This window comes from Magnolia sinica, chromosome 9 (genome assembly GCF_029962835.1).
Source record: "Magnolia sinica isolate HGM2019 chromosome 9, MsV1, whole genome shotgun sequence".
Lineage (NCBI taxonomy): Eukaryota > Viridiplantae > Streptophyta > Magnoliopsida > Magnoliales > Magnoliaceae > Magnolia > Magnolia sinica.
In genome coordinates this window covers 77,260,616-77,332,704 of record NC_080581.1, presented here as the reverse complement: position 1 = coordinate 77,332,704, position 72,089 = coordinate 77,260,616, and the positions used below count along the sequence as shown (strand labels likewise).

The 72,089-nt window shown below is 38.7% G+C and overlaps 2 protein-coding genes and 1 long non-coding RNA gene across 4 annotated transcripts; 1 reads left to right on the top strand and 2 right to left on the bottom strand.

Moving 5' to 3' along the window:
- Positions 1 to 16,689: 16,689 nt before the first annotated feature.
- LOC131255177 (receptor-like protein 33) lies at positions 16,690 to 20,193 on the top strand. The gene is made up of 2 exons (XM_058255875.1): positions 16,690 to 17,404; positions 17,915 to 20,193. Exons 1-2 carry the CDS (start codon positions 16,690 to 16,692, stop codon positions 20,191 to 20,193), a joined length of 2,994 nt encoding a protein of 997 aa, XP_058111858.1.
- Positions 20,194 to 23,835: 3,642 nt separating this feature from the next.
- LOC131255753 (uncharacterized) lies at positions 23,836 to 24,846 on the bottom strand. The gene is made up of 2 exons (XR_009176372.1): positions 24,788 to 24,846; positions 23,836 to 24,100 (listed from the first exon to the last, which is right to left on the bottom strand). It is a non-coding gene; the product is annotated as an uncharacterized LOC131255753 (long non-coding RNA).
- Positions 24,847 to 43,608: 18,762 nt separating this feature from the next.
- Positions 43,609 to 46,210, bottom strand: LOC131255752 (uncharacterized). 2 transcript variants are annotated; one of them, XR_009176371.1, is made up of 3 exons: positions 45,903 to 46,043; positions 44,558 to 45,798; positions 43,609 to 44,411 (listed from the first exon to the last, which is right to left on the bottom strand). XR_009176371.1 is itself a non-coding variant. In XM_058256559.1 (2 exons), the coding sequence occupies exons 1-2, from the start codon at positions 46,208 to 46,210 to the stop codon at positions 45,570 to 45,572; spliced, it is 537 nt and encodes a 178-aa protein (XP_058112542.1). In that variant the 3' UTR covers positions 44,500 to 45,569. The 2 variants fall into 2 exon arrangements, 1 of the variants encoding a protein (XP_058112542.1); XM_058256559.1 differs by lacking the exon at positions 43,609 to 44,411 and having other exon boundaries at positions 44,500 to 45,798; positions 45,903 to 46,210.
- Between the last annotated feature and the right edge of the window lie 25,879 nt (positions 46,211 to 72,089).

Genomic DNA, 72,089 nt, shown 5'->3' with positions numbered 1-72,089 from the left:
TTTTTCTTCCCAATATCTTTCAATATAAGATCAATACAATGGGCAGCACATGGTGACCAAAAAAGATGTTTTCTCTTATCCATCAACATGTCCTGCAAGCTTATATGTTGCTTCATTATCTGTCACAATCTGCACTATATTCTCCTCTCCAATCTCGTCCACAACTTTATCCATTAGTCCATTAATATAAGTAGAATTTTTTGTTGCCTCTGAGGCATCAATTGACTTGTGGTATATAGTTCCTAAGTGGCAGTATACCATGAAGTTGATCATGCTGCGTCTGGTTGGGTCAGTCTAACCATCACACATGATTGTGCATCCTCTGGCTTGCCATATAGGTTTAAAGGTAGCCACGCATGCTTTCACATCTGCATACTTTGCATCTGTCCATTTCCGCCTAATCTCCTTAGCCGTGGGAGCTTTTATTCCTTTACCTGCTTCTGATGCTGCATCAATTACCACCTGCCAATATGGAGAATTGGCTGCGCTAGGAGGTATGTTGGCATGTATAAATAACTTTGCTGTTGTTGTACCTAATTTCTCAACGGAAGTTCTACTCTACATTTGTTTTATCTTTTTTTGTTTAGTTGATTCTTTCCTAAATAGGATTGGATCAATAGAGGGTCTCCTAGGCTCATTTACTTCTTCATCCAAACGTATAGGGGCATCACGTGAAGATGTCTGTTGTCAGCTCCCAAACATACGTCGTAACCCACCAAACCTACCCCCCCACACCCCCACTTCCAGTTGCACACCACTCCCACTTCTACTGCCCCCCCTGTATCACGCACTGACCCATGCGTGCCAAACATGCGGCGACTTTCTTTCTCTTCACGAGCTAGACGCAAGCTCTCTCTCCTAGTTATAGTAAATTCTCGATCTGAATCTTCGTCAGAATCAATAATATCTTCATCACGAATGCCCATATATTTAGGACCAAATACTTCTTGTCGAGCTGCATCCAAAATATCATTTTTCTTCTTTTGTACAGCAACACGTTTACCCTTCGACTCATCCAGACTAGCTTGCATTAAAAGCATTATCTCTTTCGGTACTCTACTACATGGCGCAACTTGACCCTTTCGATGTGTCAAATGTTGTTTGAGACGGGTAATTCTACCAGTCACTAGTCTATCACAATACTTGCACTTCATTTGGTGCCTAGTACTACCAACCCTCTCACAATGTTGTCATCCAATATCATCACTTGTTGTTGGCCAGACCCAGACATTTCTTTAGGTTTAGGTAGACACTAGATAATTAAATATGAGTATGAGTGTATGACCCATGTTAATAAAGATGATTTTATATTCTAACTAAACCCTAAGAAGCTCCAAGCCAAAACCTGTCCAATATAAGCAAATAAAAACATAAAGTCACTAATTCGAAAATAGAAAAAAATTATAAAATGACACCCCAAATCTGTAAAATACACATTAACATGTTCTACTATGATTAACACATCACATGGCATGATTAAAACAGTAAAATAATCGTTAAAAAATTATTTTTCGAATTTTTAAAAAAATGGCCATAATTAATGCGTAAATAGAAAAAAATATTAAAAATTTATAAAATGGTACCCCAAATATGTAAAATGCACATTAACATATTCTACTATGATTAACACATCATATGGCATGATTAAAACAGCAATACAACTATTAAAAATTGATTTTTTGAATTTTAAAAAAAATGTCTAAAATTCATGCGTAAATAGAAAAAAATATTTAAAAAATATAAAATGACACCCTAAATCTATAAAATGCACATTAACATGTTCTGCTCTGATTAACACATCATATGACATGATTAAAACAGCAAAACAATCATTAAAAATTGATTTTTTGAATTTTTTAAAAAAAGGGCAAAATTCATGCGTAAATAGAAAAAAATATTTAAAAAATATAAAATGGTACCCCAAATCTGTAAAATGCACATTAACATGTTCTACTATGATTAACACATCATATGACATGATTAAAACAGCAAAACAATCATTAAAAATTGATTTTTTGAATTTTAAAAAAAAGGGGCAAAATTCATGCGTAAATAGAAAAAAATATTTAAAAAATATAAAATGGTACCCCAAATCTGTAAAATGCACATTAACATGTTCTACTATGATTAACACATCATATGGCATGATTAAAACAACAAAACAATCATTAAAAATTGATTTTTTGAATTTTAAAAAAAAGGGGCAAAATTCATGCGTAAATAGAAAAAAATATTTAAAAAATATAAAATGGCACCCCAAATCTGTAAAATGCACATTAACATGTTCTAATATGATTAACACATCATATGGCATGATTAAAACAACAAAACAACTATTAAAAATTAATTTTTCGTATTTAAAAAAAAAAAGGGTCAAAATTCATGCGTAAATAGAAAAAAATATTAAAAAAATATTAAATGGCACCCCAAATCTGTAAAATGCATATTAACATGTTCTACTATGATTAACACATCATATGAGATGATCAAAACAGCAAAACATATTAAAAAAAGTATAAATACCTATTTTTGACAAATTTCTGAAAAATGGTCCACTAAGCTTTGATTCAACAAAATCCGCAATATAATGTGTTTTTTCCTCAAATATCCAGCCAAGGTTGGTCGAAATTAGTAGTACAAGGAGTGAGACATAGTTTGGAAGCAAGAAGTTTCAAAAAAACAACAAAAACGGAGCTTAAAATGCAAAAAAAAATTACCGTTTTTTGACCGTTACGGGCCAGTAACGGCCGTTACGCCCATAACGGGCCCGTATCTGCTGATACGGGTACAAAAAATCGTAACGGTCGATACAGAACCGAAACGGGTAACGGTTCCCACCGTTACCGTTACGTATCGGCCGATACGTAACCGATTTGGCATACCCTGGGAACAGCTGAGGGTAGTACTTAATCCGGCCCCAAAGTTATAGCATCCACTCCTGTCCACCAGGTTATTTCTTGGATTCGGGGCCTCAGGACAAAAAAACCAACCAAATGTACAATTCAAAGTGGGTCACATTATTGGAAACAGTGGGGATGGGATGCAAACCATTGGTTTGTTTGTAGGAACACTATGATGTGTATCTTTTAAAGCTGTGAGTTGATCAATTGCCCACTCATCTTATAATCCATTGCCACATGTGATAAGGTAACCGTGACACTTTGTCATCCTATTTTGTAGCTTGTACTGTTTGCTAAATATAATTTATGAACTCAGTAAGTAATGGAGAAATGAGGGCAGTCAATAGTCAAAAAAGAAAAAGAAGATTAAGTGCACAGGACTGTTACATAAATAAATAAATGGCGCCACGTGCTTGACATGGTCATGGCTTGCTTGACCCGGTGAGATTGTTGTGTTAGGAATTCCAAGAGCAGTTGGCAAGCACCTGCTGATGGTCATCGCTTGCTTGACCCGGTGAGATTGTTGTGTTAGGAATTCCAAGAGCAGTTGGCAAGCACATGCTGATGGTCATGGCTTGCTTGACCCGGTGAGATTGTTGTGTTAGGAATTCCAAGAGCAGTTTTGGAAATTAAAGCATGTTGGCCCCACATCTAATGGTGACTGTCAAAGTCATGCATGTATATTGCCGTGTTGCATGTGGAAGTGTTCCATTTAAAGAAAAATGGACTGATGGTATTTATAAGATAGAGATGGGTAGTTGGATACTATGCCACCTCCCTTGAATGATCACGACCAATGATACCCGTTCAGGTAGTTAGTTGATTACCAGTGTTTGGAAATAGGGCAAAGTTCATCCCATCCATCTAAAAGGCCTAAGCCCAACTTCCACATTACATCATGGATAAAAGGAGAAGTGGACCCCACTTGTGCACGGTACATGCCTCCACACATGATAATAACATGGAATTTACATACTGTAGGCTCACTGCATAGATGCCTTGGCTGGAAAAACATAAAAAGATCCCGTCAGTCAACTTATAAGGTAGGACACGGTGCATGAATCAGATGTATGACAAAATCCTCATGATGAAGATGCCTTGATTCAAAGAGCCGGGCCCACATATGTATACAGAATGTGGTGACTATAATTCACTTTATCAATCATTCACATCTTCATACATGTCTGGCCCTGATTTGTGAGACTGGGGCAAAGATAGAGTAGTGACCACCTGATCAAAGCCAATCACCAGACAATCAGGATAGTGTATATGCCTTCCCTAAAAGGATCAGGTCCATCTGAATACTAGAATGTGGGATGCGGATTGCCAAGGAAAAAGTGGGCAGAGAAATGGCTATAGTTGAGACCTCCGTACGTCTACTGTGTTTATATGTCATCCATACATACTGATTCTGTTCATAAAGTCACTCTTATTAGGAGGAATTGAAAACACAAAAGTATTAGCCTGATCTAAAACTTCTATAGCCCCACAAATGTTCAACGGTTGATGTTCAATCCTCAATGTTTCTGTCATGCAGCCCATTTAAATCTATCAAATAAAACTTACAAAATAGTACCTTATTAACATGGCATTAACATCCTGATACCTCTATAAATTAAATTTTCGTTAAGGCACTTCATTAATGAAGTTATTGTCAAGGGTACTTCTGTTAGTTTTCTTCCACTTTCCTTATATTTTTTCTAAAATGAATAAAATATCCACCAATTAATAAAGTTGCTTAAAAAATTAAATAGATATCTAAAAATAAAATTATTAATTAATGTTTTTATAAAAAATCACAAAAAAGAAAAAAAAAATCAACAATTTTCTCTGGACGCGGATTGCATAGTTAGGATGAGGATCTCCAGATTCGGTTTGGCCCTGACCGTTGGGCCCATCTTGATGTATGTAATTTATATCTAGGCCATCCATCCATATTTCCAGTTTCTACTAGGCCATGAACCCTAAAATTAAGAGGATCCAAATCTCAGGTGGACCGTACCATAAGAAACTATGCTAATTGAATGGCCACCATTACAAACTCCCTAATGCCCACCATAATGCTTATCACTGATGTTTATTTGTCATACAACTTGTTGATAAGGACACATAACTAAATGAAGGGAAACCGCTTCCCATCTCTCTTTACCTTCTGTAATGTATTGTATTGTTAGATTTCTTCATGGGGAAATCGAATACCGTAAAACCCTTCTTACTGAAGATATGATGGAATTATCTTCCTGTCATGGTGCTGTATTCGGGACCCAACCCTGTTAAATACTAGCAGAGAGCAAAAGAGTTTGAAACCAATTAGAACTCCACGCGAGCAAATCTTAGTTAGCTGAAATAACTGTGTGCGTATCACAGCTATAACATTCTACCCCTAACGCATATTTTATGGAAGTATCACAATGTAGTGGAGCCCACTAGTTTACCCGATCACATTTTCCAACATTTAGGACAATTCAGACTGTTAATCAATAAGGCCCACTTTATAGAAATCTTACATGTATTGTATTTCAACATCTTCCAACGGTTTTTCCTATCACTTTATAGCATGAGCTAAAAAATGAAGCAGATCCAAATCTAGGTGGACCATACCGGAGGAACAATAGTTGTTGAACATCCACTGCTAAAAACATTTTGTGGGCTACAAAAGTTATGGATGAAGCTGATATTTGTTTTTCCCTTCATCCAGTTATTGTGTCCTTATCAATAGGTTTGATGGCAAATAAACTCAGGGTGGGTATTACAGTGGGCCATTGGAAATTTTTAATGGTGGGAATTCAATCAACACTGTAGTCCATTTGAGATTTGGACGTGCTTATTTATTATTATTATTATTATTTGTATTAATGCTCTCAAAAGAAGCAGAAATATGGATGGACCGCCTGGATATACAATACATCCATCAACGTGGGCTCCACAGTGAGGACCACACCGCGTTGGGTGAGACCAGGGCGCACCCAATCCAGATAGGTTTTAACCTATCACAAAGTATGGGTGTCAGTGTGCCGGGTTCTGGCCTGAAAAAACAGAATTTTGAATAGCAGTCGGCCGGAAGGAGTTCAAAATCCGGGCAGAGACTAATCCCTGATCTGGCCCATTGACAGCTCTGCTACAAAGACACCCACTTATGGTGTTTTACGGGCTCCATATATGATTTATCCACACCATCCACTCATTTTTCCATATCATCTTAGGGCATGAGTACAAGAATAAGGCATATCCAAATGTCAAGTGGGCTCTAGGTAGTTTTTAATAGTAGGTTTCCACTAAGTGTATAAAAAATATACATTACGCTGGGGCTCATAGAACATCGACCAGTAACCAGTACCAACAATGCAATCCGCGGCCGGTTGAGATATATATATATATATCATGGCTCACCAAAGTTTTGGATTAAAGTAAAAGTTGGGCCCTAGGGGATCCATGGGGTTCTGCATCACGTGGATCATTCAGATTTCGGACTCACATCATGTATGATAGGCCCACCAAAAAGTTCACACGAGTCCTGTTTGTGTGTGTGTGTATAAAATAACACTTATTTAGGCAACCCTATTAATTAGTGGGCATTTTAGTTAATTTAGGGAAAAAAGTGATATCATTTTAAAAAGGTAGCAGGATGTAAATAACATAATAATAAATAAGTATTATCTCGTAAAATTTTGCCACGCATAAGCGGAAAGGCTGCTGTACCACACGCGACCAACTTGGTTGGTGTGGGAATGCTAGGTGGGGCCATCATGATGTATGTGAGAAATCCACACCATTCATCCGTTTTAAGAGCTCATTTTAGTTCATACTACAAAAATTTAGGTGGATCCAAAATTAAATTAGGCCATGCCAGATGGGAAACGGTGGAAAGAGTTTACCATCGTTGAAACTTCTATGGCATCTATCTTGATGTTTATATGCCATCCAAACTGTTTATAAGTTCATTCCCACTGGTATGAAGTGAAAACAACGAAAACTTTGCATGATATGAAGCTTTTTGACCATACGAATGTTTCAAAAGGTAGTCATTGAATTCCTACTGTTTCCTCCCGCTGCAGCCCACTTCAGTTTTGGATCCACCTCATTTTTGGCCTCATGTCCTAAAATGATCTCTCAAAACGGATGCATGGTGTAGATTTCTTATAAACATCACGCTGGGCCCCACTTAGCATCCCAGCACAGGAACTTCCTGCCAAAGGAACTTTCTGCGAAAGGCTTTGGCAGGAAATCCGCGCCCTAATGCTCCCCCACGCGCGTGATTTCAGGTGGGGACTACCATAATATTTGTGCGAAACCCACTCCGTTCATCTGTTTTTTGAGATCATTTTAGGAAATGGGACAAAGATCCAGCACTAAATTGGGCCGAAAACATGAGGATTAAACATTCACACTTGAAATATTCGTAGGGCTACATAAGTTTTAAATCAGGCTAATATTTGTATTTTCCGTTCATCTCGGTAGGAATGATGTTATCAACGGTGTGGATGGCATGTAAGCATCAAACCCGGGAGGCTTCAACGTTTAAAAATCTCCCTTCCCACCTTTTCCTTTAATGCAGACCACTTGAGTACAGGATACTTCTCTGGAGTACAGGATCTGCTCATTTTTAGTTTAAAGTCCCGAAGACTGATGTAGATTTCGCACAAACATCACGGTAGCCCCCACCGGACGCGGATTGCGTCCTAACCCCACCCGGACGGCGTCCCGGCAGGGCTCTGTGAGGCCTACCATGATATAAGTGTTTTATCCGTGCCGTTCATTGCATTTTTTAGATCATTTTAAGATATTAGACAAAAAATGAAGCAGATACAAAGGTCCAGTGGACCACATCAAAGGAAGCAGCAGTGATAATGACACCCACTGTTGAAGCCTTTCCAAGGGCCACCGTGATGATTTTTTACCACCCAACCTATTAATAAGATCATGCAGACTTGGATGAAGTGAAAACACAAATATCAGCTTGATCCGAAACTTTTCCAGCTCCCAGGAAGTTTTTAATGGTGTAAGTTCAATCCCTACTTTGTGGTCCACTTTAAGCCCTGGACTTACCTCAATTTTTGGCTCATGCCTTAAAATGATCTGAGAAATATGATTACCGTTGTTGATAAAACACTTACATCATAGTGAGCCCAACGCAATCTGCGTCCGCCCCCACCAAGGTTTTTTGCTGGAAATCTGCATCCACGCTCGCGAGCTCCGGAGTTGTATTAACGGTTCAAATGAGATCAAAGTTACGTGTGCCGCACAATGATGTATTTATTATATCTACACCGTTCACATATTTGGTGAGATTATTTTAGTGAATGAACCTAAAAATAAGTCATATCCAAAGCTCAAGTGGATCACACCACAAATAACAATGGAAAAATGATTCTCACATATACATCGGTGAGGCATACGGGAGTTATCCATACAGTTTTGTACGTACAGTTATGCATGTATATATATGTGTTGCATGGGTTTGCTAATTATAATTTACCAACTTAGTAAGAAATGTAGAAATGAGGATAGTCAATAATTAAAAACAGAAGAAAAAAAAAAAAAAAAGTGTGCACGGAACACTTTTGCATGAATAAATGGTGTCCGTGGTTGACCTGCTTACGGTCATGGTTTGCTTGACCTGGCGAGATTGTTGGGTTAGGAATTCCAAGAGCATTTGGAAATTAACGGCATGAACCTGGAAGGAAAGCAGATCCAAGCTCAAGTGGGGCGTCACAGCACATGGAGAGGGGATTAAATTCCTACCAATGAGATGCCGTAAAAAGTTATCTTGTTCAGAGTTCTCAAATTTTAGCATGTGCAGGTTACATTGGCTTACAAGCTGACACTAAAAAAAAAAACATAATAATAATAATAAACAAAACAAAATTAGCAAAAATTTTCTCATGGATTCTTAAAACTTGAGTTTCATAAATAATTGGAGCGTTACGTTAATGGTAGGTATTCAATCATTGTTTCATGTGATGTGGTCCACTTACTATTTGAATCTCCTCTATTTTTTAATCATGCCTAAAGTGAGCTATCACGAGATTTGGATCTACTTTTTTTTTTTTTTTATCACACCCTAAAGTGAGCTATCATAATGAATGGATGACCTAGATGTAAGGGACATACACCATGGTGGACCCCATAGTTGGGAATCCTCCGACCTCGATGGACATGAGAATCTATCAAAAGCTGCCCCCAACAGGGAACACCGGATGGACAAATTAGAGGAGTTGTGAAACCCTCGACCATTTTATTATTACTATGGACCTACGAATTTATGTATATGTATATGATATAGTCTTGATAATCAACAAGTTAAGTAGCACAGACACACTAGCGTGAAAAGTTGTTTAGATGATGATTACGGAAAGATTGTTCTTGATGTCTTAAATTTGAAAACAACAAGTCTGTCAATGCCATCGACACGGCCGCTTGATACCATCGAGCAGACTTTTATGCCATCGAAAAAATTCAAAAAATCTATGTTTTCTTGCTATAATATTTTGTGTTTTCTTGATGCCATCGAAGGAGTAAAATGCCATCAACAACCTATTGATGCCATTGAAGTCCCATCGAATGTGCCATCGAGCGCGCGCACAGAATTGTGTAAGTGCGGGATTTATTTCCGATTTCGATTGTAATTCTCATAGATGCTATATATACGGGTGTAATCAGGATTTGGGGACAAGATAAAGGTGTTCTAGGTTTTCTAAATTCATTCTTAAGGGTTTTAAGGGCATAGGCTTAAGGAAGGAGATTCAAGGCTTTTTCGGATCGGTAATCGCCAATCTCTTGTACTTTTCTACTTTCATGGTGCATTATTAATTGTCGCTTTGTGTTGTAATTTTTTCTCGTAAAAGTTTTTCCACATTAAATTCGGAGTGTTTGTGATTGAACTTGGTTGTGCGATTTGAATACTTTACTTGATTCATCTCTGTGTGCTTATGTGGTCTCCCAACAAATATAACATCCATTTATCAAATTAAGGACCTACATCTTTAATTCAATGTGGACTCTTTAAAAACTTGCAGGGCCAGGGTCACATACATGCATAGTTGAAATCATACATGCTCTTCTACATGGGAGAAGAAAAAAAGTACCGGGAAGAATCTGCATCCATGGTTTGCTAGAGTATATTACCATGTGTAGCGATAAGATATGTTGGGGTGCTAGCGCTTGGATCATGGTCTTTTCAATGGTCTAAACCATTCATGTGATGGGCCTTATGGTCTATGGGATGCTTCAAAAATAAATCCATTCAAAATATAAGTGGACCACATTGCTTGAATTTGGAAGGTTGAGCATGCTTTCACACTGCTTCATATGGTGTTGCCCATGTGAGTTTTTTATCAGTATGAATTTTAGTGTGTCCCATCTTCACGATGGGCCTCATTAGATTCACAGTTTGGATATACACAACTATTACCGTGGACACAAAAATATACCCCTGGCCATATTTTTACTACTAATATACACTCGTTCACTTCTTTCATTCTTTCATACATTGTAAAGCATTCACATTTTCATCCAAGGTGAGGCCCATTGATCCGACCATTAAAAGATCAAGCCAGGTCGGAAAGACTAAAAACCTATGTATATCCAATAGCAATAGGCTGGGCAATATATTCAAACAACATTAATGAGGAAAGGTGGGGTCCAATATTTTAATGGATGGAGGTGTTTCCATGGTCACCATCTGCAAGACTTTTTACGCTGGTATGCATGACTAAATTGATGGAATGGTCGGACGTGCATAACACGCTTATTGACTCCTTTGCCTCTCTTTTCATGTGGCATGCCTGTCGGAGGAAGGACTTTGAAGTCTTATGTAAGCATGCTCAGGCCTTAGTGGCCAAATAGCAACCATAGGATTAAATCTAGAGTTGAGATAAACCGTTCAAAGAAATTACTAAAATCATTCAAACTTTGACTCATGGATTTTCTGATGACCCATTAAAACTTTGCCTTTTAGTGTTCCGAATTCATATTCATAAACATTCATTTGTATTCATACACAATATTACCTTCAACAAAATTTTCGTAGGTTGGATTAAATCAAGCACTAACATGATCAGGCAAAATTGGTAGACCCTGTAGATGTGAAACAGAGATGGCAGTGGACCTTACAAAGCTTTTGGTTGTAAAACAACTTAGGATGTAGTGCATGTCACCAACCATTTTGATAAATGAAGGTCTTTTCATGGCCACAATCTGCACACCTTTCTACGCTGGCGTGAGTAAATTGATAGGATGGTTGGCGTGGATGGCTGGCTGTTTGATTCGATTGACTCTCTTTGCAAGTAGGACGCAGGGAAGAAGGTGAGCTCGAGCACGTCTTCCTCAGGGGGTAGCTATCCTGAATCCAAAGAACTTCTCGGGACTCCTCATAAAGATTTCTCAAATCTGTGAGAAAAGAAGCAAGAAAATATAAATAAATTCTATAAAACTCAAAATTTGATTGATGAATGAAATAAACGAGTTTACAAAGGGATACCAAGCTATGGAAGAAGTTTTGGAATCAAACTACAACTAAAACTCCTAGAATTCGGGACTTACTATAAATAGTAAACTTACTATTTATAGATAGTCATGATGTCTACTAGTGCGCAAGGTTTTCAGCCAAAAATAATATCATATTTGGCCAAACTACACTCATCTCCTAATTATTCTAAGCACTTTTCATGTTGGGTGCAACTCTTAAAGCCCAATGGATGAAGAGCTATAATCAAACTAAAACTTACTATTTATAGTAAAAACGGAATTAAAATAGGGAAATGACCGTTGATCTAATGGTATTTCGCTCATCCGGCTTGCGCAACCTGGCATAGAAGGGTTGGGTGGATAAAGTAGCTCGTCCTACCCTAAAATCATATATTTTACGTCCAATAACTCATTCCTGTTTGCGAGATACGCCCGTTTTAAGTACTGACGGTCTAGATCATCTTCGTCTCCGATTAGGCCTCTTCTGACCCATCCTAGCCCTTAAATTATCCGTAACCCTCTCTACATCAGTCCCCTCCACTTCAAAAGAACTCGATCAAGTCTGCGATGTTGAAAGTACGCGAGATCTTCATGTCATCTGGAAGATCAACAATCTTCTTGTTCCTTAGCTTGTTGTACGTCCCGGTTGAAAATCTCTCATTGCGTAGATGGACCATAACTTGGTCGCCTATCTCGAACATCTTTTGTCACTGATGCTTATCGGATTGTTCCTTGTACTTGTCATTCAAGCATGTAACTTGTCTTGTACCTCAGCATGGATGCCCATGATCCTGTTTGCCATATGTTATGTTACGATGCTCATACTTGGGAGCTTGGGCAAAGGGAGCAAGTCAAGTGTGTGGCGAAGTGCTCGACCATAAATAACCTGGAACAGGGACCTCCCTGTCGAGCGATTCACCATGTTATTGAATGTAAATTTTGTTTGAGACAGGGCTAAATCCCATTGCTTTGGCTTTTCTCCTGAAATACATCGAAGGAGGTTCCCTAATGTGCGATTCACAACTTTGGTTTGCCCATCGGTCCGTGGGTGGTAGGCACTACTGAACTGGTGAATATACGGCGTCACTTGCTTGACCTGGTGAGATTGTTGGGTTAGGAATTCCAAGAGCAGTTGGAAATTAAAGCATATTGGGCCCCACATCTAATGGTGACTGTCAAAGTCATGCATGCATATGTGCCGTGTTGCGTGTTAAAGTGTTCCATTTTAAGAAAAATGGGCTGATGGTATTTATAAGATAGAGATGGAAAATGGGACACTTGATTTCGCCTTCCTTGAATGATCACGGCCAATGATACTTGTTCATGTAGTCAATTCATTATCAGTGTTTAGAAATAGAGCAAAGTTCACCCCATCCATCTAAAAGGCCTAAGCCAAACTTCCACATTACATCATGGATACAAGGTGAGTGGGCCCACTCTATTGTGGATAGTACATGCCTCCACATGATCATAATGTGGAATTTATGAACTGTAGATCAATGTGCCTCACTGCATGGATGCCTTGGCTTGGAAAAAAAGAAAAAAAAGATAGGGTCAGTCAACTTATCAGGTGGGACACGGTGCATGAATCAGATGTATGACAGAAGATCATCTTTGTCATGCGTTTGTTCAGTGCACTTTATTTCAGCACTCAATACACGCACAGAAAAAGTTACACAAGTGAGATTGAATCCACTCACTATGCAATCCTCATAGTGAAGATGCCTTGACTCAAATAGTTGGGCCCACATATGCATACAGAATATGGTGACTATAATTCACTTTATCAATCATTCACATCTTGATACATGTCTGGCCCTGATTTGTGAGACTGGGGCAAAGATAAAGTAGTGACCACCTGATGAGTGGCTGTCATCTTTGTTAGGCTCATCAAAGCCAATTACCAGACAATCATGATAGTGTAGATGCCTTGCCTAAAAGGAATTGTTGATCCATCTAAGTATCAAAATGTCCGATGCAAATTACCTAGGACAACCTGTCACAGGAAGTTTCTATGCTCAGAAGTTGAGTGGGGCCAATTTAAAATTTGTGAGAAATCCACCTTATCCATCTATGTTGCATAAAAGGATCAGGATCGTCTGAATATCTAAATCCAGTACATGGATTGCATGGACAGACTGTGGCTGGAAGTTCCTGTACTTAGAAGCTAAGTGGGTCCAAACTGTGATGTTTGTGAGAAATCCACTCCGTCCATCCATTTTTCTAGGTTTTGTTAGGGCATGAGCCCAAAAATGAAGCAGATCCAAAACTTTAAGTGGCAGCACAACAGGAAAAAGCGGCCCAAAGTTCCCTACTCAAAGCTAGCTAGGTGGGGCCGGCTGTGATGTTTGTTAGAAATCCACCCTGTCCATCCATTTTTCCAGGCTCTGTTATGAGATTAACCAAATTATGAAGTAGATCCAAAACTCAAGTGGACCATACAGCAAGTAAAAGCGAGTAGGAAAATGCCTACAGTAGAAATCTCCCCAATTCTATCATGTTTATATATCAATTATACTGTTCATAAAGTCACTTTTACTGGGAGGAACTGAAAATACAAGAGTATTAGCCTCATCTAAAACTTCTGTACCCCAAGATCATTTCAACTATTGATGTTCAATCCTCACTGTTTTTGTCATGTGCCTTATTTAAATTCTATCAAAGGAATTTTACAAAATGGTACCTTATTAAGGAGGCATTTACTTCCTGATACCTTTATAAATTAAATTTTTGTTAAGGTACTTCCTCAATGAAGTTATTGTAGGGCTGTAGATTGAGCCGAGTCGAGTCAAGGTAGGCCAAGCTTGGCTTGACTCGTTTGTGCTCGAGCTCGGCCTCGAGCTTACCAATGGAGCTTGGATTATTTGTTAAACCTTTTGAGTCGAGCTCGATGTGAGCTAGTGGATTAAGTCAAGGTGAGCTTACATCGAGTCGAGTCGAGCTTGCTCCCAACTCGACCCAACCCAGCACTCAACTCAACCCAACAACCTGACCCAGTCGACACCTGACTCAACCTAGCCACCCGACCTAACTAACCCAACCAACACTCGACCCAACTCCTAAATCAAATATTTAATTAATAATACACACACACACACACACACACACACAATATTAGATAAAGCCATAGAAGTACTTTATTGTTGGTGTTGAGAGAGAGAGCTCGAGCGAGTGGTTGAGTGCAGGCGTGACGGCTGAGACGAGAGAGAGAGAGAGAGAGAGAGAGAGAGAGAGAGAGAGAGAGAGAGAGAGAGAGAGATGGGGGGACTGTGGAGCTCGAGCACAAGAGAAGGAGACAATGGAACTCAGGCGCGCGAGTTAGGTAAGGAAAAGAAAATAGTAAGAAAGGGACAGATGAATAGAGTATGGTTTAAGTTTAATTTTTTTATTTTTAAATATAATATATTATATATATAATATATATTCGAGTCAAGCTCGAGCTCAAGCTTCCAGCTGAGTTGAGTCGAGTCAAGATCCACTATGATCGAACTCGGCTCATTTTTAAAACAAGCTGGGTCATATGAAGCTTGGCTCACCTCGAGTCATCATTTGAGTTGAGTCAAGCTGAGCCGAGCGAGCTTTTTGAGCTAGCTTGGCTCATGTACAACCTTAAGTTATTGTCAAGGTACCTTCTATTAGTTTTCTCCCACTTCCCTTATAATTTTTTCTAAAATAATTAAAATATCTACCAATTAATAAAGTTGCTTTAAAAGAATTAAATAGACATCTAAAAGTAAAATTAGTAATTAATATTATTATTAAAAAAAAAAACGACAACAAATTTCTTTGGATGCGGATTGCATAGTTAAGATGAGGTTTCTGGATTGGGTGTGGCCATGACCGTGGGCCCACCTTGATGTATGTATTGTATATCCAGGCCATCCATCCATTTTCCAGCTTCTTCTAGGTCATGAACCCAAAAATTAAGAGGATCCAAATCTCAGGTGGACCATACCATAAGAAAGGATGCTAATTGAATGCCCACCATAATGCTCATCGTGATGTTCATTTGTCATCCACTGTTGATAAGAACACAGTCCTGAATGAAGGATAAAAACTGAAAGCAGCTTGATCCAAAACTATTGTAACCCATAAGAAGTTTTTAATGGTGGCCCTTTGATCAAGCTGCTTTCAGTTTTTATCCTTCATTCAGGATAGTTTTTATCCTTCATTCAGGATAAAAACTGAAAGCAGCTTGATGTATGTATTGTATATCCAGGCCATCCATCCAAAACTGAAAGCAGCTTGATCCAAAACTATTGACCACTGTTTCCTCTAGAATGGTCCACCTGAGAATTGAATCTCCTTCATTTCTCGGCTCATGCCCTAAAATTATATTACTAAAATGGATGGACAGTGTGGATTAAATAAGTACATCATGATAGGCCCTATATAGCAGTCAATCACCATAGGAAACAATGGTATTGTTCACCAAAGTGTATAAAAAAATTATGCATTACTGTAGGCTTAGAGAACATCAACCACTAACCAGTACCAACAATGCAATCCAAATCTAGCTTGATGTTTATATGCCATCCAAACCGTTTATAAGGTCATTACCACTGTGATGAAGTGAAAACACCAAAAAGTTTGCCTGAGATGAAACTTTCTGGCCATACTAGTGTTTCAAACCGTGGTCACTGTATTCCTACTGTTTCCTCCCGTGCGGCCCACTTGATTTTTGGATCCACCTCATTTTTGGTCTTAGATACTATAATAATCTCTCAAAACGGACGCACGGTGTGGATTTCTCATAGACATCACGGTGGGCCCCATTAGCATCACAATGCAGCAACTTCATGGGAAAGACTTTGGCCGGAAATCCCCGTACCGCTGACGCTTGCCGAGCTCGTCAAATGAGATCAAAGTTACATGGGCATCACAATGTTGTATTTATTATATCCACACCGTTCATCTATTTGAAGAGATCATTTTAGTCAGCGAGTCCAAAAATAATTCATATCCAAAGCTCAAGTGGACCACACCAAAGGAAATAGTGGCCCCATGAACTTTTCAACGGTCGGTGTTAAATTTCCTTTTTCATGTGGTGTGGTCCACTTGAGATTTTGATCTTCTCAATTGTTTTCTAATTAACTAAATTCAGATGAAATAATGAATGGACGGTGTGGATAAGCTACATACTTCATGGTGGGCCCCACATATATTGGAATTTGGAAAATCAAACGGTCACCACGAGCGGCTCTCGTATTTCACACGTATGAGTCTTAACAGTAGTAACCTCTTCACTTTCTGTCTATAAATAAAGCTGACGCTTCCTATTCCTGCACATCCCAAACTCCCAACACCCATCTATTATTGACCAATGGCTCTCTTCTTTTCTTCTAAAAACAACCCAGCATTTCTCATTCTCTTCTTTTTATCATCTCTTCTCTTTCTCACTACCCAACAATGCAACCATCATCACTTCTCTGCTTTACTCCACCTCAAGAACGGTTTTCTCTTCACTGATTATTACACCCCCTCCCTCTCTACTCTCCCCTCTTGGAATTCAAACAATACCGATTGCTGCTCTTGGGAACGCATCACGTGCGATGGACCCACTGGTCACGTGATCAGCCTCGACCTCAGTGAGCTCCATATCTCTGGCCGGATTGATTTTGAAAGCCTCTTTCGTCTTCGGAGCCTGCAGAAGCTCAACCTCGCTTACAATGATTTTGATGGCTCTCCAATCCCATCTGGGTTTGACCAGCTCACCAGTTTGACCCGTCTCAACCTCTCTCACTTATCCTTTTACGGCCAAATCCCACTGGAAATCTCCCGCTTGACCACTTTGGTTTCTCTCGATCTTTCTCGCAATCAATATTGGAATGGTTCTGGATTTTATTTCCTGAAACTCGAAAACCCAAGCATTGGAGCAGTCGTCCAAAACCTGTCCAATCTGAGTGAACTCTATCTGGACTGGGTAGACATCTTACTGCAGGGCCAGACCTTAGATTTGCCACTCCCTACTCTCCGCAAGTTGAGCTTACGATCTTGTCTTCCTTCCGGCTCCAACTATTCTTCCCTTTCACAGCTCCGTTTCTTATCTGAACTCGACCTCAGCTATACCGATCTCTCCTCTGCAGTGCCCAGCTTCCCAGTGAGTCTCCGCAAGTTGATCTTATATAATTGTAGTCTTTCAAGCTCCATCTATTCTTCCCTTTCACAGCTCCATTTCTTATCTGAACTCGACCTCAGCTATACCGATCTCTCCTCTGCAGTGCCCAGCTTCCCAGGGAGTCTCCGCAAGTTGATCTTACAAGGTTGTGACCTTTCCGGCTCCATTCATTCTTCCCTTTCACAGCTCCATTTCTTATCTGAACTCGACCTCAGCTATACCAATCTCTCCTCTGCAGTGCCCAGCCTCCCAGGCAGTCTCCGCAAGTTGATTCTACAATATTGTGATATTTCAGGCTCCATCTATTCTTCCCTTTCACAGCTCCATTTCTTATCTGAACTCGACCTCAGCCATACCAATCTCTCCTCTGCAGTGCCCAGTTTCCCAGGGAGTCTCCGCAAGTTGATATTACAAGAATGTGGTCTTTCAGGTTCCATCTATTCTTCCCTTTCACAGCTCCATTTCTTATCTGAACTCGATCTCAGTCGAAACAATCTCTCCTCTGCAGTGCCCAATTTCATAGGCAACTTATCCTCCTTGACATCCCTGCTCCTTACAGAGTGTGGATTGCATGGAAAATTCCCTGACAGTGTTTTCCAGCTGCCAAATCTACAAATCATCGACACATCAGACAATCCACTTGTAGCTATCAATTTGCCGGAGTTCCCTCAAAACAATACTCTACAGCGATTGATCCTTTCATACACTGGATTATCAGGAAAGTTACCAGATTCTCTCGGTAATCTCAAATTCTTGACTGAATTAGACCTCAGCAATTGCAACTTGTCAGGATCATTACCATCCTCACTTTTGAACCTTACCAAACTGCAATCTCTGCATCTTTCATTCAATAAATTGAGCGGCCCAATTCCTTCTTCATATGGAAACGAGCTTCTGAATCTCAAAGTGATCAGCTTAGGGAATAATTTGCTTAATGGGACCATTCCATCATCATTGCTTTCACTCCCATCCTTACAAATGTTGGTTCTCAGAGGTAACCAACTTAGCGGTCAACTTGGGGAGTTTCACAATGCCTCTTCTTCACAGCTGGAGTACATCGATTTGGGTCACAATAATTTCAGTGGTGTTGTGGAGCTAGGCTTATTTCAAAACCTCAAAAACCTTCACTATCTGGACCTTTCAGATAACAACTGGTCAGTCCAATATGGCAGTGGTAATTCCACATTTGTTTCCATCCCCCAGTTTGAATCTTTGTTGTTACGTTCTTGCAACATCAGCACATTTCCAAATTTCTTGAGAAATCAAGAGGGGTTGAGGGAATTGGACCTTTCCTATAATAAAATTAGTGGTGAAATACCCAAATGGATATGGGAGGTTGGCAATGGGTCTTTATCCTATTTAAATCTTTCTCACAATGTTCTGCAGGGAATAGTACCATCTCCCCATCTTTTGTTGATCAGTCACTTGAGTGATCTGGACATTAGCTCCAACAAGCTAGAAGGCTCACTTCCTATCCCACCACCTTCCACCTATTTCTTTTCAGTTTCAAACAATAGCCTTGGTGGTGAAATCCCTGGATTAGTTTGCAATGCAACATCCCTAACAGTCCTTGATTTATCTCACAATCACTTCATTGGTCAGATTCCACCATGTTTGGGTGAGATTGGTGATGCCCTGTCTATGTTGAATCTTCAAAGAAATGCTTTCAATGGCACCTTACTTCAAACATTTAAAGAGGGATGCAACATACAAACGCTTGATCTCAGTGGGAATCAATTGGAGGGCCAAATACCAAGGTCTTTGGCCAACTGCAAAATGTTGGAGGTATTAAACCTTGGAAACAATCAAATAAATGACACCTTTCCATCATGGATAGAAGCTTTGCCCCTTTTACGCGTTCTTGTCTTAAAATCCAACAAATTTCATGGCACCATTATACTTTCACAAACAAATCAAAGCTTCCCAATGTTGCAGATCATTGACCTCTCTTCTAATAGTTTCATGGGTGCTTTGCCATCAAATATGTTTGAGAATTGGAAGGCAATGATAGATGAGGATAAATCTCAATCTTTCCTTCATAGAACCCTACCTGGACCAATGAAAATGATATACTATAAAGACACGGTGACAGTAATGATCAAAGGACTAGATAGGGAACTCATCAAGATCCTATCCACCTTCACAACAGTTGATCTCTCAAACAACTATTTTCAAGGGGATATTCCAAAATCTATAGGGATTCTCAAGTCGCTACATCTACTCAATATGTCGCACAACAGTTTCACAGGCCAAATTCCAACATCACTTGAGAATCTAACGATGCTGGAGTCATTGGATCTCTCACAAAACAATATCTCAGGAGAGATACCTTGGCAATTGACGAAGATAACATTCCTCTCGGTATTAAACCTTTCACAGAACCACCTTGTGGGAAGCATACCACAAAGTAAACAGTTTTTTACATTCACAAATGAATCATTTCAAGAAAATCCAGGATTGTGTGGACCTCCACTATCAAAGAAATGCAAAGATGCCGAGGGTGCACCATCGTCCGCTCCATCAACACTGCAATCTGAAAGGAAATATGATTGGGAACTAATGTGGATAGGATTTGGAGTTGGATATGGAGCAGGTGTGGGGATGTTTTTCTGGACTCTAGCACTTTCGAGGAAGGGAAGGAGAGAATTTTATATATTTGTTGATGGAATGCTTGCTTTGATTTTTCCTTCCATGGTGTTTTCTAAATAGCAATGATGGTATGAGGATTGGAATTAGGGTAAGTATGTTTGTATAGTTTGTGGCTACAAGAAAAAAGTTTTAGTTGTTTTCTCCTTTTTGTAATTTTATGTTTTTGTTTGGTCTTTATCATATATGCTGCAGTTGTTTGTTGCATTTCCACCTGCTTGAATGGTAGTACGGAACACTTTCAAATAAATAAAATTACATGTGGTGTGCTCCCACATTTCTGCAAAAAAGAAAAAAAGAATGTCTCAGCTGTCGCTTTGTTTTCAAATTTTGGCCCACCTTAGCAACAAGATAACTTAATCTATGAGCTGGATGATCTAACCAATGTAGCCTACCTAGCCAGTGGTCTTTTCCCAATGGTCTAGAGAAATGTGGGCCAAGCAAACGTTCAGAAGAAGAAGAGTAGTGTTTTATGTATATTTTTATATTTTGTGTTTTTTGAATCATCACACGCAAACTTCTTTCACCTTCCCACATTTATGTATGTGGAGTGTAAGAGTAATCACTTGTTACCATTTGGTGATTTTTGAGTTGGACTTTTGTGATGCCAAAAAGAAGTGTGGAAATCATCATTTGCTCTCACGGCACCATAACATGCAGTTTACTACTTGCAAGGGGACACTTGGCCAGTCTAACCAAGCAATATGGACTGTGCATTACATCCATAACACATTTCTTAGGCCACCATGTAAAAATCTCACCAATAAGATGATTCATACCATCTGAACAATAACTATTTCGTCGACAATGAACAAAATTTATGGGAAAGTGGGCCTATTCAGCAGTGAGCCATCCATCTGTTAGGCCCATCATCTATTGCTTACGGTTCTAAAGAATCAATTTTATTAGAAAATCCTAACCATCCCATCAATGGTTTGGCAATAAATAAATATAAAAAGAAGTCCCACATATGGATGGATTATATCAATATCTCAGGAGAGATTTCTTGACAACCAACAAAGCTAACATTCATCTCGATATTAAACCTTTCACAAAATCACCTTGTGGAAGCATACCACAAATTAAACAATTTTTTACATTTACAAATGAATCATTCCAAAGAAATTCGGGATTATGTGGACCTCCACTATTGAGAAAATGCATTGCACCACCATCAGTAATACAAACCAAACTTTGAAAATACTCAAATTCAGAGTTGGACTGAAAATTCATGTGGATCGGATTTGGAGTCAAATATGGAGTAGGAATATGAGTTCTTTTCTGGACTCTTAACATTATGGGCAAAGGGAAGGAAAGAATACAATAAATTTATAGATAAGATACTTTCATTGATTTTTTTTCCTCAGCAATATTTGCTCTAAAGCGATGACCATAAGTGGATTTAAGTTATGGTTGTTCATGGCTCCTGGCTTCTCCAAGAAATGTTTAGATATGTAAGCTGCTGGTTTGGGGTGGCTGATTTTGTTTGGTTTAGCCTTGCCTTTGTTTGGATTTTTTGTTTTTTTGTTTTTTTTTTTTTTTGTGTTTGTTTAGGATTGTTAATGGTTGTTTTCCATATCAATAAATTTACAGGTGGTGTGCTCCCACCTTTTTGTAAAGAAGAATAAACGGAAAAAAAATGTATCCTACCTAATGCGGAGAGATAAGTTATTAGCTTAATTTTCATTCTGGATGCTTGTGTCCAAGTGCTTAACTCTACACACCTGTTAGCTAGCATAAGGGAAAAGGAAGTGTTGATTGATGTATCAGATATCCCCAAATTAATAGTTGTTATTGGCGGGTTGCATATCATACTTTTTCTATCCCATTTACAATCTCACATCCATCAACTTTCCAGAGCTTTGCTAAGCCCATATGCATGTGCAGCAAAGCTCATCTACATGCCATAATGCCAGCATGGACCTTTGAAGCCAAAATCCAACCATCCATCAGAAAAGTATCACCATATTCATTCCCTAGCCCAAGAATCAGGTTGATCTAATTTTAAGGGGCCACATACTTAGTGGACCAGATTTATTTTAGGAAAACATGTAAAAGGTCAGACCAACCTAATGGATGGATTGGATCTCACACTTATATCCCATGTTGCAACATGTGTTGCCATACATGAGCTTATTGTACAGACACGAGGGCTTAGCAAATGAGACCATTTGCAAATCATGGGCACTTTTCAAAGGGAACGTGCAAAAATAAAAGGTATTCATGCTTTCTCGTAGCTTGGAACTCCAAATTTCACACCACCAGTAGATTGCTCCCTTACATTTAAGAATTTATATAACTAAAGTGACAATATATATGATACCCATCCCTAGAAAGGTAGGTCCCAACCTAAAGATCATCGAGTGGGTCACACTTGTATTATTGAGTATTTATTTATTTATTTATCATATATAGTTTTCGACAGTATTGTCAACCTAATGAATGGATATGCATGATTTTCATGCATGCCTTTAAGGTGGGCCTAAGCCCACTATTTTGTGTGCCTAACATCCAGTCCCTAAATTAGGTTTGCCTGAAATTTTAGGGCATAAGACAATAATTCATCTCCATCCACAACTGAGTTGGGCCTAAACACAAGAAATAATGCAAGAGGGGACACCAACCATAGGTTATGTGTGTGGCCTAAATGGTGTGTATATTCTATCCAATCCGATCATCAAACTAGTCTAATTAGGATGAATAGATATTATTCCAAGAGTCATCTTGATCCAAAAAACAAGCAGACCACACATTGTTAACATAGAAATTTTAGGCATGATTTTATATTGTTACTAAGAGTCCAGCCTACAGGAATTGTTGCATGTCACACAAGGAAGTCTTGTATGCTTTGGTGTGAGTGCAGGATATATGCATTTGCCCTTGGCCGGGCTACTTATATTAATATCTTAAAATGACTGAAGCACCTCTCATCATGCATACCTGTAAAACTAGTGGCTATACCACGAGGATTACTTGAAGAAAAAAAATTAGAACAACCCATCAATAGGCGGGACATTCACATAGATTGAGTTGGACTACTGGCCATTCACTCAGTTCAACAGTAACCTACCGGATGAATGGACCATTATGGTTTTCTTCCCTAATTTTTATGATGCATCTTGCCTTAACCTTTAAATCCTTCTTGGCATTTTTTTTCTTTGAGGTTTGAAATTGATTTTTAAATACACTACAAGAAAAATGACTTTTGTCGGCGGTCCAAAGCACCAGTAAAGGTCAAAAATAGCGCCGTGGAAAGCTTTATGAGTACCCAGACAAGCGTTGGAAAAAAGGCGCGCTGGCAAAGGCTTTACAAGTGCTCATCATCATTTACCAGCAATTTTTCTGGCCAGGGATCGAGTAGACTTTTCCAGCGCCCATTTTCCTTTTTCCGGTGCATCTGCTAGCCATCGGTAATCACTAAAAAAGCATCTGGGAAAGCTGAAAAAGCGCCAGCAAAAGTCTGTCCAAACACCGGTAAAAGTCTTCTGAAGCACCGTTGCTGGCCACCAGTAATCACTGAAAAAGCACCTAGGAACATCAAATATGTCAACAAAAGTTTGTCCAAGTGTCGATAAATGTCTTCCAAAGCACGACAAAGGTTTGAGAAGCACCATTAAAAGCCATGCAACCCACGGCAAAAGCCAGTATTATTATTATTTTTTTCGGTTGGACCTGTATTTTTTAATATTTGAAACCTAAAAAATGTTAGGGTACAATTAAAAATGAATATTAAACAAAAATTGTATGACTTTACAATAAAATATATAATATTTACAACAATACGTTGAAAATGGTCTTGAATACATAAAAATAAATAAAAATCCTTCATGTGGTCCACTCCTAGATTGGCCACACTAACGAATGAAATGGAGAAGACCGAACTGGTAAACCTCTCATCAAGCCACTTCATGCATTAGCTTGTTGAACATAGATGGCACTGTTGGGCTGATCGTCTTTGCGGTCCATATCCCTGCAATCCAATGTGTAATCAAATTATTCGATATAGGTTCTGACTCTAACAAATACTTTGAGCTAATTGTGTAATCAAAAGAATCCAACTAGTATCTCTGCTAACAAAAAGAACAAAATAAATAAATAAAACATATACTGGAGTAGCAGGAACATTGTATCAAAGAAATTGAATGGTCACGAGAAAAAACAATACAATGATTTGGGACATGAATTCTGTTTCCATTGGTTCAGGTGCCTCTGCAACATTCGTAAACCTCGGTCAGAAGAAATTGGTACAGAAAGAGAAAACAGATTACAAGTGTAACCATGAAGAGAACCTTTCAATTACAAGCTAGCAGAAACCAATAATACAAGCCAAAAGTTCACCAATTTCAGTTGGGTTTTCCTTGTGTTGGAAGCAGTAGAGGAGTTGACGGAATCAACAAAAAGATGATACCAAACAAAATGCCAGCAATTCCCAGAATAAACTGAAAGTTTCACTTCAGTTTCTATAAGCCAGAAACTTGCTGGGTTGAAACTACTAATACTCCAAGTAAATCATCAACTTGGAATGTTTTGCCACCTTTTTGAACAGGTCAACTCAACCAAGCTTTCAGCCAGGCCACAAGCTTTTTGAACAATGTACAAAAGAAAATCTACACAGCAATATGGCAGGACTACAACACTTCTTGTTTGCATATCATACCTCTCAAATTTTCTGTTGAACAGCTTGTCAGCAGTGTGGCAAAGCTAGGAGGTAATGATTGTTGGATTATTTGGTTGAATTAAATAGACTATTAAAAATCGAGAACCAAAAAAAAGAAAATAAAATTTGAGAAAGAAGAACTTATTGAATGAGTCGAGGCGTGACTGAGTCACTCGGCTTGAAATCGAATTTGCTCCCCTTGGACAGCGTCCCAAGTGCAACAGGTTTCCAGAGCAATCGACCTCCAGGATACAACGACTATGACCCGGTCCCAGCGGTGCACTCACTGTACACGGGCTCGAACCACTTGCAGTTTAATCCGAAAGTGCTGAGTTGACTCAGCGATGAACTCAGTAGAAAATTGCTTAAAACCGAATATCAGAGAGCGTTTTATAAGAGAAGAATTTTCGTATATATGAAACTGGAATCGGTTGTCTTTATATAGACTCCGAAATGGTACATAAGCACCCTTTTCAAAAGGTTAGGTCCGTTGGGTTTAAACCCAACAGAGGCGACCAACCGGAAGGGACGCATCTCTCTGGTTTAAAACGAAAAGGCGCAAGTGCGAGTACACTCCCGCACATACGATCCTGCGAGTACCCATACACACATACACACACACCGCACCCGCACCCGCACCCGCGCCCACGCCCAGCCCAGCCCAGCCCGTCCCGTCGCGTCGCGCACGCGCACACGGACTCGGACTCGGCTCGGCTCGGCACGGCACGGCACAGCACGGCACGGCTCGGCTCGGCTCGACTCGGCGCGCGCGCGCGTGTGTGGTTAATGGCATAGATTAGAGCTATTGGCATAGCCCCCCCCCACAGGACCAAATTCACATGCCCCCTGAAAGGGGCTCAAGCCCTAAGCAAAAATACTATCTTATATATAAGATAGTTAACTTTGTCAAATCCGATGTGGGACAAAACCCCCAACTCAAAAATACTACAACTTTTCAAAAATGGAGGGAAATTCCCGAAAATTTGAAAATTCAAATTTTAATACTATTTTAAAACAAAATATAACAATCCCCCACATGTTTTAAAATAAAACTCTTTCGGATTAAAGCGTAATAGTTGTGCAATGGTGCCGGTGTCACCATAGACTTGAACCGACATTAGAGTAAGCAAGACAGGTCTACAGGAATCAGGTGACACCATAGTCTTGAACCTGTATCCTTTTAATGTAGATCGCAAGTACATGCCACTCACACAACTTTTCCTCTGCAAGTGATTCTGTGGTTCGGTGCGTTTCGGCCATACACCATTACCTGGATTTCATGAGTGCTCTAGAGAATTCGCCTAGATTCTCATAGGAAGCGGCCTCCACCTCCACACCCATATAGGTGAATTCCATCAAGTGTATGCAGCAACTGTATACACCACAAAATATATGGCTATGAATTCATTAAGAATTCTAATAACTCATCCTTCTACGTTGCTGCTCGCACTGTACACCATAGAAGGGGCTCATATAACTCAGTGCAATCGTCTACCTCGTGTCTTGTTGTTTACCCATTGAACCTATCTCATGGGATCTCCACTTGTATAGGTTAGGTTGCCGATACTGGCAGCTCATATATTAGGCTCAGCCCCATTCCCTTCGATGTATCATTGACTAACCTTTTAGATAGTCCTTTGGTTAGAGGATCTGCTAGATTCTTTTCTGACCTCACAAAGTCAATAGATATGACTCCATCACGCAACATATGTTTGACTATGTTGTGTCTGAGTCTAATATGCCTGCTCTTTCCATTATATATTTTACTCTTTGCTTTCGCTATAGCTGCTTGACAGTCACAATGAATAGATACAGCCGATACAGGCTTTGGCCACAATGGTATATTAGCTAAGAGATTTCTAAGCCACTCGGCTTCTGATCCAGCCTTTTCTAAGGCAATAAACTCGGATTCCATAGTAGACCGAGCGATACATGTCTGCTTGATAGACTTCCAAGAGACTGCTCCTCCACCTAAAGTGAAGACATATCCACTCGTGGATTTTGTCTCATCTGAATCACTAATCCAATTAGCATCACTGTATCCTTCTAATACAGCAGGAAAACCATTATAATGTAAACCATAGGCTATACTGCCTTTTAGGTATCTCAAAATCCTAGACAAAGCATTCCAATGCTCTTTTCCAGGGTTATGTGTATATCTACTTAGCCTACCTACTGCAAAAGCAATGTCTGGTCTAGTGCAGTTTGTTAGATACATAAGGCTACCAATTATTCTGGAATACTCTAATTGAGACACACTATTTTCTGTATTCTTCATGAGAGTCACACTATAATCATAAGGAGTACTGACAGGTAAACAGTCAAAATGGTTAAACTTTCTCAATATCTTCTCAATGTAATGAGATTGTGATAATATAATAACATTATCTTTTCTGGTTACTTCAATACCGAAGATTACACTAGCCCCTCCTAAGTTTTTCATGTCAAACTTAAATGAAAAGAATTTCTTAGTTGTATTAATTAATTTAATATTAGTTCAAAAAACAAGCATGTCATCAACATAAAGGTATATAATAACATAATCATTTAAACTTTTTTTACTATATACACATCTATTTACATCATTTATATGATAGCCATTTAATTTTAAAACACTACCAAATTTTTCATGCAATTGTTTATGAGCCCGTTTTAAACCATATAGTGATTTAATTAGTCTACATACTTTATTTTCTTTACCTGATATCTTATAACCTTCAGGTTGCCCTATATATATTTCTTCTTCTAAGACTCCATTTAAGAAAGCTATCTTAACGTCCATATAGTTGTAATTCTAGTTTATATATGGAAGCTATCGCTATTAAGACCCTGATAGTTGTAATTCTAGTTACAGGAGAGTATGTATCAAAGTAATCTATTCCTTCTTTTTGTTTAAAGCCTTTCTCTACCAACCTAGCCTTACACTTATCAATAGTCCCATCTGGTTTTAGTTTCTTTCTAAACACCCATTTACAATCTATTGGTTTATTTCCAGGTGGTAGGTCTACAATTTCCCAAGTGTTATTAGATATAATAGATTCTAACTCATCATTTATTGCTTCCTTCCAAAAGGTTGCATCTGGAGAGTTAATTGCTTCTATATAGGTTGTAGGATCATCTTCTACTAAGAAAGTGAAAAAACCATCTCCTAGGTTAGTTTCTCTTCTAACCCTAGTACTTTTTCTTGGTTGTATCTCTTCTACTACTTTCTCGTATGCATTTTTACTAGTTGATGCAATATCTGATTCATTGACTTCTTCTATTCTTATAGATTTAGATTTCATAGGGAATATGTTCTCAAAGAACTCTGCATCCCTAGCTTCTATAATTGTATTAGGATCTAGAATATTATCCTTAGTTTTTAAAACTAGAAACCTATAGGCCGCACTATTTTGTGCGTAACCTATAAATACACAGTCGGTCGTTTTAGGACCTAACTTTCTTTTCTTAGTTTCAGGTAATCCTACTTTAGCAAGACACCCCCACACTTTAATATATTTGTAACTAGGAATATGATTCTTCCAAAGTTCATATGGTGTTTGTTCAGAAGATTTAGAAGGAATCCTATTTAGAATATAACAAGCAGATAGAATTGCTTCTCTCCACATATTTGAGGGTAAGCCTGAACTATTTAACATAGCATTCATCATTTCTTTTAGAGTTCTATTCTTACGTTCTGCTATTCCATTCTGTTCTGGTGTATAAGGAGCTGTAGTTTCGTGAACTATTCCATTCCTTTCACATAATTCTCTAAATTGAGAAGATTCATATTCACCTCCTCTATCTGTTCTAAGTCTTTTAATTTTTATATTTAACTGATTTTCAACTTCAAGTTTGTATTTAGAAAAAGCATCTAAAGCTTCATCTTTGTTCCTTAACAGATAGACTCTAGTGAACCTAGAGTAATCATCTACAAAAGTTATGTAATATCTTTTTCCACCTCTAGACATGTGATTTCTAAAATCACCTAAGTCACTGTGTATTAACTCTAATAGAACAGATGATCTTTCTATTTGTTTAAAGGGTTTTCTAATGAATTTTGATTCGACACATGTTTCACATTTGTCAAATTCTTCATTAGATATATTAGGTAATAAACCTAATCTTTTCATTTTCTTCAAAGATGCTATATTCACATGACCTAATCTACTATGCCATAGATAAAAAGGTTCAACGATATAAACAGAACTGAATGTCTTCTTATTATTATCATTGGATACATTTATAATGAATAAACCATCGCTACAGTACCCCTTACCAACAAAAGTTCCATTCTTAGTCATTACAAGCTTATCTGAATCAAATACTAACTTAACACCAGCCTTATTGAGGAGTGAACCAGAGACCAAGTTTCTTCTAATTTCGGGCATATGTAGGACATCATTCAACATCAGAATCTTTCCAGAAGTGAGTTTCAGAAGTACTTTCCCTTTCCCTATAACTGGAGACGTTCTAGCATTACCCATGAACACCTGTTCATCATCTCCTGATACTTGGTAGGAGGTAAACATGTTACGATCCTTGCACACGTGCCTAGTTGCACCAGTGTCTAGCACCCACTCCAAGTTGTTTACAAGGAAGACTTCTGACACCACAGCTACTATCATGTCAGACTCATTGCCTGTTTCTGTAAGATTAGTCGGCGGCTTATCTTTGTTTTTCTTGAGCCTACAGGTTTTGATATGATGCCCAGGCTTTCCACAGTTGTAGCAGTTTCCTTTTTTCTTGAATTGACTGTTTGCATTCTTCTTTTTGAGCCTGCATTCATTTGCATAATGTCCAGGTTTGCCACAGTTATGACAGTTACCCTTTTTCTTATTATTTGCCCGACTTGATTCCACAAGATTTGCCTTTGAATCTATCTCATTTTTATTTTCTTTTTGGTCCCTGATTCTATTGGCCTCCTCTATTCGTATGTGTACGATAGTGGTTTCCAAAGAAACACCGTTCTTTTTATGTTTCATTCTATTCTTATATTCTTTCCAGGAGGGCGGTAACTTTTCTATTAGTGCTCCTGAAAGAAACACTTCATCCAACTTAATTCCTTCTGTCGATAGTTTATGAACTAAACTTTGAAAATCATGAATCTGATTTGTGACAGGTATATCGTTTGTCATTTCATAATGAAGGAAATTAGCAATTGCATATTTCTTAGCGCCTGCATCTTCTAATATGTATTTCTTTTCCAAAGCAGTCCATATGTCTTTAGCAGACACGTAAGAAGCATACACGTCATATAATTCGTTGGATAAAGAATTTAGAATATAATTTTTACAATTATTTTCATCTGTTACTTCAGTTTGATTTGCTGGATCTATAGTAAATGATTCAGATAATATGTATGAAACTTTCAGGGTGGTCAGAGCGAACATCAGTTTCTGTTTCCACCGTTTAAATGATTGTCCAGCGAACGGTTCGATTTTGGCTAACTCAGTAGAAGCATTTACTGTTACTGTAGCCATAGTCTATGTAATTCAACAATTCGATTTCAAGATTGTTGGATTATTTGGTTGAATTAAATAGACTATTAAAAATCGAGAACCAAAAAAAAGAAAATAAAATTTGAGAAAGAAGAACTTATTGAATGAGTCGAGGCGTGACTGAGTCACTCGGCTTGAAATCGAATTTGCTCCCCTTGACGGCGTCCCAAGTGCAACAGGTTTCAGAGCAATCGACCTCCAGGATACAACGACTATGACCGGTCCCAGTGGTGTACATTGTACACGGGCTCGAACCACTTGCAGTTTAATCCGAAAGTGCTGAGTTGACTCAGCGATGAACTCAGTAGAAAATTGCTTAAAACCGAATATCAGAGAGCGTTTTATAAGAGAAGAATTTTCGTATATATGAAACTGGAATCGGTTGTCTTTATATAGACTCCGAAGTGGTGCATAAGCACCCTTTTCAAAAGGTTAGGTCCGTTGGGTTTAAACCCAACAGAGGCGACCAACCGGAAGGGACGCATCTCTCTGGTTTAAAACGAAAAGGCGCAAGTGCGAGTACACTCCCGCACATACGATCCTGCGAGTACCCATACACACATACACACATACACCCATACGCACACCGCACCCGCGCCCAGCCCAGCCCAGCCCAGCCCGTCCCGTCCCGTCGCGCACACGGACTCGGACTCGGACTCGGATTCGGCTCGGCACGGCACGGCTCGGCGAGCGCGCGCATGTGTGGTTAATGGCATAGATTAGAGCTATTGGCATAGCCCCCCCACAGGACCAAATTCACATGCCCCCTGAAAGGGGCTCAAGCCCTAAGCAAAAATACTATCTTATATACAAGATAGTTAACTTTGTCAAATCCGATGTGGGACAAAACCCCCAACTCAAAAATACTACAACTTTTCAAAAATGGAGGGAAATTCCCGAAAATTTGAAAATTCAAATTTTAATACTATTTTAAAACAAAATATAACAATGATGAGTGAACAGAATCAAAGCTGTTGGTGAGTAATGGTTGCTGCGAACACACGTGTTGCTTGCCTGTACTGGGGGAGGTCAATATACTCCGATTGAGGTGAATTTTCTTATCTAGTGTCATCTCTTGGATATCCAATTTCCAATACGTTCTTCGAAGTTTCCTGGAATGGAAAAGCATTAAAAAGACAAATACGAGGAAAAAAAATTAGATATTTTACCACTACATTTTGGTTGATGGATCAGTTTTGTTTCGTGGCATATTGTCCAAAGAATTTGCCATGTTGGTCCACGTACAAATATAGAATAGAAACATCGCCTTATTCAAAATTTTAGTTGACAGAACATACTTTTACTCCTGACATATGCTTACAAGGACTTACAGAGTCCCTTTTCCTGGATTTACAGATTGTTCTTTTCCGGTTAGGCAATAAGGATTAGACACCCATATTCTAGGACTTTTGTAAGGATGGTTGGTTTTGTATTTCCTGAAACCTGTGTTTGGAAATGATATTTAAACTGATTTTAGAAAAATACAAATATGGTAAAGGTTTGGTTTTGATACCCTTATGTAGGAATGTGGGAGTTTTATCCTAATTAGGTGAATACTAAACTTTGGGAGAGTTTAAAGGAGATTCATTGTTTTTTATGCTTTCCGGAAATGTTCCAGGTTACTTTATGTGAGAAAGTAGTATTTCAACTTTAGTGGAAAGCTTAATCTTTATAACAATGCATGATGCGTGGGGTGTAGTAACCATGCAATGGTTATGGTGCATCAAGGAAGCACCAGCTTCAGGCGAATCAGTTAAGAATTACTCGAAAGGGTGTTTTCTTCTCCCAAAATCAAATTAATTGTTGATTGTGAATACTTTTCTCAAACTAACCTACAAAACCAAAATATAGCACCACATTTTAAATGAGTAAACCGAAGGCTATGCAGAACAGGGAACAAGTAAAATCTGCAGAGCTGACAACACACCTACTGTCGTGCAGCTTCATCATCAATTGTTACAAAACAAAGAAAGTTTTTATTACAAACTTAGCAATAACAATTATGGATAAGACACTTCTTCTCCCTCATGAACCAAATCCTAAAAACACCAAGTGCACCTTTGGTAACTCTTTCGTAAAAAAGAAATCAAAGGCAATGCACAGCAAGCGTTATGATGAGTTTAGAGGAAGGAGTTCATGCAGTTATGGACGTGGTTATGCCAAGGGACAGATCGACAGGTCAATACAGAGGGTTTGCCCTCTTTAGAATGAGTTCAAAGTAAGAACTCTCCAGAGCCGTTCTCATGTTGCATGGAGAACGCTTCGGAGGGATGCCACTGCTGGTTCAAAGAGCCAAGTTTGGTCCATATCGAAATCGTAGGAGTTCATCTCGAATCTTTGCGGTATCCATGGGGATTCAAAGGAAGATCACATATACTGACCCTCCCCGCTGCAACGCTATCTCCTTTAAAGGAGCCCTCACCGACCCCTTTGGCTCAGTGAAGGCGTCTCTGCCTCAAGAGCCCAGTATATCACAGAAAGAAAAAAGAAAGGAACCAGAGAAAGCCATTCCTGAAGAGTTCGAACCTACTCACAACCTACATATCAGCCAAGATCGCCTGGACCTCTCCAAGAAGGCGCTGCAGGATTCGGTGGTGATCACCACCAGAGAGGGGGCTTCCATCTCTCAAGTCAGAGACTGGATCGATAGCTGCTGTAGAATCAGTCCGAAGCAATTCACAATCAAACCCATCGGTTACAATGAGCTGTGGATTAAGCTATGCTTGGGTTTTAATCCAGGTACTCTGATAATGGCAGGAGCCCTCCACAAAGATGGACCAGTCATCAGAGTGCAATCTTGGGAAGAATTTTCTATCTTCGGAGGGGAAGATGTTTGGATTCTCATATGGGGAATTCCACTTGAACTCTGGTACGAAGAATTTCTCATATCGGTGGCCTCGGTTTTAGGTTCCTTTATTGATTTGGACCCCAAAACCAGGGATGGGGAGGAGGTGGCTGTGGCCAGAGTCCGTGTATGCAGAAACAAGGGAGATCCCCTCCTGACTCACATTCAGGTGCTTGCGGAAGGTAGACAAATCAAGATGCCGCTGCAGAGGGAAGCAAAGGACGACCCTACCCCGAGATGGGGAGATCTCTGGAAGCTTAGGGAACCCTTCCCACATTCCAGGCTCGTCGTTTCCGTGAAAGGAGGAGCACAATCTCCATACTCTCATGAAACACCGAACCCCAGTCTTCTCTGTCCAGCTGCTGCACTCGATGACTCTGGCAAAGCCCAGTCTCATCGTCAGACGCATGGCATTCATCCCGTGACTCAGGCGCCATCCATCGTCGAAATCAATACACGTGGAGAAGCAACCATAAATCACCCCAACCGCGAGTCGCTCCCATCTTTTTGTAAAGAAGAATAAGCGGGAAAAAATGTATCCTACCTAATGTGGAGAGATAAGTTATTAGCTTAATTTTCATTCTGGATGCTTGTGTCCAAGTGCTTAACTCTACACACTGTTAGCTAGCATAAGGGAAAAGGAAGTGTTGACTGATGTATCAAATATACCCAAATTAATAGTTGTTGGTGGTAGATTACAAATCATACTTTTTCTATCCCATTTACAATCTCACATCCATCACTTTCGAGAGCTTTGCTAAGCCCATATGCATGTGCAGCAAAGCTCATCTACATGCCATAATGCCAGCATGGAACTACGAAGCCAAAATCCAACCATCCATCAGAAAAATATCACCATGCATATTCATTCCCTAGCCCAAGAATCAGGTTGATTTACTTTCAAGGGGCAACATGCTTAGTGGACTAGATTTATTTAAGGAAAGCATGTAAAAGGTCAGACCAACCTAATGGATGGATTGGATCTTACACTTATATCCCATGTTGCAACATGTGTTGCCATACATGAGCTCATTGCACAGACACGAGGGCTTAGCAAATGAGACATTTTCAAATCATGGGCACTTTTCAAAGGGAACGTGCAAAAATAAAAGGATTTCATGCTTTTCTCATAGTTTGGAACTCTTGAGTTTCATAACAACTGTAGGTTGCTCCCTTACATTTAGGAATTTATATAGCTAAAGTGACAATGTATATGGCACCCATCCCTAGGAAGGTAGGTCCCAACCCAAAGATCATCAAGTGGGCCACACTTGTATTATAGAGTATTTTTTTTTATTATTATTATCATATATAGTTTTCTACAGTGTTGCCAACCTGATGAATGGATATGCATGACTTTCATGCATGCCTTTAAGGTGAGCCTATACCACAGCTCGAACAACAATCGAGCTCTAAGCCCACTATTTTGTGTGCCTGACATCCAGCCCCTAAATTAGGTATGCCTGAAATTTTAGGGCATAAGACAAAAATTCATCTCCATCCACAACTGAGTTGGGCCTAAACACAAGAAATAATGCAATAGGGGATGCCAACCACAGGTTATGTGTGTGGCCTAAATGGTGTGTATGTTATATCCAATCCGGTCATCAAATTTGTCTGATTAGAATGAATAGATAATATTCCAAGAGTCATCTTGATCCAAAACAAATGCAAACCACACATTGTTAACTTGGAAATTTTAGGCATGGTTTTACATTGTTACTAAGAGTCTAGCCTACAGGAGTTGTTTATGGGGTTGTTTGCACCAAGTGCATGTCACACAAGAAATTCGGTGGTCGAGATAGAATACAAGTGTTTTACCCATTGCGTGTAACAGATAGAAGTCTTGTTTGTTTTGGTGTGAGTGCAGGGTATATGCATTTGCCCTTGGCCGGGCTACTCATATTAATATCTTAAAATGACAAAAGCACCTCTCATGATACCTGTAAAACTAGTGGCTATACCACAAGGATTACTTGAAGAAAAAAGTTAGAACAACCCATCAATAGGCGGGAGATACACATAGATTGAGTTAGACTACTGGCCGTTCACTCAGTTCAACAGTAACCTACCGGATGAATGGACCATTGTGGTTTTCTTCCCTAATTTTTAAGATGCATCTTGCTGCTACCTTAAAATCCTTCTTTGCATTTTTTCTTTGAGGTTTGAAATTGATTTTTAAATACACTACAAGAAAATGACTTTTATCAGCAGTCAAAAGTGCCGCTAAAGGTCAAAAATAGTGCCGGGAAAATCTTATAGACAAGTGCTAAAAAAAAGGTGCGCTGGCAAAGGCTTTACCAGTGCTCATCATCATTTACTGGCACTTTTTCTGGCCACCGTGATCGAGTAGACTTTTCCAGCACCCATTTTCCTTTTTCCGGCGCATCCGCTAGCCATTGGTAATTACTAAAAAAGCGTCTGAAAAAGCTGAAAAAGCGCCGGCAAAAGTCTGTCTAAACACTAGTAAAAGTCTTTTGAAGCACCGTTGCTGGCCACCAGTAATCATTGAAAAAGTGCCTAGGAACATTAAAAATGTCAAATAAAAGTTTGTCCAAGTGTCGATAAATGTCTTCCAAAGCACAACAAAGGTTTGAGAAGGGCCGGCAAAGGTTTGAGAAGCGCCGTTAAAAGCCGTGCAACCCACAGCAAAAGCCAGTAAATTATTATTATTTTTCGGTTGGAACCTGTATTTTTTAATATTTGAAACCTAAAAAATGTTAGGGTACAATTAAAGATGATTAGTAAACAATAATTGTATTACTTTACAATAAAATATATAATATTTACAACAATACGTTGAAAATGGTCTTGAATACATAAAAATAAATAAAAATCCTTCATATGGTCCACTCCTAGATTGGTCACACTGTCGAATGAAATGGACGAGACCGAGCTGGTAAACCTCTCATCAAGCCACTTCATGCATTAGCTTGTTGAACATAGATGGCACTGTTGGACCGTCTTCACGGTCCATATCCCTGCAATCCAATGTGTAATCAAATTACTCGATGTAGGTTCTGACTCTAACAAATACTATGAGCTAGTTGTGTAATCAAAAGAATCCAACAAGTATCTCTGCTACCAAAAAGAACAAAATAAATAAATAAACATATATTGGAGTAGCAGGAACATTGTATCAAAGAAATTGAATGGTAAAGAGAAAAAAAATATACAATGATTTAGAACATGAATTCTGTTTCCATTGGTTCGGATGCCTCTGCAACATTCGTAAACCTCGGTCAGAAGAAATTGGTACAGAAAGAGAAAACAGATTACAAGTGTAATTGTGAAGGGGACCTTTCAATTACAAGCCAACATAAACCAATAATACAAGCCAAAAGTTCACCAATTTCAGTTGGGTTTTCCTTGTGTTGGAAGCAGTAAAGGAGTTGATGGAATCAACAAAAAGATGATACCAAACAAAATGCCAGCAATTCCCAGAAGAAACTGAAAGTTTCACTTCGGTTTCAACAAGCCAGAAACTTGCTGGGTTGAAACTACTAATACTCCTAAGTAAATCATCAACTTGGAATGGTTTGCCAGCTTTTTGAACATGTCAACTCAATCAAGCTTTCAGTCAGGCCACAAGCTTTTTGAACAATGTGCAAAAGAAAATCTACACAGCAATATGCCAGTACTACAACACTTCTTGTTTGCATATCATAATCTTTCAAATTTTCTGTTGAACAGTTTGTCAGTAGTGTGGCAAAGCTAGGAGGTAATGATGAGTGAACAAAATCAAAGCTGTTGGTGAGTAATGGTTGTTGCAAACACACGTGTTGCTCGCCTGTACTGGGGGAGGTCAATATACTCTGATTCAGGTGAATTTTCATATCCACTGTCATCTCTTGGATATCCAATTAGCAATATGTTCTTCAAAGTTTCCTGGAATGGAAAAGCATTAAAAAGACATACAAGGGAGGAAAAAATAGATATTTTACCACTACAGTTTGGTTGATGGATTGGTTTTGTTTCGTGGCATATCGTCAAAAGAATATGCCATGTTGGTCCAAATACAAATATGGAACATAAATATCGCCTTATTCAAAATTTTAGTTGACAGAACATACTTTTACTCGTCATATGCTTACAAGGTCTTACAGAGTCCCTTTTCCCGGATTTACAGATTGTTCTTTTTCCGGTTAGGCCGTAAGGATCAAACACCCATATTCTAGGACAATTGTAAGGATGGTTGGTTTTGTATTTCCTGAAACTGTGTTTGGAAATGATATTTAAACTGATTTTAGAAAAATACAAATATGGTAAATGTTTGGTGTAGATACCCTTATGTAGGAATGTGGGAGTTCTATCCTAATTAGGTGAATACTAAACTTTGGGAGAGTTTAAAGGAGATTTGTTGTTTTTCTAGAAATGTTCCAGGTTACTTTATGTGAGAAAGTAGTATTTCAACTTTAGTGAAAAGCTTAATCTTTATAACAATGCGTGATGCATGGGGTGTAGTAACCATGCAATGGTTATGGTGCATCAGGGAGCACCAGCTTTAGGCGAATCGGTTAAGAATTACTCAAAAGGGTGTTTTCTTCTCCCAAAATCAAATTAATTGTCGATTGTGAACACTTTTCTCAAACTAACCTACAAACTAACCTACGAAACCAAAATATAGCACCACATTTTAAATGAGCAAACCAAAAGCTATGCAGAACAGGGAACAGGTAAAATCTGCAGAGCTGACAACGCACCTACTGTCTTGCAGCTTCATCATCAATTGTTACAAAACAAAGGAAGTTTTTATTACAAACTTAGCAATAACAATGATGGATAAGATACTTCTTCTCCCTCATCAACCAAATCCTAGAAACACCAAGTGCACCTTTGGTAACTCTTTCGTAAAAAAGAACACAAAGGCGATGCACAGAAAGCGTTACGATGACATGCAAGTCCTGTGCTCATCAGCACATATGGATCCTCATGGACTACTTTTAAGTTGCAACATACAGAGGATTTAGCACTACAGACTGCTACCACACTGTCACAAGAGTTGCACCAATACTCATTGCCAGTTGCTACTAAATACTATCAAATATAATGTTAATGAGGCATTCATATTCATTCTTTTGTTTCTGATGCTCAAGTTAACAAGTAATGTTAGTAATGTTTTAAGTACATTAAACAAGAATCTAATTGGATTTTTTGGGAAAAAAAAAAAAAAGATCAAAAGAAAATTAAAGTTTACGATTGTTTATCACCACCGGAGGCTGGATCGTTATTGGTGGCAGAAATCCAACTTAACCATAATGTTACATTGCTTTTTTTGTAGGGTGAATTTTTAACATTCTCAATCCTAATATGTTTGCGGATGGACTTGTTTGTAAATATGCAAAATGCATTGTAAGTTATTGCCTCAATTGTTTTTTGTTAGAAATATCACATTCTATACATTGAATAAGAATAATTTTACTGAAAATTTTTAGTAGATAACAAAGATAGCTGCAACTTACAGTTAATATATTGGAAATGCACATCCTACAATCACATCCCATAAAAAAAAAAAAAAAAAAAAAATACTTTTTTTATATCATCAATGCATCAAAAGCTAGAAACAATAGCTAATTTCTACTTTCCAGAGAAGTTTGCGACAAAAGATCCCAGAATGAGGGACAGACTCATGTACAAAGTTAACCCAATTTGCGCTTGCGAACAGATCCGAGTTGAATACCTTCAAGTGAAAATGATTTTTTGAGGAATTCTAATTTCTTGATTATTGAGAAAAAGGGCGGAATTCATCATATATATAAATAAATAAATCCTTCATCAACCACTGTATTGAATTTCACAAAAATTAAAAAAACAAAAACAAAAACAAATTCAAGGACTAGAAAGTAGAGCAGAGTAACTAATGAAATCTATAGTTTTCCATTCCCTCATGATTCAATGTTAGTTTTTCATATCAATGTATTCATTCAACAATCTAATCAACCTACTTATTAAATAATTATTAAAAAAAGAGCCTGGTGGAAATACCTTATTTCATTAAAAAAACATTTCGGATCAATGGCAGTAGAGACTAGAGAGTAATTATTTCGCCTTTGCAGTTCCTCTGCCTGCTTGAAGATGTTTGTTGTTCTATGCGTGTACTCGTCGAGTTAGAATTGAGAGAATTCAAGATGAAAATAAAATCAAGAAGCAACGACAATGTAGGGGAGATTTCGGGGCAAAAAAGACCCATAAATCAAACATCGAATCTACGAAGCAATAGAAAAACAAGATTTACCTAAACCTGAAAATCTCCTCTTTGGCGAGTGAAGAAACTCAACATTCTCCATCTGTCCTTTGTCTGTCTTGTGCAGCTGCAGAACCAATGACTGACATGTGACAATCCCTTCAAGAATACCACAAGATCCACCATAGAAAAAACTCAAAAACATAAATAATAAAAGTAAAAGAATAAAAAATTCAGAACTCCAACCAGATCCCCTAAGAAGAAAATCCCGCCTGACGATGCTCTCCAAAATTGATGATTTTGCAGAATTCTGCAATCAAATTAAATAAAATCAAAGTATAAACCACATAACTCAACAAAAATGAAGAAGTTGAAGTATATGGAAACAGATTGAGAGACAAACCTGTCCACTGATGACAACGACGAATGGAAGGGCTTCCCAAAGAGTTAGCAAGGAGTTGTCGCCACCGCAGTCGCCTGAGGACCATATAGGCCCTCTTAATCCTATTCACGAGGCCGATCAAGCTCTCCACGAGAAGCAGGGAAAGCAATGATGAGAAACTCCGTGAGGCCCAAGGAATCACAGCTGATGGCAATCACAGTGGTAGCTTCAGCAGCAAAACCAAAAATGCTTCTCCCAACCAACTTGATCCAACTTCCATCCCATCCATCCATCTTAAATCCAACTGTTCTGAAGTTGCTATCATCAGATCGGTTCTGCAAATGGAAGACAAATCTGGATAATCTAGAAGGAGGAGAGATCAATTTTCTCCATTTTACATTAATCCGATTATTTGGTCAAAGAGATCGACGGGAATCAGAAGCTCCCTGTGAGGGTTTCAGAGATGAAGGGAAATGATTGGGGGTGGGGAATACATTTTTTTAGGCAATAAATCAATAAACAGAACTTATGAAAGAATTAAATACATTAGCTGCAACTCATGGTGCCCATCTTCAAATATCAAAATTAGGGAAATCAACATGTACCTTCTCATCATCAAAGTCATACAGTTCAGCAGCTGCAAAAAGCTAGGAAAGGAAGTATCATGACATTGAAGGTATGCTTCATTCATAGAAAAACCAAAGAAAAAACAGTAAACTTCAAACTTTATGCTTATTTCAATTAAAACATAAACACAAAGGATAGTGTGAAAATTATGAATCCACATACTGTCATCCATTTTGAATTTGATAGCATCATCTGTAAATTTCTTCATTTTTGCATCAGGCAGTTGTGAAGTGTTGTTCTTTGCGAATCGTCCACAACAATACAAGGCAAGATCGAGCCCAATCAAATTCAAAAAGTTGTTTCCCTTCGTAGCACTGTGATCAGTAGGCCAGAGAAATGAAGTTCATCTTTTAAGCACAATCAATAACAAATTGCAATCTACAATAGCTTACATCCAAATACACTGGTCCAGATAGAGGACTGGTGCAACTTTTCCAAATACAGTGGTCTACATTAAACTGCAATAATAGATTATGTTCCAACATCCCAGCTAGTTAGATGATCCAACAAGTCCCCTGTAACCTACACACACACACACACACACACACACACACACACAAAAAATAAAAATAAAAGACTTGAATTTTCTACTAGGTTTTGAGCCAATAGCTACCAAACAGTACACATCCAGTGTCAAAAGCTTCAATGACATATAATAAGGTATTTGAATTGGAGCTTGTTTGCTCACTCAAGGTTCGTTGTCATGATAAAAGCTATGGGAATGCAACTTTCCAGAATCATAGAGAAGATGTAATCTAAAATAAAAGGATTGGAGCCTGAACTCTAGATGGAGGATGCCCTACAAATCTCCATCAGATTGGAAGATCCAAACCCCTTTATTTTGGTAGAGGTCAGCAGATTATTGACAAATTCATATCATATTAGCCAATATGTATCAAGAATTTCAAGTGGCTAATACAAAACGTAGAAGTAATATGTAAGACTTTGGAACTTTGTCAAAGTTCTATTTTCCATCCATTTATGACTGAAAGCAAAAGACCTCACAGTCGAGCTAATGCGAATCACATAGGAGTATCGTTCGACATTCATAAGCTTCTCCACTTTTACAGAACTAGACTTTGAGCCCTGCATCAATAGCCTATTTGAATACAACCTTGTGTAGATCTAATCCATGATTCTTTGTGAAATGATTCCCAACTAAATAAAACATTCAATGAGAAACCAAGATAAGAACCGCAATTATCAATCATAGGCAAGGTCATACACAAGATGTACACAGGTTGAGTAATAGAGAAAAATAATTTTTTTTTAAAAAGGTAATATTTGCAATAAAGTGTACCATCTACACACATAAAACACTCAGTAGGTGACCCTAGATCAAGGTATTTTGTATCGGCAACGGTGGCTGTAACAGTCACCACCATTACCGATACGGGTATCGGCTCTAATGGCCGATACAGGGGCGTAACGACCATTATGACTCCCGTAACGGTTGAAAATGTTCTTTTGACCGAAAAATTATGTAAAAAATCCAGAACAATGTAAATATTCTATATATGTATTCATTTTTTGTTTTGAACATGTCTATGGTAATATAACGGTCCACTCTTTGGTGAGAATGTTGTATCTGGCCATCTAGTGAATTTGTGAACATGATTATATGTATCTAATGTTTACACATTACAATCAAGCGTTACAACTAGAAATAAAAAAGGCATAAATACTACTTTTTCATTTTTTTTCAAGATCTATTCGATCAAATCACTTCAATTTATAGTTTTAATCTTAAAAACTTTAGTAAGAGTGGTCGAAATCTGTTGTAAAATGATCTACGAGACTTTTTGGAATGAGAAAAGTGAAAAAGTTGAGGAGAGAAATAGATTTAAATAGAAAAAAGTGGTTGTTTTTTTACCGTTATGAGGGTAACAATCATTATGCCCCGTAATGGCCTTTACGGCTACCGTAACGGCTGATACAGTCCCAAAAAACCAACTGCCCCATTTCACCCCTATATCTCATAACAGTCATGGCCGTTACCTATACACATCGGCATTTATAGGCGTATCGTAATGGATACGAAACACCTTTCCCTATATCATTCGTGAGTGCACTAAAATTTTAAAGGAGACCACAATTGTAGGTTCATGCAATTTTTGCAAGAGTTCATGCTTAAAATTCAAAAAAGGAAAATTCACATAGGATAAAACCAACAGCTCCCTTAATCCATTACATAAAGTGAGGAGATGATAAACAAAACAAAACAATCCATAGAAAATAGCAACTAGTACACAAGTTTGACTTTTTTCTTCAAATTTGATAACTTAAAACAACCACTTCCATATTTTAATCTTAAAATAAACCATGCATCATCTAAGTACATTAAAAAATCGTATAAGGTGCCTCATTAACAGATACAGTTTCTGAATGGAGTGAGCAATCTTGTCAAAAAAAAAAAAAAAAACAAGAAGAAGAAGAAGAAGAAGAAAAGAAAAGGAAAGGAAAGGAAAGAAAAGAAAAGAAAAGAAAAGAGAAACAATGGTTCAACAAATCTATGTCAGGAGTTCAAAGCCCCATTTGAATTAGAATTCCAAGTCTCTGTGTAGCGGATACCTTATGCAAATATCCAAGCATCTGAGTTGGGTACTCCAGTTTTTCCGAATGATCCAATTATTATAGGTTGTCTATATCTACATCTATCTGTATTCTCTAGTTTAAATAGCAAGATCATGAGACTTGTGAAAAAGGTTTTGATGCGAGATTTCTTGGTTTAGCCATAAATAACAAATTGATGTCACTCTTCCTAGAATATTGTAAACTAAGCATAAGGTATCCACAACTCAAGGAGGTTTAGTATGACTCTATAATTTTGAGTTGAATAAGTTCTGTGCAAATGATTGGCTCTCTTCCACCTTCCCTATAGTACATATTATCTAACAAAGCTGCATATGTTTTATAATTCTGCCACAATATCAGTCAGCATTTGAATGGTGCAGACTTGCAGGACTATTTTTTTTCTTTTGGACAATTAGAGTCTTTTAGAAAATGAGACTTTGTGTTCCATAAACAATTTTATTTCAGTTGCCAAATTGCTAATTACATGACATATCTACTTGCATCATCTTTATGTACTCATTTGAGTTGACTATCACTATATGATCATTTTCCTTGATCTAGTTTCAACATTGTTTACCATTTGTTATGCAGGAAAGGCCTCACATGTTTCAATTTGTTCCAAGCAGAAAACAGGTAAGAAACAGAGCTTCTCTTGTTATATGGTACCATTTATATGGAATGATTTGCTTCTTTTTCAGGTCAAAGCAGCGAAGAAGCTTCGTAAGATGAAGGCTTGAGGGAGTTCCTGTATTTACTGTTCAAAATTTGACAATTGCAATAGCTACAACTGGTGGAATTAAGTGGTATGCTGTTTCAGTGTTGTATGTGTTTCTGTATATCATATTTGTAGCATTTAGAAAAGGACTGTGGTTATAAATCCTTCTGAATTTTGCTGAAAACTGTGGTTACTTCAGAGCATACACATCAGCAAAGGGAAACTCCTCCAAGTTTTCAAAGGGGAAACTGTAGAAGATATGAAATGTCAGAACTTGTAATTGAAAAACAGCTCTAAGTTGGAAGGATTCCACCCAAAACAGATGAATAATCCAGGAAGTGATGCAGTCACTGCAGGATGGTAATTTTCAATTTGTGAAGTGTAGAGCTACATTAAAGAACTACATAATGTAATTTTTATGTTTAAAATACTGGTATACCTTCTACATCACATAGAAGCTCTTGATCACTGTTGCATTTTCAATGTCAGTGAAAGGTATTGTGCCCAACTAATTGGGGTCAACCTTTTTATTTCTAAGACATTAGTAACAAATAACACAAATGGAGGAAAGTAATGAAGGTAAAAACCTTAAAAATTAAAATAGCTCGATGATTAAACACAGTTTATTTCAGTGTTTTTCAAAATAAACAAACAAATAAATGGACCACTTGTTTGATTAAAACTCAACGCCAATTTTGTAGATATGAAAACAATGATGAATTTTGTATTAAAATAAGAAAATGGAAATTCTGAAAAGATGAGAAAACGTGTGGTTTTGTTTTCATGAAAAGGACTTTGTGTTTTTTGCATCTCTCTCCTTTTCGTCTTTTAAAATAGTCCCACATCAGAAATACACGGGAATATTTTAAGCTTCATAAAAGGTCGATTTTCTAGTATAGTATTCTCGTATGGAAGCCCTACTGTGTTTGCTCATAGGTGCTTAGCAACCCCATCAGCAGGCACATGAGTGCCTCAGGCCATTGAGGTGCGTGCATGAGGAAGGGCGCTTGAAGTACACTTTGCACTTGCTTGATCAGACTGTTGGATTGTGCCCCTGGGTCGATTAGGTGTGATTAGATGGGTTGGATCTAGAGATCATTGTAATTTGAATTGGGGAGATGGCAGATTTCTAAATATAGCAAACCCATCAAAAAGCATCTGAAAGGGTCTGTATCTATTCAGAGTGGCTGAATATGCTCCAAAGACTCTAAGCCTCTCCTCTCTCTCTTCCTGTCTCTCATATCTCTATTGCTTTCTTAGACCAAGATTCGGTTTTCTGCTATTTTGTAATCCTATTCTGAATGACACAACTTAGTAATTTCTCTTATTCTTGGGCATATTTGAGGTTGTTGTGTCTGGTAGGCACCCACTTTGATTTTGCAAATATAAGGACACAATTCTCAGATCGAGAGGTTGGGCTTGTTGTATCCCGGAGGTGGGTTTGCTTTTAACCCACTTGGAAACTGATATAATAGTATGGGGCAACCTTAAAGGTAGCAACACTGAAACATTCTTCAATCCTATCTTTTACCCTTCTTTTATCATTGTTTTTTACTTTCCCTTTTTAATCATTTATCTCTCCTTAATTCTAATTATAAAAGAAACATCTAATAAAAGACCTTATCCTCTTAAAATCTACTTATGGATTTAGTCCTGAACCTAGTTCATGTGCAAACGAGTCATGCCTAGAACATTCAAGACTCTGCATACAGTTGACCAAAACAATGAAGATCACCTGACACGAAAATCAGATCAGTCCACCAACAAGTGGACCACCACATACAGAAACACTGGAGATATAGATCAGACCTGACAACAGTCTAAAACTGATGTACATGTGTGGCCCACCTGACAAGTGTACCAACCTAATGTCTGCAAGAGGCGATCTTCATGGTGGGGCCACGATGGCATATACTATTTTGGTAGATTTCCAAAGTAAAGCACTATCAAAAGCCCTACTGTTCGCTAATAAGAGTTATCTAATCCAAGCAAGAAAGCCAAAAGCAGCACCAGTGGACTGCAGGATGTGACGCAGATCTGCTCTGAAGAGCAGCAAATGAACGGCAATGGGCAGCAGATACTCCAAGACAACATAATACACCGGGACCTCACTAGCAATGATGCTGAGCATGGTTGTGGCGAGCGCCACCAGAGTGCTGACCAGGGCGCCGCTCAGCGCGCTCCGCACTTTCGTCTTCTCCGGCCTTCCGATCCCATTTCAAAACAGACATCTTTGAATCAAAATCTCAAAATAAAAAGAGGAAAGGAGAAATGAATCAAGGCAGCATCGATGAGTGGGAAGTAGTACCAGAGGCTGAATGCACCAGCTGTGAAGAGAGAGGTCCATATTCCCCAATGATAGTGAGGGGAGATGAGCGGTTGGAATGAGATGTTGAAGTGGGCGGCTGTGATTTTCAGCCATTGGTCGTGGGGTTTTGTGGAAGTGGTGATAAAGGGATGGGATTTGTTGGGGAGTGAAGGTTGGGAAGTGAAAAGGGCGGTTGCTGAGATGGTTGGAAGTTGATGACGGGTAAGGAGATGCGATCGTACGGATGGTGTGGCTGTGAAGAGAGGGCGAGTGGAGCTGAAGAAGGTGAGCGGCCATGGTATCGCCATCAAAGAGAGAGAGAGAGAGAGAGAGAGAGAGAGAGAGAGAGAGGGGCAGACGGGAGCTTTCCTTCCAAATGCCCAATGACTCCGTCTCTCGATGTCGATAGGAGTTAGATCGATCTCTTCGATCTCTTGCACTGTCAAGAAGAAGAATGTGGAGTCGTGCGGGGGCGGAGAGAGAATGAGAAATGAGTTAGTTTTTATTTATTTATTTATTTATCTATCTACTTTTCAAATGTACCGAAACCGGCGGATATTAATATTGGCGGCGCTCCTTTCTTTAAATGGTCGCCGGCCATACATGTTGGCCGTTATATATATATATATATATATATATATATATATATAATGCTCACACACAAGTAGTTGGATGCTGTTTTTTGGTCCAACTAGCTTGACATTTAATGTGGCGAGAGGGATCGTTTGCTTCACCTTAGCTTTTTAAGAGGTTGTTTGAGAATAATCCCCAGCTTGGGTGGGCCCCACTGTGATGTTAATGGAAAATACACCTTGACCATCATGTATGTCAACCCATGTTAGACATAGGAACCAAAAATCAACTCCTTCCATGGTTCAAGTGGACTGCGCAATTAGAAATAGTGTGCTGAAAAATCTCACCTCCAAAATGATTCATTTGGTGAGGCTCACTTGAATCATGTGTGGATCTTATTTTTTAGTCCCACACTTGAATTTTCCCTCGTATCTAATGGTTAGAATGGATTTCACATATTCATGATCGGGGTCTTGTAAAAATCAAAGATAGACGTCTCTACCTCAAGTGTTCTATTGGTGTGGCTCACTTGAATTACAAGTCTACCTTATATTTCTACTTAAGACCTACGGTGAGGTTGCACATTTTGGAGTGAATCTTTTATATATATATATATATATATATATATATATATATATATATATATATATATATATATATATATATATATATATATATATATATATATATATATATATATATAGTGGGCCATACGTGTGGACCCACCTCGCATGTACAGAATCCACACCGTCCAACCACACCATCCAGTGGTCTGGACGGTGGGAGCCGATTAGGTGTAGCATGTCTTCACGTAGTACCGTGCATCCCTAACCCTCGGGCCTACCCTATATACTTATTGTATATCCATGCCCTACATCCATATTTTCAGCTCATGATTAGACATGATTCAAAAAATGAAGTAGATAAAATTCTCAGGTGGACCACACCACAAAAACTGTGGTGATTAGCCATTAAATATTTTTTTTGTGGGCCAATAGTTTTGAATCAAGCTGAAATTTGTTTTTTTTATTATTTTTAATGTACTTCATCAAGGTCTTTGAGAACTTATCAAGACATACATGATGGTCAAGGTGAATTTTGCAATAACACCACCATGGGGCCCCCCCAAGTTGGGGATCATTTTTAAAAAAACCTCTTAAAAAGCTAAGGTGAAGAAAATGCCCCCTCTCTCGACATTAAATGCCAAGCTAGTTGGACCAAAACTCAGTGTCCAATTAGTTGTGTGTGAGCCTCTCTCTCTCTCTCTCTCTCTCTCTCTCTCTCTCTCTCTCTCTCTCTCTCTATATATATATATATATATATATATATATATATATATATATCAAAAAAATTCCAAAAAACGATAAAAGAGGGAGGAGAGTTTATCCTCAGTTTGTCCATATGGCCCACTTTTGGACAATCAAAGCCATTGACGGATTACCCGGCGCTATCTTAACTATAGAATTAGAGGGGTGATCAGATCCTCTATGTTATGTTCGATAGTAGTTAGGTGGACCTTTGGATGTAACTTGTCCATTTTCAGCTTCGCGCAAAGCTCTCAAGATCGTGTAAACCATCAAATCCTAAGGCCCGCCCATTTGGACCATTCATCATTAATATTGGACCAGACAGAATGGCTAGATTAGCTTGGATCGAAATGTCCACCAAAATAGGCTAGATCACTGGAAACCTAATTCAATTAGAAGGTCATCTGTTTACTTATGGAAATGAAAATTAGACTTGTCAATGGTCAAAACCATAACATCTACTCATAAAATAGACACCCAAAGTACAAATGTTAAGAGTAAATTATTGCCAAACACTTCTATTAAACGATTCTAAGATAGGAAAGTTTTCTGAGTGGAATCATTCAACAAGGGTTCAACTGATCGAATTGATGGTTGGATGAACTGCTAACAAAAAGGGTTCTTAATTCGTTTTAGGTCCTAAAATATTGAGCATGATAAAAGCAAAATCTGACGGCTGTGAAGTGGTACATTTTATTGTTATTGTTTGGCTCTAGTTCATATACTATTTTCATGATGTGGAGAAGCAAACATGTATTTTTAAACCATCATTTAGATGGAAAGGACATTAAGGGCTCATTTGGATACTACCAAATAAATAACTTTTTTTAACTTATGTAAGTCATTTAGTTATTTTTCTTAATCAAGTGAGTTTGACTATTAAATTAGAATAAGTAACTTTTTAGAAAATATATCTTATTTATTTCAGTCAGCTTTTTTTTTCCTTCCAAAAGCAAATTATTTTCTTTGTTTTTGTTGGTCACACCGAAGGTTGTTGATATTTGCAACCCAACCTGTTGCTGGGTGAATAGCAGTTGACGTGAGCACTAACACTAACTTAATGTATCACTAGTGGGCCACCAGTTTGTGGACCCCACTGCTGTATGTGATGCTCACATCGTCCACCCATTTTCAGGCCCAAACTGTGGCAGATTTAAATCTCAGACATGGGCCCACCATCCTACGGTGGTGACCAAGCACCTACCGCTGAAACCTCTCTGCAGTACCACCCTGCCATATGTGTTAGATCATCACTCTTCATCCCTACTGTCAGGTCTTTTTGAGTGTGGGTCTAACCATGTGGGACAGTGGGACCCACTATAATTTTGAGGAATTCACATTGTCCATCGATCAAATGACACCTACCTTTGCACATGCCCTGATGGCCCACCTCTCTATACATTTTGTATATCCATGCCATCCATCCGTTTTCCTATTCATGTGATGCCCACCACCATAGCCTTCCTAGGGTCGGTGAAATGGAGCCCATAGCTGGGATCCACTGTAATGTACTTGCCATCTAAGCTAATTAAGTGGGCCACACTACTAAAAAACAATGAGGATAGAATCTCGATCATTGAAACACTCCGGGGTCCAGTGAGTAAACCCCACAACAGAAAAATCGTGGGGATTTAAACCCGCACCATTGAAACCCCCAAGCCTATGTTGCTATATGTGTTGTGTGACCAAGTTCGTCGTTCCTCTTTTCTTTACTGTTCTTTCATTTCAAGCTCGCTTTATGGTAGATCGAGCAGAGAGGGAGAGGGGAGGGTGAGAGAGAGAGAGAGAGATTGGGCAGAGAGGGATGGGCAAAGGTAGATCGATCGTAGAGGGAGAGGGAGAGGTGTAGAGAGAGAGAGAGAGAGAGAGAGAGAGAGAGAGAGAGAGAGAGTGGTAGATTGAGAGGAGAGGAAGAGGCGCAGAGAGAGACCAAAACGTCTTAGTGTCCAACTAGTTGTGTGTGAGCATCTCTCTCTCTCTCTCTCTCTCTCTCTCTCTCTCTCTCTCTCTCTCTCTATATATATATATATATATATATATATATATATATATATATATATATATCCTTTGCAATCCCTCCCTTATCTCTCCCTCTATCTTTTCTGCTACTTTTCTAAGCGCAATGATCACAATCATCGCAATCCCTCCCTTATCTCTCACACAATCAAAGCCATTCACGGTATTCCAGGCACTATCTTAACTACAGAATTAGAGGAGGTGATCAGATTCTCTCTACTTGATAGTAGTTAGGTGGACCTTTGGATGTAGATTATCCATTTTAAGCTTTGCACGAAGGTCTCAAGATTGTATAAACTGTTAAATCCTGCAAGCCCACCTATGTGTAAGGGTGTACACGAACCGAGCTAGCTCATTTAGCTCGCTCGACTTGACTCGAAAAAGCTCGATTCGACTCGGTTCGAAGCTGAGTTTGAGCCGAGTCGAGCTGATTTTTTCAGCTCGAAAGTGAGTTCGAGCAGGCCCCCAGCTCGACTCGGATTGAATCCAATCAAATCCAACTTGAATTGAAGCAGTTCGGTGACTCGGTTACTTTGCCATTGATGTTGCTCACCAAGTGTTTGATAAAATGACTCGACGAAGTGTGGCGGGTGGCAAGGAAGGTATGTACATGAAACAAATACCATTTTTTCTTAGTTTTTCTTGGTTTTTTATGTTGCTTAGAAAGTGTTTGATAAAATACCCGTAAAACCATTGCTTCTGTTTCACATACAGAGGGATTTTGAAGGTGCAGTCAAGGTGTTTGTGGAAATGCCTCAATGGTGAACTCGGCTTGAGTTGGCCCTAGCTGCTGACCGAACCAAGCCAAGCCGAGTTCGAGCTGAGGTCAGCCAGTGGCCGAGTCGAGTCGAGCTGAGGCTAGCTTGACTTGGTTCGACTTGATGTATACCCCTACCTATTTGGACCATTCATCATTAATACCAGATTAGACAGAATGGCTAGATTAGCTTGGATCGAAATGTCCCCCAAAATAGGCTAGATGACTGGAAACCTAATTCAATCAGAAGGTCATCTGTTTCAACTTAACCTAAATGACTGGAAATGAAAATTAGACTTAACAATGGTCAAAACCATGTCATCTACTCATAAAATAGACACCCAAAGTACAAATGTTAAGAGCAAATTATTGTCAAACGCTTCTATTTAACGATTCTAAGATAGGAATGTTTTTTGAGTGGAATCATTCAACAAGTTCAACTAATTGAATTGATGGTTGGATGAACCGCTAACAAAAAGGGTGCTTAATTCGGTTTAGGTCCTAAAATATTGAGTATGATGAAAGCAAAATCCGACGGCTGTGAAGTGCTACATTTTATTGTTGTTGTTTGGCTATAGTTCATATACTATTTTCATGATGTGGAGAAGCATGTATTTTTACACCCTCATTTAGATGGAAAGGACATTAAGGGCTCATTTGGATACTACCAAATAAATGACTTTTTTAAACGTATGTAAGTCATTTAGTTACTTTTCTTAAGTAAGTTAGTTTGACTATTAAAGTAGAATAAGTAACATTTTAGAAAATATACTTTATTTATTTCAGTCTTTTTTTTTATTTTTTTATTTTTTTAATTATTCTTCCAAAACCAAATTATTCTCTATGTTTTTTGTTGGTCACACTGAAGGTTGTTGATATTTGCAACCCATCCTGTTGCTGGGTATATAGAAGCAGTGGACGTGAGCACTAACACTAACTTAATGTATCACTAGTGGGCCACCAGTTTGTGGACCCCACTGATGTATGTGATGCTCACATCGTCCACCCATTTTCAGGCCCAAACTGTGGCAGATTTAAATCTCAGACATGGGCCCACCATCCTACGGTGGTGACCAAGCACCTACCGCTGAAACCTCTCTGAAGTACCACCCTGCCATATGTGTTAGATCATCACTCTTCATCCCTACTGTCAGGTCTTTTTGAGTGTGGGTCTAACCATGTGGGACAGTGGGACCCACTATATTTTTGAGAAAAACATATTATCCATCAAATTAACCCCACCATTAACAGCAGGAAGCAATGACACCCATCATTGCACATGCCCTGATGGCCCATCTCTCCATCAGTTTTCCTATTTATGTGATGCCCACCACCATAGCCTCCCTAGGGTCCAGTGAAATCGAGCCCACAGCTGGGATCCACTGTAATGTGCTTGCCACCAAGCTAATTAAATGGATCCCACTAGTAAAAAAACAATGAGGATAGAATCTCTATCGTTGAAACACTCCAGGGTCTAGTGAGTAAAACCCACAACAGAAAAAACGTGGGGATTTAAACCCACACCATTAAAACCCCCTAGCCCATGTTGCTATATGTGTTGCGTGACCAAATTGGTCATCCTTTTTTTCTTTCCCCGTTTGTTTCTTTGGAGCTCAATTTATGGTACCACCCAAAATGGTAAGGACTCCAGTCTCAGGTGAACCTGCACAATGAACCATCCACATCAAAGATTAGCCCACCATGATGGACAGTGAATGTATAAGAGGACTTTGCATACTCGAGGGATAAATGCCTGTGTTGCTGAAGACCAAACATGACTTTCTACTTTTTGACTAATAAGTATGTTTTTTACCAAACATGATACGTACTTATCTCATTAAGAAGAAGAAATCACGTAAGTAGCTTCTCGTAAGTAACTTTCATTCCAAACGGTCCTAAAATAGGCTTGTCGTGGGCTGGGTTGGCCCTCTTTTTTTTTTCGTGCTCAGGCTACCACATGCTGTGTTAGGCCCACCCTCGGTTCAGGCTAGGCCTAGGCCTTATGTCTAAATGTTGGGGGCCCGGCCTTAGTCTGACCTGGCACAAACCCAGCCCAGCATCACCTCTTAACTCACAGTGCAGCTAGTTGCATGGATTCACTTGGATAGCTGGATCAATCAATCTAAACTGTCTGTTAGTTCACAACACATTTCATGAGCTACCATGCAAAAAGTACAGTTAATGAGCAGTTTTAGATCAATGCGTTGACTTTCCAAGTATCGGAATCCAACTAAGGGCACTGTAACTCATAGTGCTGTCAGAGCACTGGACCATTTCTCTAAGACAATGGTACAATTTGTTCCGCTGCATTACTAAATTTGAAAAAGGATGAGTGATTCATCATAAAATCAAGGTTTGGTATGGCCTGCCTGAATCACGGATGGGCTGATTTTTATGCCCTGGTCCTTAATTTTTATGTGGTATCCAATGGATGAAGTAGATTTTGTACAGTCACCATAGCAGTCCCTAAAAAAATCAAGGGTGAATGTCTATCTGTCAACTGGTTTCTTTGGCATGGCCCACCTGAATTACAACCCAATTTTATGTTTTAGCTTTACACCTAAACTGGGATTACACATCTAATGGTCAGAGTGGATCTCCCGTAAACATCACCATGAGCCCCACTAAGAATCAAGTCCCTGCATCCCTCTCTAATGGTACAGATAGATTCTTTAAGAGGTAGAATTGTATGAGATATTGCTATTGGTTTTAACAGGCCCACTGCAATGTTTATGTAAGATCTACTCCAACCATTAGATATTTAGTCCAATATTAGGCCCAAAGACATACAGATAGGATTGGATTGATCCTAGGTGACACCAAGGGAAATAGTTATCCTAGAGATGTTGACCCTTGATTTTTATATAGCTCACCATGATAATTATTTAAATCCACTCCAACCATTAGATACTACACAAAAATTTATGTATATGGAAAAAATATCATACCGATGCATGATTCAAATGGACCACAATAATAGAAATAGTGTAGAGTATAAACATTGTCTTATTTATTGTTTCCTATCATTTGGTCCCCCTGATTCACTGATGGAGCTAATTTTTGGTTCTTGCCCTAACATGGGGTGAATGGATCTAATTTTTGGGTCAGTGGCCTAACAAGGGGTAGCGCACCTTGTGGACGAGGTGAGTTTTACATAAACATCACAGTGGGGCCCACCCACCCATTTGCTAGCAAGGCAGCGTTATTGATAGTGGAATGATAATCATATTGATTAATGAGATAGTTTTTTGAAAACCCTTTCTAACAAGATGACAAAATATAAGTTTTATATTAACTAGGTAGTCTTTTATAAATTTCATATTAAGTATACAGGTTTTTAGAAAATTTTCTTAAACAATAAGGGAATTTTACAAATAGAACCTACATGATTAATATGAAATTTGCATTCCAATACTCTTTTCAAAAAGCTTTTCTATAAGCTACCCAACTGGAGTACCTTCCCTTTAGATTTGGAGCCAGGTGGGAAGGGCAAGCAAATGGGCGGTTGTTGGGTAGCGGCTCGATTGAGGATACAGTGATGTTATGTTAAATCCACCTTGGATGGGTCCTTATTCATGGCTTAACGTGGTACACTCACAAGAGTTTCAACACTAAGGTCATGGGTTCGGTACCCATTCTAGTGTGTGTGTCCTTGTAAGAAAAAAAAATTCCACCTCAAACCATCAAGTACGTCACTTCAGGTTAGACCTAGGGTCTATAAATCAATCCTCTCTAAGATTCAAGTGGACTACGTTATTAGAATAAGTATATACAGCAACACTCACCTTCTAAACTATTTCCCTTAATGTATTCTCACCTGCTGAGTTTAGTGTCTCCGGGCATAAATTGGTGTGGTATCTAATAGTTAGAGTGGATTTCACATAATTCTCACCATCTAAAAATCAAGGGGGACTTCTCTATGTCAATTGTTTCCTTTGATGTGGTCTGCCTGAGTTAAGGTTCAGCCTAATATTTTGGAGCTAAGCCTAATATATAAATACACATCTAATGGTCGGAGTGGATCTAACATACCACCTTGATGTCTATGCAAAACTCACTCCATTCATTAGATGCCTAATCTCATATTAGGGCAAGGACTAAAAGATTAAGCTGATCATATTCAAGTGGCCCTATTAAAGGAAAACAGCTAGGATAGAGGGAGTTGCAATTTTGATTCTTATAGAGCCCACTGTGATAATTATAAGAAATTCAATCCAACCATTAGATGTCACACCAACATTTATGTCTGGGACCTAAAAACCATTCCTATTCATTATTCACGTGCCGTTGAGTAAACTTGTCTGAAGTATTCCTATCCGTTCAACTGTTTCTAACACTGTGGACCCCCTGTCAAACGGGTCAGAATATCTACAAGGTCATACCTACCTGATGGACGGTTTGGCTATTGCACATGTTAGCCACCCTACTACAAATATTCATGACCTGCCTTGCACACGCGTGTGGGCTTGGCAAAGCTCAATGTGGACCGTTTGATCATGGAAGTGCGGACACTTGCTCAAGCTGATAACACAATATGCAGGGGTATGTTGGGGCACATGGCTTGGTGAGCCATACTATTCATGTGATGGGCCGAACGTAGGTGGACCATAGCCCACCAACTTTGGTAGATCTTAGTCATCCAATGTTGGGCCTTTTTTCAGTTGAAGTAAACCGATTCTTTATCTTCTTGTTGCAGGATTCCAATTGATGGATTAGGATTGTGCAAAGGAGGAGATATTTGCATCAATTTCCTTGCACTGTGGGGCTGAATCAGATCATGGTCTGCATCACCCAACCGTTGTAACTTCAACAAACAGAGGACGGAAGGATACTGTGCATACCCGTAGCTCAGGAGAAAATGAAGAGGTGATTACTCCACCCGTGCGTACGTGGCCAAGTTGTCATGCTCTGGACTTTCATCTGATCGGGCCCACCGTAATTAAGCATTGGACCAAAATCAGGCTAGCCACTCATCAGGTGGTACACAATTTGGGAAGTTTCTTGTACTGTCCCATTCTTCTGATGCAGTACCACCTGAAGAATGGTCCCGCCTAACATTTTTATGGTGGGCCTCACGTGATGAACGGACCTGATTACCAAATACCAACCAATCTCAATTTAGTTCATGGCATTGGTCTGTATACGCGCTTCGATTACCTATGCAAGGAACAGGAATAATAACATACATGGTCCCCTATCTTCATAGGAAGTCCATCCGTTTTCAATTCTGACAGATGGGGCTCATGGTTTTCTAATCCAGACCATTGAACTGTTTAGGATAACCATCTAACTAGCATGTTGAATTTATCAGATTAAAAATCTCAATGATCAATGCTATGACCTTTTGCATTTGAACGGAGACGATTGTTGTATTTCTCTTGTTGGGAATCCATTGGTAGGCCACGAAGAGAGAGATTGGGATTTTGGGATTCCATCGGTGGGCCACGAAGAGAGAGATTAGGATTGTCATGCATGTAGAGGATATTTATAAGGACTGCTCCAGCCACTGTGAGGCTCAAAGATTCCGCTAATAAGGCCACATAAACCATAAAAGATACCGTCCATGCATTATATCAGCAGGTAATCATGACATACAGGAGAGCACAAAGGGACAGTGAGAGAAAGATCATCTAATTCCTCATTTGATAAAAACTTTGAATCTAATTTTTGGAATCCACTGCAAAAAATCTTTTTTTATTTAAAAAAGGCCTCAAATATTTTATTGAATAATGTATATTGTCTAATTGCCTATTTTTCTCAATTATCCCATTAGTAAAGAAAAAATAAACTAAAATTTATAATTATAAAAATTAGCAAAATTTTAACATTAATAAAAGTCCTAATTCTAACAAAATTCTTTTAAAACTTAATTTCTAAAACTAAAACTTTTAGATAAACTTTTGTTGGAAGAATCTAAATATGATTATAAGTAATTTCTAAAAAAAAAAAAATTTGAAAATCTAAAACTTTAAAAATAATAAAATACTATAATAATCGAAATTATTAAAAATAGTAAAATTTTCCTAATATTTTTTATTTTTTTTTTGGGAACCATATGTTTTCATGAGAGACAGATTGATATGATCTACAAAGTGGGTCAGTTGACCTGGGACGGCCCATTACAATAAAGATTGATAGATTGTGCGTTCCGTAACGATACTTGAATCAAAAGTTATGGTCAATTTACGGTTTACCTTCTTTTGGTCCAACCATACTAAGAATGCACATCTCACGTCCTATATCAGACTCTCTTCACTAGGGGGAAAAAGAAGTCATTATAGAGTTACTCAAATGACTTGGCTCATGATACTCAGACAACTTTCAGTGTTGGTGTTTATTAGGCCTTTACCTGTACTTTGTATTAGGATCTTGAGCCAGCACATGAACTTTTATGGATCCGTTCTTTCGCTTGTACTTGTAAATTCTCGTATTTTTTTCTGATAATGTAGACAATTAGGCAGACTTGTCTTAAGACAATATCAATGTGCTTTTGCATATCTCGCATGGGAGGTAACTCCTTGGTAAGTTCGTCTAGCATAATTTCCTTGAACTCATGTAACATTAGTTTCAAATCCTTTTAAGATGTTCATGAGCTCCATATCCTTTTCCTTTTCAACTAACGTATCTATCTTTCCTATCCCTTTAGATTGTTTGACGAAATCCTGTTCATTTATAAGAGACTGCCCCTCCGCTTTAAAAGTCTAAGGTTTGTTTTCCATTCCTATAAGAATGAGAATAATCTCTTTCTATCACCTTTAACAAAAAAAATATATATTATTTTGGTCTTTGTGTGTAGCACTAACATGGTACTGCCATAGTTAACCAAGTAACATGTGATAAAGGTTCATATCAACTATGTCACACATTACTTTGTCTTTATAATATTTAACAATGGAAAAACGAATAAGATATTGTTCAATTATATTTGTTTCGCTTATCTCCTTATTCCATCTAATCGTATACATGAAGGAGTATTTCTTTTTGTCTTCAATTGTGGCTTTTCCACCATAGTATTTAACATAAAATTTTCACTGCTCTTGACATCTATGAGCATATCACAGACCATTTACTTCACAATGTACCTCGTTTGAAAGATGTCATGCTGCTATAGATATATTTCATCTTTTTACATATACGATTTTCTCATGATCAGAGTAGTGGACTATGATTCACCACTATCTCATGGTGGCTTGCGATTCACCACTGGTGTCACACCACGAACATGATGATAAAAAGCTCAATTGCAAACATCGTGTCGCTCATCATTATGAACACGAGTTTATCTTAAAGTTCTCGTTAAATGGTCAATTGACACCTACAATCCTTGAATGGCTCGCCAATTCTCCCACTCAAAAGCTTCGAACGATGATGTTATCCATTGAAACAAGAAAAAGCCTCAATCTAATACTAACTGACACAAAAAATGGCATGGGAAAGTAAAGAGGAAGAACATAGTCTCCTCTACGAAATATTAACCTTGAATCCACGAGATAATTTCTTGAGATAAAACTCAAATATTTTATTAAATAATATTTATTGTCTAATCATTTATTTTTCTCAATTTATTATCGACAAAGAAAAAATAAACCAAAATTCATAATTACTAAAAATAACACAATTCTAATCTTAATAAGAATCCTTCTAACAAGACTCCTCTAAAGCCTAATTTCTAAAAATATAAATTCTAGATAAACTTTTGTTACAAATGTTCTAAGCATGATTATAAAAAAATCTCTAAAAATAAAAAGTAGATATGGAAATCTAAAACTTTAAAAATAAAAAATACCACAAAAAGTAGAATTGTATATGTGTGTGTGTGTGGGGGAGGGGGGGGGGCGAGCTGATGGGAACGTCCCATGAGGTCGAGGTGTGTGGGCCCCACCGTGATGCGTGTCGAACATCTACCCCATCAGTCAGATGCACCATTCCATCGTGGCCTAGATCTCAAAAATCACGTCAATCCGTGACTTGTGTGGGCCACACCACATACAGAAGTTAAGAGGGGTTGTGCACCATTAAAACATTCATAATCATTTTTTGGGCCCATTGAGATGTGGTTTGTAAATCCAGCCCATCCATTATGTGTGTCCCACTTGGATGAGGGTTCAAACCAGTTTCAGCAGCATTCAAAACTCAGGTGGGCCCCACCAAGTGCTTTTATATGTTTTTGGCATGTCTTCACATGATTTTAGATGGTATGGCCCACCTGAGTTCCGTATACGGCTGATTTTTGGGATATCTCATAATTTAAAGGGGACCCATCAAATGCACGGTGTTGATGGTCGACACGCATCACGGTGGGGCCCACACAGCTCGACCTCATGGGACGTTGTCATGAGCTTGAGTGCATAGTACCTTTTCCCATATATATATATATATATATATATATATATATATATATATATATATATATATATATATATATATATATATATATATATATTCTAGAATCTCATTTTTGAGCTAAAATAGCAAGTTTAATGTTGTAAGACGGACTAGCATGGCTCACTGACTGGGGTTGACCTCAAATGGTCCATCACACTGAAGATTGATAAGTTATATGTTCCATAATAATACCGGGATCAAAAGTGACGGCCAATTTACTATTGATCTTCTTTTGGTTCAATTTGGATGGTACCATTTTATGTGGTAGCTGCGGATTATTTACTATACATTGTACCTCTTGGGGAAGGAGCATAGGCCAAAAATCGCACTCACCCAATTGGAGCCTTGACTAAGTATAACTTAGTGCCGTCCATTTTAGAGTGTACTCGCGATGAATACTTTGCAGTCTTCAAGCCTACTCAACCTTGGATCTGCCTCAGTTTTGAGTTTATATCTTAAAATGATATAGCAAAATAGATATGGACAATGTGGATAAGATCTATATCATGGTGGGCCCCACAGATATCCTGCCCGGTCCTAGTCTATCCAGGCTCCATATATCAAGGTGGACCCCACATATCTCCTACCCGGACCTAGTCTGTCCAGGCTTAGGCCAAGATAAAATCCACTTCCTCCTCGTTCAAAACCCTTGCTTATTTGACGTTTTTGGTAACGATTTAAGATATTTCTTAGGACGGCCACTTGCATATGTCCCATGCTCACAAGAAGTTCCAGTGGTTCGAAGCAATGTATAGGTTACCATGATGTCATTGAGAAATCCACCTGGTCTATCGGTTTAATTGTTCACCTCATGAAAGGATACGGTTCAAAAAGTAAGACAGACTCAAAAGTCAAGTAGGCCACACTACAGGAAACGGTAGGGATGGAAATGCCTACTGCTGAGACCGTTCTAGGGTCCACCATGATGTTTATATGCCATCCAAACCGTTCACAGGGTCATTCTAACTTAGATGATTGAAAACAAAAACATTAGCCTGATCCTAAATTTGTGTACCCTATAAAGATTTCAATGGTAGGCATTCCATCCCCACTTTTTGCTATAGTGTGATTCACTTGAGTTTTGGATCTGTCTCATTAAATCTTTTGATCGTATCCTAATGTGAGCTGGAGAAACTGATGGACGGGGTGGATTTCTCACTAACATCACGGTGGGCTCTACTAGCTTCCGACAATGGCAACTTCGAGTGTGCCAAGAGGCGGTGGCAACTAGCGTCCGTTTTCTTGAGACTGACAATGGGCAACGCAAAAACAAATAATAAATAAATAAAAATCCTGCCATTCTGTTTGTAAGATAATGTTGATCAAATCCAAGCCGTCCAAAACGGTAGCCCCACCAAGAAGTTGGGAAGCAATGCTGATTTAATCATTATGTCTAGAGTTGCAAAGTTTTTGGATGGATTTTCATTACTTTCTAAGTGCCTGTGTATCATTGCTCATACTCCGCCGGAGACTTAAGATTTTCTCTTACATATACAAAGGTGTAGAGGACTCTTATGTTAGTTTTGCACTATAATGGTGGTGATCCATCCTTCTCAATGTGGCCATGGCACTGATATAGTGATTTTTGGGCCATTAAAATTGTGGATCCCATTGTTAATGGAGAATATCTCTAAAATTACCCTGATCAAGCAATCTTAGCCATCTAATTAATGAATATCAAATGGATGGTTAGATGTAAAATAGTGAGTGGTCCAAATTTGAGAAAATAAGATGGTAAAATTACCTTCTCTCTGTAAGTTCTTGGTAATGCTGCATCACAGTTGTGGTAGTGATTTGGATGGTCTAGATTCCCATACAAATATGTTATGTGTAATTGAACTGTCACAACCAATTGAAAATGTAGAATTAATATAAGAGTCCAGTCAATCAAATGAGTAATTTAGTTACTTTTCTTAATCAAGTTAGTTTGACTATTAAATTATAACTTTTTAGAAAATATACCTTATTTATTTCAGTCCGTTTTATTTTTTTTCTTCCAAAAGCAAATTATTTTCTTTGATTTTGTTGGTCACACCAAAGGTTGTTGATATTTGCAACCCAACCTGTTGCTGGGTATATAGACGCAGTTGATGTGAGCACTAACACTAACTTAATGTATCACTAGTGGGCCACCAGTTTGTGGACCCTGCTGATGTATGTGATGCTCACATCATCCACCCACTTTCAGGCCCAAACTGTGGCAGATTTAAATCTCAGACATGGGTCCACCATCTTACGGTGGTGACCAAGCACCTACCGCTGAAACCTCTCTCTGAAGTACCACCCTGTCATGTGTTAGATCATCACTCTTCATCCCTTTGGTGAGGTCTTTTTGAGCATGGGTCTAACCATGTGGGACAGTGGGACCCACTATAATTTTGAGAAATCCATATTATCCATCAAATTAACCTCACCATTAACAGCAGGAAGCAATGACACCCATCATTGCACATGCCCTGATGGCCCATCTCTCTATATTGTATGTCCATGACATCCATCAGTTTTGCTATGCCCACCACCCTAGCCTCCCGGGGGTCCAGTGATATGGAGCCAACAGCTGGGATCCACGGTAAGGTGCTAGCCACCAAGCTAATTAAGTGGGTCCCACTAGTAAAAAAACAATAAGGATAGAATCTCTATGGTTGAAACACTCCGGGGTCTGATGAGTAGACCCCACAACAGAAAAAACGTGGGGATTTAAACCCACCCATTAAAACCCCATCTATGTGTCACTTGACCAAATTGGTCTTCCTTTTTTAATTTCCTGTTTGTTTCTTTCGAGCTCATGGAACCACCCAAAATGGTAAGGACTCCATCTCAGGTGGACCCACACAATGAACAATCCACATCAAAGGGTTGGCCCAACATGATGGACAGTGAATGTAGAAGAGGACGATACATACTTGAGGGATAAATACTTATGTTGCTGAAGATCAAACATGACTTATATTACTACTTTTTGACTAATAAGCACATTCTTTACCAAACATGATACATACTTATCTCATTAAGAAGAAGAAATCACGTAAGTAACTTATGGTAAGTAACTTACATTCCAAACCGTCTCAAAATAGGCTTGTCATGGGCTGGGTTGGCTTCTTTTTTTTCCCACTCAGGCTTCCACATGCTGTGTTAGGCCACGCTCGGTTCAGTCTAGGCCTAGGCCTTATGTCTAAATGTTGGGCACCCGGCCTTAGTCTCACCTAGCCCAAACCCAGCCCATTGTCACCTCTTAACTCATGGTGCAGCTAGTTGCATGGATTCACTTGGATAACCAGGTCAATCAATCTAAACTGTCTGTTAGTTCATAACACATTTCATGAGCTACCATACAAAAGGTACAGTTAATGAGCAGTTTAGATCAATGCGTTGACTTTCCAAGTATCCAAATCCAACTAGGGGCACTGTAACTCATAGTGTTGTCCGAGCACTGGACCATTTCTCTAAAACAATGTAACCGCTGCTTTACTAAATTTGAAAAAGGATGAGTGTACTCATCGTAAAATCAGGGGTTGTTATGGCCCACCTGAATTACAGGTGGGCTGATTGTTATGCCATGGTCCTGAATTTTTATGTGTTATTCAATGGATGAAGTAGATTTTGTATAGTCACCATAGCAGTCCCTAAAAAAATCAAGGGTGAATGTCCATCTGCCAACTGGTTTCTTTGGCATGGCCCACCTGAATTACAACCCAATTTTATATTTTAGCTTTACACCTAAACTGGGATTACACATCTAATGGTCAGAGTGGATCTCCCATAAACATTACCATGAGCCCCACTAAAAATCACGTCCCTGCATCACTCTCAGTAGTACAGATAGATTCTTTAAGAGGAAGAATTGTATGGGATATTAGTATTGGTTTTAACAAGCCCACCACAATGTTTATGTAAGATCTACTCCAACCATTAGATATTTAGTCCAATATTAGGCCCAAAGACATACAGATAGGATTGATCCTGGGTGACACCAAAGGAAATAGTTATCCTAGAGATGTTGACCATTGATTTTTATACAGCTCACCATGATAATTATTTAAATCCACTCCAACCATTAGATTCTACACAAAAATTTAGATATATGGAAAAAATATCATACCTATGCACAATTCACATGGACCACAATAATGGAAATAGTGTAGAGGATAAGCATTGTCTTATTAACCTTCTCCTATCATTTGGCCACCTGATTCACTGATGGAGCTAATTTTTGGTTCTTGCACTAACATGGGGTGAATGGAGCTAATTTTTGGGTCGGTGTCCTAACATGGGGTGGTGCACCTTATGGATGAGGTGAGTTTTACATAAACATCAGGGTGGGGCCCACCCACCCATTTGCTGGCAAGGCAGTGTTAATGATAATGGAATGATAATTATATTGATTAATGAGATATTTTTTTGAAAACCTTTCTAACAAGATGACAAAATATAAGTTTTATATTAACTAGGTAGTCCTTAATAAATCTCATATTAAGTATACGGGTTTTTAGAACACTTTCTTAAATAATAAGGGAATTTTACAAATAGAACCTACATGATTAATATGAAATTTGCATTCCAATACTCTTTGCAAAAAGGTTTTCCATAAGCTACCCCATTGGAGTACCTTCCCTTTACGGTCTGTTTGGACAGACTAATCCCACGGTATTATGAGGGATGGGATCGCGATATCATGGGATATGAACAGACCCGGGGAACATGTCCCGGGATATAAGCAATCCCATGGATCTTAAAATAATCCACTGACATCACCATCATTACCTTAAAATTGATCCCATCCCTTGGTTGGATGGATTGGAAGGTAAAATCGCAGGATATGCTGTTTCGGGATATAGTAATCCCATGGATCTTAAACCAATCCACTGACACCACCATCATTACCGTAAAATCCATCCCATCCCTCCTAATCCCATGGGATTCACCCGGCCAAACAGGCCCTTAGATTTGGAGCCAGGTGGGAAGGGCAAGCAAAGGCGCGGTAGTTAGGTAGCGGCTCAATTGAGGACACAGTGAGAAAAAAAAATTCCACCTCAAACCATCAAGTACGTCACTTGAGGTTTAGACGAGGGTCCATAAATCAATCCTCTCTAAGATTCAAGTGGCCTACATGATTAAATTGACCATAGCCCACAAACTTTGGTAGATCTTAGCTATCCAATGTTGAGCCTTTTTTCAGTTGAAGTAAACCGATTCTTTAGCTTCTTGTTGCAGGATTCCAATTGACGGATTAGGATTGTGCAAATGAGGAGATATTTGCATCAATTTCCTTGCACCGTGGGGCTGAATCAGATCATGGTCTGCATCACCCAACCGTCGTACCTTCAACAAACAGAGGATGGGAGGATACTCTGCATACCCGTGCGTACGTGGCCAAGTTGTCATGCTCTGGACTTTCATCTTATCGGGCCCACCGTAATTATGCATTGGACCAAAATCAGGCTACCCACTCATCAGGTGGTACACAATTTGGGAAGTTTCTTGTACTGTCCCATTCTTCTGATGCCGTACCACCTCCGCCTAACATTTTTATGGTGGGCCTCACGTGATGAACGGACCTGATTACCAAATACCAACCAATCTCAATTTAGTTCATGGCATTGGTCTGTATACGCGCTTCGATTACCTATGCAAGGAACAGGAATAATATCATACATGGTCCCCTATCTTCATAGGAAGTCCATCCGTTTTCAATTCTGACATATGGGGCTCATGGTTTTCTAATCCAGACCATTGATCTGTTTAGGATAACCATCTAACTAGCATGTTGAATTTATCAGATTAAAAATCTCAATGATCAATGCTATGACCTTTTGCATTTGAACGGAGACGATTGTTGTATTTCTCTTGTTGGGAATCCATTGGTAGGCCACGAATAGAGAGATTGGGATTTTGGGAATCCATCGGTGGGCCACGAAGAGAGACATTAGGATTGTCATGCATGTAGAGGATATTAATAAGGACTGCTCCAGCCGCTGTGAGGCTCAAAGATTCCCTTAATAAAGCCATATAAACCATAAAAGATACAGTCCGTGTATTATATCAGCAGGTAATCGTGACATACAGGAGCACAAAGGGACTGTGAGAGAAAGATCATCTAATTCCTCATTGGATAAAAACATTGAATCTAATTTTTGGAATCCAATACTCAAATATTTTATTGAATAATGTATATTGTCTAATTGTCTATTTTTCTCAATTATTCCATTAGTAAAGAAAAAATAAACTAAAATTTATAATTATAAAAAATAGTAAAATTTTAACATGAATAAAAGTCCTAATTCTAACAAAATTCTTGTAAAACTTAATTTCTAAAACTAAAACTTTTAGATAAACTTTTGCTGGAAGAATCTAAACATGATTATAAGTAATTTCTAAAAAAAAAAAAAAAAAAAAAAAAGAAAATCTAAAACTTTAAAAATAATAAAATACTATAATAATCGAAATTATTAAAAATAGAAAAAATTTCTTTATATATATATATATATATATATATATATATATATATATATATATATATATTGGGAACCACATGTTTTCATGAGAGATAGATTGATATGATCTACATAGTGGGTCAGTTGACCTGGGATGGCCCATTACAATAAAGATTGATAGATTGTGCGTTCCGTAACAATACTTGGATCAAAAGTTATGGTCAATTTATGGTTTACCTTCTTTTCGTTCAACCATACTAAGAATGTATGTCTCATGTCCTATATTAGACTCTCTTTGTTGGGGAAAAAAAAAAACTCATTATAGAGTTACTTAAAAGACTTAGCTCATGAACTCAGACAACTTTTAGTGTTGGTGTTTATCCTTTACTTGTACTTTGTATTAGGATCTTGAGCCAGCACATCATAGGTATGCATGCTCTCATTGACTTGATTTTTATGGATCAGTTCTTTCGCTTGTACTTGTAAATTCTCGTATTTTTTTTGATAATGTAGACAATTAGGCAAATTTGTCCTTAAGACAATATCAATGTAGTTCTGCATATCTCGCATGGGAGGTAACTCCTTGGTAAGTTCATCTAGCATAATTTCCTTGAACTCATGTAACATTAGTTTCAAATCCTTTAAGATATTCATGGGCTCCATATCCTCTTCCTTTTCAACTAATGTATATATCTTTCCCATCCCTTTAGATTGTTTAACGAAATCCCGTTCATTTATAAGAGACTACCCCCCCGCTTTAAAAGTCTTAGGTTTGTTCTCCATTCCTATAAGAATGAGAACAATCTCTTTCTATCATCTTTAACAAAAAAAAATATATATTATTTTGGTCTTCATGTATAGCATTAACATGGTACTGCCATAGTTAACCAAGTAACATGTGATAAACGTTCATATCAACTATGTCACACATTACTCTTATCTTTATAATATTTAACAATGGAGAAAGGAATAAGATATTGTTCAATTATATTTGTTTCGCTTATCTCCTTGTTCCATCTAATCGCATACATGGAGGGGTATTTCTTTTTGTCTTCAATTGTAGCTTTTCCACCATAGTATTCAACATAAAATTTTCGTTGCTCTTGACATCTACGAGCATATCATAGACCATTTGCTTCACAATATACCTCGTTTGAAAGATATCGTGCTGCTATAGATATATTACATCTTTTGACATGTACGATTTTCTCACGATCACAGTAATGGACTGTGATTCACCACTATCTCATGGTGGCTTGCAATTCACCACTGGTGTCATACCATGAACATGATCGATGATAGAAAGCTCAATTGCAAACATCATGTCGCTTATCATTACGAACACGAGTCTATCTTAAAGTTCTCGTCAAATGGTCAATTGACGCCTATAATCCTTAAATAGCTTGTCAATTCTCTCACTAGAAAGCTTCGAACAATGATGTTATCCATCGAAACAAGGAAAAGCCTCACTTTGATACTAACTGACACAAAAAATGGCATGGAAAAGTGAAGATGAAGAACACAGTCTCCTCAATGTGATATGAACCTTGAATCCATGAGATAATTTCTTAAGATAAAACTCAAATATTTTATTAAATAATGTCTATTGTCTAATCATGTATTTTTCTCAATTTATTATTGACAAAGAAAAAATAAACCAAATTCATAATTACATAAAATTACACAATTCTAATCTTAATAAGAATTCTTCTAACAAAACTCCTCTAAACCATAATTTCAAAAAATAAAAATTCTAGATAAACTTTTGTTACAAGTATTCTAAGCATGATTATAAAAAATCTCTAAAAATAGCAAATAGATATGGAAATCTAAAACTTTAAAAATAAGAAATACCACAAAAAGTAGAATTATTAAAATAAAAAATAATTCTAGAATCTCATTTTTGAGCTAAAATTGCACGTTTTATCTTGTAAGACGGACTGGCAGGGTAACTGGGCTTGACCTCAAATGGTCCATTACACTAAAGATTGATAAGTTATATGTTCCATAATAATACCTGGATCAAAAGTTACGGCGAATTTACTGTTGATCTTCATTTGGTTCAAATTGGATGGTACCATTTTATGTGATAGCAGCGGATTATTCACTATACACGTGTACCCCTTGGGGAAGGAGCATAGGCCAAAAATCGCACTCACCCAATTGGAGCCTTCACCAAGTAACTTAGGGTCGTCCATTTTAGGATCTTATGATTAATGAATAATTTTTTCAAGATATACTACATTCAAGTGTACCTGCGATGAATATGTTGGAAATTATGCAGATTAATATAATTTCTGTATAATATGGAAACCAACAAGAGAATACTCTGCAGTCTTCAAGCCTACTTAACCTTGGATCTGCCTCAATTTTGAGTTTATATCCTAAAATGATATAGCAAAATAGATATGGACAATGTGGATAAGATCTATATCACGGTGGGCCCCACAGATCTCCTGCCCGAACCTAGTCTATCCAGGCTCCATATATCATGGTGGACCCCACATAACTCCTACCCGGACCTAGTCTATCCAGGCTGGGGCCAAGATGCAATCCGCTTCCTCCTCATTCAAAACCCTTGCTTATTTAACGTTTTTCGTAACGATTTAAGATATTTCTTAGGACGGCCACTTGCCTATGTCCCATGCTCACAGGAAGTTCCAGTGGTTCGAAGCAACATAGAGGTTACCGTGATGCCATTGAGAAATCCACCTAGTCTATCGGTTTAATTGTCTAGCTCATGAAAGGACACGGTTCAAAAAGTAAGACAGGTTCAAAAGTCTAGGCCACACTACAGGAAACGGTAGGGATGGAAATGCCTACTGTTGAGACCGCTCTAGGGTCCACCATGATGTAGAGCGGGTCGCGGACAGTTTCATGGCCAAGATAGATTAGAAAAGGCCTGGTCGACGACAGAAGTGATCTAGACTGTTAGACCTTAGATTGGGCGTATCTCGCAATCCGGAATAAGTTACTTGACGTAAAATATATGATTTTGGGGTAGAACGAGCTACTTTAGCCAACCAATCCCGCTATGCCGGGTTACATAGCCCAAAATTGCAAAAAACCCCTGGATCAACGGTCGTTTCCCTGTTTTAATTTTGTTTTTACTATAAATAGTAAGTTTTAGTTTGATTATAACTATTCATCTGTCGGGCTTTAGGAGTTGCACCCAACGTGAAAAGAGCTTAGAATAATTAAGAGAACGGTTTGGTGAAGCCAAATAGGACACTATTTTTGGCCGAAAACCTTGTGCACTAGTAGACATCACGACCGTCTATAAATAGTAAGTTTACTATTTATAGTAAGTCACGAATTCTAGGAGTTTTAGTTGTAGTTTGATTTTGATTTCTTTCTCATTGCTTGGTACCCCTATTTAAAGAGTTGTGAACTCGTTTTTATTCATTCATTAATCGAATTCGAATTTGTTAGAATTTCTTTTTATTTCCTACTTTCTTTCCTCGTGGATTCGAGAAGTCTCTGTGAGGAGTCCAGAGAAGTTTCGTGGATTCAAAATAGTTATCCTCTTGAGGAAGATGGTGCTCGACCTCACGTCATCCCCTGTATCAGTTTGGTATCAAAGCAAGGTTTCTCCTCGGATTGATGGCTTCTAACGACGGGTCGGGCAACAATCCCATGGGCGGTGCTCAAGGGAATTTACATTTAACAGCGGCAGCTTTCAAAGTAACGCAACGAGAGAATCAGCAAGCCATGCAAGGGCTGTAGGCTTCCATCGACTGCATAGCGGATCTCTTGGCGGAAAACCTAAGGTAACTCCGTGTTTCTAATGGTAATCCTCCACCGCCAATTGCTGAAACTCGTAATCTCCCTGATCGCAGGATAGTACCGGCAGTGCATCCAAGGGTCATTCCTGAGGAAGGGGGCTCCAGTGAGGAGAAATCGACGACGTGATCTTCTAACATCCCAGACATAGCGACGATCGAGTAGATCGAACGGATCGAGAATTCAAGATGCGGATTGATATTCCTAGCTTCAATGGCCAACTACACATTGAGGATTTCCTCGATTGGCTTTCTGAAGTTGAGTTATTTTTCGACTATATGGACATCCCTGAAGCAAAGAAGGTCAAGCTTGTAGCCTACAAGTTAAAAGGAGGAGCTTCAGCTTAGTGGGAACAACTGTAACTCGCGAGAACCAGGTAGATGAAAGCATCAATCCGCACCTGGCAGCGGATGAAGCAGCTACTACGTGCCCGATTCCTCCCTAGCGATTACAATCAGGTATTATTCCAACAATATCAAAATTATCGACAGGGTAGTCGGTCGGTGAGAAAATAAGCAGAAGAATTTTATCACCTGGCGGCACGTAACGATTTGGTCGAGACTGAATTGCAGCAAGTCGCCTGATTCAAAGGTGGATTGCATATGGCTATCCAGGATCGGGTCCAGATGCAGTCCGTCTGGACGATGAATAACGCAATCAAGTTGGCTACTCGGGCAGAAGCGTAACTTAAATATCCTAATACATGGACCTATCCTACTATAAGGATTCCTGTGGCAGGTCTGCCCCAAGGAACTGCACAACTCAAGGGGAATAAGCTCGTAGGAGCACGCGCTTAACTTCCTACATCTGAAAACCGAGATCAGGGAAGCGGGCAAGCTAGACCCTAAAGGGGTGTATCGACTGCTGCTGGTCCAAGTAGAATCTCGGACCCCCATGCTCGGCCAAGGTCCGATAACTACTATCGTTGTGGCCAACCGGACCACCTATCAAATACTTGTCCCCAGCGAAAAGTGACAAACCTCATCATCAGTGATGGTAGTGCTGAAAACACTCATGAAGATCTAGATATTGAAGAACAGGAGCATACCATCGAGGACGAGGCAAATGATTCAGGTTGGGTTCAGCAAGATCACGGTGAGTCGCTCGTCGTGAGGCGACTATTATATGCGCCAAGAAAAGAAGTGCATCCACAGCGGCTTCCACACTAGGTGTACGGTGAATCGAAAGCTTTGTGACGTGATCATTGACAGTGGGAGCAGCGAGAACATCATCTCCAAGGTCATGGTGACAAAATTACAATTGAAAACGGACGTCATCCCTCTCCATATACAATCGGTTGGATTAAGAAGGTCAGCAAAACAAAGGTAACCGAACAGTGCACCATATCCTTTTCAATTGGCAAACATTATAAGGATGAGTAGTATGCGATGTGGTTGACATGAAAGCATGTCACATACTACTCAGTTGACCCTGGCAATCTAACCGTGACGCCACTCATAAAGGGCGAGATAACATATATATCTTCGTCAAGGACGGCCGGAAGACCATATTGGCCCCTATGGATCCAGAGGGACCACCTGAAACTTCTAAAGTGGAGGGTCATTTTCTCTTAACCATATGGGACTTCATGGAAGAATCCAAAGAAACAGGATAGACTTATGCATTAATTGTAAAAGGGAAAGAACTCGAGCCTACCATCATCCCTAAAAGACTAAGGCCCCTGCTACATGAATTCAAAGAAATTTGGCCCGATGATCATCCTGATGGGTTACCCCCCATGCGGGATATCCAACATCATATCGAATTTATCCTTGAGTCCAGTTTACCTAATCGGCCTCATTATCGAATGAGTACAAGATTCTGCAGGGATAAGTAGAGGAGTTGATCCTTAAGGGTCTTATTCGAGAAAGCATGAGTTCATGTGCTGTACCAGCTCTATTAACTCAAAAGAAAGATGGGAGTTGGTGCATGTGTGTCGACAGCCAAGCCATCAACAAAATCACCATAAAATACAGGTTTCTTATACCACGGTTAGACGATATGTTGGACATGCTAGAGGGTGCAAAAATATTCTCTAAATTAGACCTAAGGAGCGGCTACCATCAGATTCGAACACGGCCGGGTGATGAGTGGAAAACGATCTTTAAGACCAAGGAAGGATTATACGAATGGATGGTCATGCCCTTAGGTCTTTCGAATGCGCCTAGCACATTTATGAGATTGATGAACCAAGTTCTGAAACCTTTCATTGGGCGGTTCGTTGTGATTTATTTCGATGATTTTTGATATACAGTCAAGACGAAACCACCCATATGGAACACCTCAAGAAGGTCCTTCAAGTGCTCACTAAAAATAAACTGTATCTCAGTTTGAAAAAGTATAGCTTCATGACTGATAGCTTATTGTTCTTGGGTTTTGTCGTAACATCCACGGGCATTTGGGTGGATGAGGAAAATGTGAAGGCAATCAGAGAATGGCCGGTTCCCACAAATATTCAAGAAGTGCGAAGTTTTCATGGACTGGCGACATTCTATCGTCAGTTCGTGAAAAATTTTAGTATCATTGTGTCACCAATCACAGATTATATGAAGAAAGGGCAATTTCAGTGGACTGACGAAGCCGATAGGAGCTTTGCCAAAATTAAGCGCAGGTTATCCACGACCCCAATTCTTGTACTTTCTAACTTCGACAAACTATTTGAAGTCGAATGCGATGCCTCATATGTCAGAATTGGGAGAGTTTTGTCTCAAGAAGGTAGGCCAGTAGCCTTCTACTATGAGAAACTTAGTGATGCACGCAAGAAGTGGTCTACATATAAGATTATACGCGGTGATTCGGGCACTACGACACTGGCGACATTATTTGATTCAGAAGGAATTCATACTTTACACGGACCATTAAGCTCTCAAATTCATTAATAGTCAAGCTAACATTAACCGTGTGCATGCTAGATGGATCTCATTTTTTGCAGGAA

Coding starts and splice junctions, on each gene's coding strand:
- LOC131255177 (XM_058255875.1), top strand. CDS start 16,690: ATGGCTCTCTTCTTTTCTTCTAAAAACAACCCAGCATTTCTCATTCTC. Junction 17,405..17,914: donor TTCTTCCCTTTCACAGCTCC/GTTTCTTATCTG, acceptor GTGGTCTTTCAG/GTTCCATCTATTCTTCCCTT.
- LOC131255752 (XM_058256559.1), bottom strand. CDS start 46,210: ATGGCGATACCATGGCCGCTCACCTTCTTCAGCTCCACTCGCCCTCTC. Junction 45,799..45,902: donor GCTGGTGCATTCAGCCTCTG/GTACTACTTCCC, acceptor TGGGATCGGAAG/GCCGGAGAAGACGAAAGTGC.